This window comes from Hylobates moloch, unplaced genomic scaffold (assembly GCF_009828535.3).
Source record: "Hylobates moloch isolate HMO894 unplaced genomic scaffold, HMol_V3 SCAFFOLD_20, whole genome shotgun sequence".
Classification (NCBI taxonomy): domain Eukaryota; kingdom Metazoa; phylum Chordata; class Mammalia; order Primates; family Hylobatidae; genus Hylobates; species Hylobates moloch.
In genome coordinates, this window is record NW_026652295.1 from 4,564,808 (window position 1) to 4,625,755 (window position 60,948).

At 44.6% G+C, this 60,948-nt stretch overlaps 2 protein-coding genes and 1 pseudogene across 8 annotated transcripts in view; 2 read left to right on the top strand and 1 right to left on the bottom strand.

Moving 5' to 3' along the window:
- Window positions 1-21,391, top strand: part of CDYL (chromodomain Y like) — a 242,352-nt gene extending 220,961 nt beyond the window's left edge. For 5 of the 6 annotated variants that reach the window (XM_058432201.1, XM_058432202.1, XM_058432198.1 and 2 more), the window contains 5 exons: window positions 1,880-2,136; window positions 3,794-3,966; window positions 9,682-9,892; window positions 18,101-18,244; window positions 19,752-21,391. In XM_058432201.1, coding sequence (XP_058288184.1) covers window positions 1,880-2,136; window positions 3,794-3,966; window positions 9,682-9,892; window positions 18,101-18,244; window positions 19,752-19,910 — 944 coding nt within the window. In that variant the 3' untranslated portion in view covers window positions 19,911-21,391. The remainder of the gene's footprint in view (window positions 1-1,879; window positions 2,137-3,793; window positions 3,967-9,681; window positions 9,893-18,100; window positions 18,245-19,751) is intronic. The other variant, XM_058432200.1, reaches the window with a different exon arrangement.
- A 13,759-nt stretch (window positions 21,392-35,150) lies between these two features.
- On the top strand, window positions 35,151-35,692 carry LOC116460364 (small ribosomal subunit protein uS13-like; annotated as a pseudogene).
- A 10,991-nt stretch (window positions 35,693-46,683) lies between these two features.
- Window positions 46,684-56,045, bottom strand: RPP40 (ribonuclease P/MRP subunit p40). 2 transcript variants are annotated; one of them, XM_058432120.1, is made up of 9 exons: window positions 55,974-56,045; window positions 55,690-55,803; window positions 53,984-54,128; window positions 52,650-52,718; window positions 51,899-51,994; window positions 50,794-50,919; window positions 48,191-48,389; window positions 47,920-48,054; window positions 46,797-47,243 (listed from the first exon to the last, which is right to left on the bottom strand). In XM_058432120.1, exons 3-9 carry the CDS (start codon window positions 54,069-54,071, stop codon window positions 47,045-47,047), a joined length of 912 nt encoding a protein of 303 aa, XP_058288103.1. In that variant the 5' UTR covers window positions 54,072-54,128; window positions 55,690-55,803; window positions 55,974-56,045; the 3' UTR covers window positions 46,797-47,044. The 2 variants fall into 2 exon arrangements, with proteins under 2 accessions (XP_031997386.1, XP_058288103.1); XM_032141495.2 differs by lacking the exons at window positions 55,690-55,803; window positions 55,974-56,045 and adding an exon at window positions 55,477-55,634 and having other exon boundaries at window positions 46,684-47,243.
- Window positions 56,046-60,948: the final 4,903 nt, after the last annotated feature.

Consider the following 60,948-nt stretch of genomic DNA (forward strand, 5'->3'; position numbering starts at 1 on the left):
GGAACTGGTAGGGAAGAGGATGGAGGTTAAAAGAAAAAGTCTTTCCTGAGTTCCTTGGAAGGACTCAGCAACACCTTGGCTGACTGGTAACCTCTGACCCAATGGTCTCCAGTTAGAACTACTCCAGGCTACAAGTCCTTTGGAAGCTTCTAGAGATTTGACAGCATTGGGATGACAGAGGTCAGTATTATGTGTCACTGTGTTGTTGGTCATATCGACAAGTCACTGAATAGTAGTGCGTATTCCAGTGTGGACTGGAAAATGAATTACAGTGCGTCCCTACCATGGGCCTCGCCTGCCACGCAGCCTTAGGAAAGAACAGGAAGCTATGTTCTGATAGAGGAGCCGTTCTAAGATATTGTCAAAGGAATAACCATGAGATGTAACAATGTATATATCTTATATATGTACAAGCCAGATAACAATGTATAAGATACAGCAAAACACTGTGTCTAGTGTACTGCCATCTGTGCTTTTAAAAGCCAGGGTGGTGGAGAAGTCTGTATTGATATTTTCTTGTATATCCATGGAGATACTCTGGGGGGGCCCCTGAGAATCCAGCCCCAGTGGCTAAGAGCGCAGGGGGGTCCTGTGTAAATAGGATCAGGCTGTGGGGGTCTTTCACCTTAATATCTTTTATATTTTTAGGTGTTTGAACCATGTGTATGTATTATAACCTCTTTACGTTTTTCAAAAAATATAATTAAAAAAAGAAAACCCTTAGCAATTAAAATATTTCCACCAGTTGAATCAAAGTCAAGTTGTTTTGCCAGGGAGGTTGTTTGGCTCCTCTGAAATGTCCATTCGTGAGTTTTCTGGTGGATTTGGCTTATTCTCTTTCACTTTGGAGGAAATATTTCTGATTCATAATTCTTCATGCTCCGCCCTCAGAGAACTTCTGCCATTGCTAATGTTACTGGTAAAGCCTGATCTAGTTTTCTTATATTTCATTCCTTTTTTCCCCATCCACTCTGTACATTCATCACCACATTAGATGATATTTGGACAATCCATACAGATAGGAGGATAATTATTTGCATTCTTAACCAGGCACAGTGGTTCATGCCTGTACATCTCAGCTGCTTGAGAGGCCAAGGTAGGAGGATCACTCGAGGCCAGAAGTTTGAGACCAGCCTAAGCAACATAGCAAAACCCCATCTCAAGACCCTGGCAAAACACGGTTGCTGCTGTTGAGCTGTGACATACGAGGGAACGTTGGCAGGATGCTTTATGTGGTGGGGGAGAGGAGAGCTATCTTCAGCTGCTTAACAGGGCTGTTTGAAAAAGGAGTGGAACTGGGACAAGTAGATGGACTTTCTGATAGTCCCTCCCAGGGCAGCTAGAAACAACTCCTGAGTGTCCCACAGGGGCGGTGGTCTGAAGTGGTGGCTGCCACACAGCTCTATGACCCGCAGAGAAGGCTGGCTGCATCCATGTGTCTATCCAGTTATCTTACATTTGGAAAAAGAAGTTTCAACTAGATGGCCTTGACTCTAATAATAAGATATTTTCTTGAATTATTTTCTTTTTTTCTTTCAGCTTCTCAAACCTGGAATAGATACTCTCCATGAGACCCATTCTCTCTTGATTCTGTCCTTTAAAAAATCCCTAACTATGTAGCTTCCTTTCAGTAAGTACCTCTCTATCTGTATTTTTTAGGCAAGGTGAAACGAAAGAGTGACTTTCTTGTCAGACCTTGAAAGAGAACAAGTGGCTTTAAAAGTAGACTTTGGCATTCTAAAGGTTCTAAGTTTTAATGTTCTTATATTCATTCAGTCCTAAGTGTGTAATGAACATCTTTATCCAACTCAAAGATGACACCTGGGAGTGAACTGGTGGTGGGACATCACAGACTACTGTGATTTCAAACTCTCGGCAGGTACATCTCCGTTCATGGATGCATTAACAGCCAATGGGACAACCAACATACAGACATCTGTTACAGGAGTGACTGCCAGCAAAAGGAAATTTATTGACGACAGAAGAGACCAGCCTTTTGACAAGCGATTGCGTTTCAGCGTGAGGCAAACAGAAAGTGCCTACAGATACAGAGATATTGTGGTCAGGAAGCAGGATGGCTTCACCCACATCTTGTTATCCACAAAGTCCTCAGAGAATAACTCACTAAATCCAGAGGTGAGAGGTGCTCTCGGGCTGGCGTGGGCTTCGCGCTTCTCCCCGCCTGATTTCCAGGCCTGCTTGGCGGAACTGGCTCTTCCTGTGCTTTTTCTAAACCTCCTTTTGGGCCCTCTCCTGATGCCCACCAGAAGGGAAGGAGCAGAGGGGAAGTTGCGGGCTTTGCTCCGTGTCCCACCTCCGATGGCCGTGAATTCAGGATGGTTGGCCTTTGCTGAGTGTCCGTCCCTATTCTCCTGGGTGTGGGTCCACCCAGGCCTCTGTGCCTCTGTGGTTCACCTCCTATCTGGAAGCTCTTCATCTGGCAGGCACGGGGCTCCATGAAGGCACGTGGAAAATGTGTGTGCACGCGCTTTGCTTTAGCTTTCATCAGATTCTTAAAGGGTTGTTTGTTCAGACAGAATTTAAATGCCCCGGGGGTCCCAGTCCCTTCAGAATATTTATCATCTTTCCAGTCCCCAGATACTCCTCAGCGGCTGTAGCAGAACACACAGCAACAGGGATTTCCACACATGCTCATTGCTGATAGTGCCTAGTAAGTTTTCCAGAACTGGTTGTTGGAAAGGTTAGAACATGAATTTTGTGAAGTTTCTAGAATTGGGAGTATTTGAACCTAACCTGTACCTTTCCAAAATTTTAAGTCCTAGGAGTTTGTGAGTAGCTAGGTTGAGTTTTGTCCAGACAAGAAAACCTAACTACAGAAAGTCTGTGTGTTCGCCCAGGGTCACATAACAAACCAGTTCAAAGTTGGTCCTTGGTACATTTTTAGACTGCAGAGTCCCTTCATTGGTTATTTTTAAATGCTTCACAGAGATCATTTAAAATGATTTTATGCCCTAAAATTACCAGTCCGTTCTAATGTGCTTGGACTTAATGCACTTATGCACCAAACTATTTTCTGTCCCAAGTGTAATAGGGTAGTTTTTAAAACAAAACAAAAAACAGTAGAACTGAACGAGTTTCTTTCAACTGGTTTGAATGTGCCACCTGCTGTCCAAACTGGAGAAGTGCCCAGTGATATAATAAGCAACTTGCCTTATCTAAGAGCCGCAATGGCTGTTAAGATAATATAGATTCTCGTGTCTTTTTAATTATACTCTAGTTATGTAGTTATATTTTACTCCATCCCCAGCATCTCAATTTCTGGTTACAGAAAATAAGACATTTGCAAATTAATTAAAATCATGGTAGATTTCAGTAACTGTATCAGGCTATGATGCATTTTTCATAGATGCAGATTATCCAGTAATAAAATGCTTTTAGGCAGGGTGCGGTGGCTAATGCATGTAATCTCAGCACTTTGGGAGGCCAAGGCAGGAGGATCACTTGAGCCCAGGAGTTCAAGACCATCCTAGACAACATAGCAAAACTCCATCTCTTCCAAAGAAGTTGAAAAATTAGCCAGGCATGATGGCACAAGCCTGTAGTCCCAGCTACTCGGGAGGCTGAGGCGGGAGGATTGTTTGAACCCGGGAGTTCGAGAGTGCAGTGAAGCGGGAGGATTGTTTAAGCCCAGGAGTTCAAGAGTGCAGTGAGCCTTGATTAAACCACTACACGCCAACCTGAGCAACAGAGTGAGACTGTCTCCAAAAAAACATCCTTTTAGGATTTTAAACCCAAAATATTCTTTGCCACTTTAACTTCTGGTGACTTGCAGGTAATGAGAGAAGTCCAGAGTGCTCTGAGCACGGCCGCTGCCGATGACAGCAAGCTGGTACTGCTCAGCGCCGTTGGCAGCGTCTTCTGTTGTGGACTTGACTTTATTTATTTTATACGACGTCTGACAGATGACAGGAAAAGAGAAAGCACTAAAATGGCAGAAGCTATCAGGTATGTAAAAATGATGTTTTTTAAACATTGGTTGGGTGTTTTGTTTTTGGTATACCAATCCTGATAAAATGGGGCTGACCAAGCCTTGAGAATAAAATATACATCTTCTTCCATGGAGAGACACGAGCAGCAAAATTAATTAAATCATCTGTCTTTTCTATGGGCCTGCCATAAATTACTACTTGCCTTGGGCAAATAACTGATTTCAAGGTTGGTTTAAACCCAGCAAGTATTCAGGGAATGTTCTGATGATTAGAGTATATGATCATGTGTAGCTAGAGTTCCTATTGTTTGTGCCATGAGTATGTTCTGTCCTCAACCCTTAAATAAAGATCTCTTACAAATAATAAGCTACCATTTGCTTGACTCTGAAGTAAATTGTCTAGGCTTTATGACGAGGTAGTTCCGTAACATCACATGGAGAGTTTTGTTTTTTTGTTTTTTTTGTTTGTTTTTTTAAATACAAGTAGTGCACATTCTTGTTCAGGTTCATCCTAAGTTCCAGCTGGACAGAGAACCAGATAGTAGGGAATAAAAAGCGGAAGTCCTCCTTCTCCCTCACTCCCCTCAAGGTATCCAACATTCATTTGTGTGTCTTCCCCAAACTTTTTCTGAACATTTTGTTCTCATTTTCAGTTTAATTTTTTAGACTTATTTTTAAATTCTCCAGTAAAAATTGTATATACTTATAGTGTACAACATGATGTATTGAAACGCGAATACATTGTGGAATGGTTAAATCAAGCTAATTAGCATACGCATTACCTCACATACTTACCATTTTGTGTGTGTGGTGAGAACACTTAAAATCTACTGCCAGCAATTTTCAAGTATAAAATACATTAACTGTGGTCACCATGATGTACAATAGATGTCTTGATCTAAGCATTTTCAAATATTTATTTCATATATACACACAAATAATATCAATTTAGTTCTGTTGTTGCTTTGCAACTTGCTTTTTTCATGTGCCAGTATGACTTTGAGATATTTCTGTTTCCTTGGTTGTTGGATTTTCCTCTGCTATATGATAACATATAGCAGCGAAACTTTCTCCAAAATCACTTAATTCTGCTAATAGCATATCCCCTCATTTATCATGCTAATCACTCTATAATTAGAAGTGTCTGATTTTTCAGAGATGATATTTAAAATGGATGAAACCTAGTCACCAACATGAAAGTTGGCTATGCTTCTCTACCCACCTCCCTAAAATGACATATCCCCAGGTGGCCCCCATAAGCCCTTTGTGCTTGCTTTTTAACTTACAGAGGATGAAAAATGAAAGAAAACGTAGACTTGCAAAATGGCAGTAAAAGTAAGTTGGATCTTTTCCAAAATCCCAGATTCCTGGAGGGCTGAAGTTGAACTACTTTTGATAGTTACTGGGCTCCAACTGGGCATTGCCCTTGTTGCACTGGGCTTTCTAGCACCTAAACCTTTCTACAGCTTGCACAGCAGGATTGGTGTGATGGGCGGGCGGGGGGGGGCGGGTGGCACTCTTTTTTCTGTTTTGGTGAGTCTGGGGTAGGCAGGGATGTCTTTCTTTGACTGACATCCAAGATAGCTCTGATGGGCACTGCCCAAACGGCCCATCACAGGAGTCCTGGAACCCACACCCCTGGGTTGAAGGGGATTGCCTTAGCCTCTCATAACATATTTAATCATTTTCAGAATTACTACATTCTCTCATATGATGTACACATGTATTTAGGAGGTTATCCCTTAATCTTTTGAATGTTACCTTTCACAGGCTATCACGTGATGTGTGTTTTTTTCAGAAGTAGTTTGAAATTTTATGGTCTAATCTTACTAAGTGTCGTTTCTGATCTCCTAGAGGATTTCATCCCTGTGGTACACTAGGTGGGACCATCGTGTTCTTCAGTCTAAGATTAAACTGCTTGATCAGTGTCATACATCCTTGGCTGACTCTCAGCACCTCTAAGACAGCTTCATTATTATCCATTCAGGGTGAATTCCATGAACTTAACTTTTATTTTTAAAATACAAACCACCGTGCCTCATATGGTCACTTTGTATGTTCTCCATAATATCATGCTGAATGTACACATAATACTGTGTACATCTTTTTGGTAGCTCTGCGGTAATAAGAAAATCAGATGTGTCAGCCAGTGCTTTCTTGGTCCTGGTTCCACGTGTGAGCCCGGCTGGTGCCTCGCCGGGTGCAGCTCACTCCTCCCTCCAGCATTGAATTCCCTTGGACAGAGGCTGTGGGCTTGTGGCAATGGGATTAGTAAAAGCAGAGGAAAGCTAGATCAAGTCAGATTTAAATGGAGAATCTCCTTTATTGAACTTTACGTCACTTTAAAAGTTCATTTTCATCAGCTCCCTGCTCACTGCACTCTCCCTACTCCCCACAAAAAGCTGGATTGATATTCTTGTGAAGAGCCAAGTCCTGCTTCAGGAAAACTGACTTGTTTCTTATTTATGTGACTATATTTTTGTCAATGTGAATTTTCCTTAATATACTCTGGCAAGATCAGAAAAATAATTAGTTACACCAGAGTTACTTAACCTTTCCTGTTCTTATTTGCATTTAAATTAATTTTTATGTGGATAAAAGCTCTTCCTGTGTATATTTTTCATTTCTCTGGTGTCTTGTCTCATGTTCCTTAAAACTTGGAGGCAAAGGACTTCATTGTAGCAAGTTTCCAAAGGAAAACGGGAAACAGGAAGATGAGGTTTCGTGTTAGGTCACCAGGTATCTAGAGCAGCTGACTCCGTGACGAGGATTGGTGGTTTGCAGTTTGCAGAGGAATTGCAACAAAAATATTCTGCACATTCGTGATTAAAACAAAATTATTTCAAATTCATGAATAGCATTAGGCTTTTGAAGTCTGCAGGAACCAGTAGCTGCCACTGGGTGTTAGGGAGCAGGAGACTTCCCTCCCCAGAAGTGAGGTTTCTTCTTCTTCCCACAGAGGGAGACCGGGGGCCCTGCCCAAGCAGTGCCCCAGGTTCAAGAGGATTTGGGAGAGAACAAAGTGAGCCAGTAAACATGCCCCATGACCCTGACCTGTACCCCTGCTTCAAACGAAGGTGCCATTCAAATGAGAGAGACCTCAGCCATGGAAAGGCAGCACACTGGCTGCCCAGCTTCAGGTCCCTGCTGCCTCCTTCTCCCCAAACATTCCTTTGACAGTCCCTACATCTTATGTGATTTTCCAACTCTTTGATGTCTCCAGATTAGTAAATGTCCTTTAAAGCAAGAGTTTTGTTTAGTTATAAAGTCTTTTTAGACTAATTATGTGGCAGATACCAGCCTCCTTCCCTGCCACATACCCAACAGCCTTGAATTCAATTCCAAAGAAACAAATTTAAATTCAGTACGTTGTGTGGCACACATTTGAGTGTTCATACATTTTGATTTTAAGTTTAAAACACACTCGGTTGAAGCCCACAGAAGCAGGGGCTACTCGGGAGAGGACCATCCCAGGCTTGAAGGCAGCCCCTGCCTCGCCTCTGGTGCCTTGTGCCTTGATTTGCAGCTCCCTTGGTTAAGCCTTTATGGTCCTGGAAAGTTTCTACTAGGCAGAGAAAGCATTTCTGTCAAGGTTTTCTTTTTTAAAACGAGTCTCTGTGTGCACCACATCCATTTCTGGCATCTCAGGGCTCACTCTTCAGAATGGCCAGTTCCCATTCCCTGAAAAGGGAAGGGAGTCTTTGCTCCAGAGCGTGCTGGTTCATTTCATACACCGCCCAGAGAGAGCCGCCAGCTTCAGGTGAAGTCACCATTCCAGGCAAAAGCAAAAATACAATTTCAGTTCCAAAAAACGCCTTCAGCCTATCAAAATCTAAGTTTTGACTTACCAGTATCTATTAATATTTTAGAAGCAGATTTTTTTATACAAATATATGGGCAGGGGGGCAAGGATATGTGAAGTAATTCCTTTTACTGTTTCTCTGTAGAATTACCTTCTTATTACCTTGATTTTGATCATCCCTTTTATGTTAATTTATCGCCCCATCCGTGGTTTCCAGATGTCAGCCTGGGCAACAGCTATAACAGTTTGCCTTCTGTTCCATGAGGCAGATGAAATTGGAGCTACTCAGATTTTGGAAACAGCTGCTCCTTATCATGGAGACAGTTCAGCAGTTTTACCTTTTCATGAGTCATCAGTTACTGGGCCTAGAAAATATATTTCCATCTTGTGTCATTGACCCCATATCCTCAAAAGATGACACAACTGAAATAGCTTCATGTAGTTCTTCTAGGCTTATTTCAAGAGTCTGCTTAAAAGATTGTCTGACACTCTGTGTCATTCAACCCCAGTGTGATCTTTCTAACAATGCCTCAGGCTCTCTCATTTAGAAAGACTTAGTGCAACTCATTCATTTGAATGAGTTAATTCTTGCTCAATGCAAAGATCCCACAAACCTTGGGGGCTAGGCTGAGGTCCAGCTGCTAAACTCTGCAATTCCTCACTCTCCTGTTCACTTACCCAAAGACACACCCTCTTCACCTCCCCAACCTGCCCCTTCCAAAAAATATGAGTCATCCGTCAGTGTCTCGGGGAGTTGAGCTGGGAGCTATCTCAGATGCTGAGTCACGATTTTCAGAGAAGATCTGAACAGATTGCTCCGGTTTTAAATTGCTGAATTGTAGAGAGCATCTAGATTGTTATTTTCAGTATTAAAGATGGGGGTCAGGTTTAGAATCCAGCGAGTGAAAAGCTGTCCTTACTCCGCACTTCTGATCTAGAACTCCACCTGCACTAAAGGGACTATCTTGTGTTTATTCTTTTCTCCATTGTGTGAAATCATAACAAGAAACAACCTCTGAGTGTAAAATCAGCTTCTAGTACTCGGGGGAAGAAAATGCACATTCCTAAAGTGGTGTGACACCAAGCTACCCTGCATTGAAAAGCAGTCTCCTTCTCCAGCCCGATCTGAAGCAAATCCCAAAATAGCATTGGCTTGATTTATTAAACCTCTATCCTGTGCAGAGGCTGCCCCACGCCTAACCCCGCTGTCCTCCGAACTCCTGCTGCAGCCGTACCCTCCAGCCCGCAGTGGAGCAGGATGTGGGTACAGGCCTGAGCCCTGTGCTGTTTGCTCTTCTTGTTTGCGGGTCTCATGTCTTGAGCCAGCCTGTGACACTCTTGTCTCTGTATCCCCCAGACTGTTCAGTCCACTTCCACATAAACTCAGGAAATAGCAGCTATTGCCAAATCATCAGTGAGCTGTCTGAAGTCATGAGCCAAGGCCAGACCCAGATCCCAGGGTTTTTGTGGCCCCTAATCCACCACTGTACACTTAACACCAGGCTGTCTTACATGCTCTGGGCCAGATTTCCTCTGTGACAGCTTCTTGATTTGTCTTATGAAGCCCAGAATAGGTACTGGGCTCCTGTGTCTTCGAGGGAAGACAGGTTGGGGAGCAAGATGTGTTATTTATAGAGCCCGAGAGCCACCTGCAAATTCCAGCGCAGCTCATGGCTGCATGTTACCCTATGGCCTTCACATAGGTCCTGTAGCGACAGCCACCACATGCGTGGGCTCCAGGCTGTCACCAAACCTTTACAAAACGTAGTAAATAAGTCTAGGGTCCATAACTGCTGGGGAAGGCCTTAAATCTCAAGGCTTCATGATTTCCGCAGCATTTACATCTTGGTAAATTGAATTCCATGATAGACTTTTCCTTTGCTCGAATATGCAATGTTTTGAGTAATTCCCCATTTATTTTTCATTTTAGAAACTTCGTGAATACTTTCATTCAATTTAAGAAGCCCATTATTGTAGCAGTCAATGGCCCAGCCATTGGTCTAGGAGCATCTATATTGCCTCTTTGCGATGTGGTTTGGGCTAACGAAAAGGCTTGGTTTCAAACACCCTATACTACCTTCGGACAGAGTCCAGATGGCTGTTCTACCGTTATGTTTCCCAAGATAATGGGAGGAGCATCTGTGAGTACCTTTTTAAAAAAAAAAAAAAAATCATTCTAGAAAGCTTCCTGAAGAAATCTAGTTTGGTTGTTGTTTTTCTAAAGCTGCACAGATGTCTGTGCAGACTTTCCATCTTGTAATTCAGATTTGGGTTCATAGATGTTGTTGACCCTTTTTGCGTCATTCCCTAGAGAAGGACTTCATTCATTGAGGAGCCTACCACTTTGCATAATTCACACTGATATCTACTGTTAGTAAATATCCAATCTGTAACCCAACAATTTGCAATCGAAAAGTTCTTCACCTAATAACTTAAAAGCTGCACTTTAAAGAGAAGGCAGTTTTAAGAGGGAGCAAAGTTACATAGGATTAGAGGGTGGTCTTCCATATAATTGTGTGTTTTTATTTCTTTAATGTTGAATCCGTTCATTATAGTAGTTCGTGTTTGTATTGTAGCTTGTGATTTATCAAGCAATTATTCACATCTCATTCTCTAGTCCTTGAAATAGGGCAGGAGGTGGTGTCACAGGTCAGGTTCTCCAGAAGCAGACACTGAGATGAGTTTGGCACATGGAGAATTAGCAGGTAATCAGTACCTGTGGAAGGGATGGGAAGGAAGCAGGACCGGACAGAGGAAGAGGTCAAAGTGATACTATGTCCATCATCCTTGGCTGTGGGATGCACGGGAAGCATTGCGTCCTGAATGAGGTGGCTCCCTACAGCTGAGGGCATCCCTAAAGGCACCCTATGGCCGTCTGCTAACAGCAGCACCCGCAGCCAGGTAGCCAGGCCTCCCCAGAAGCGATCATGGCAGCACAGTTCCATGTCCACCACAGTTCACCCCAGGGCCATTCAGATCATTCGTGCACCTTTTGGGGGTCAGCTCCTTCAGGTTCCAAGGGGCATTCTTTCTGGGAGAAACTTAGAGGAAGAAGATTAGGCAGCAATAACTTGCAGGCCGGAACCTGAAATGTTTAACCTGGATGTTATAATCAGTGGGTAAAAGTGTGATGAGAACAAGGATATTTGGATCCTCTCATTATTTGCAGTGGGAAAAATAGTAACTTTAGAGAAACCTGGCAGGTACCACCTTGCTGAGTGGTCAGAGTTCACAGAAATAAGACAAAAGCCAACATGAAGCACTGCAGGGAACACAGCCATCGTCGCTGCGTGGGATTCCTCCTGAAGGTGCGGCAGCTCAGTCTCATCATGAGGAACATCAGGCCCAGACTGGGGGGCAGTCCACAGACACCCACAGTGCTCCTCCAAAGCGCCAAGGTTGGAGAAGACGTGGAAAGACTGAGGAACCGTCTCAGACTGGAGGAGACCAAGGGGACATGATAGCTCAGAACATCAGGGACCCTGGATGGGCTCCTGGGCCAGAGAAAGGACAAGAGTGGGAAGGCTGGTGAAATTCACATCGTGTTTGTAGTTGAGTGAATAGCACATTGTCAGCGGCTTTGGTCATCTTAAGATGTTATATGACATTTTTTAACCTAGGGAGAGCTGCCTGAAGGTTGATGGGAACTCTGTACTACTTTTGTCATCTTCCTGCATCTAAACGTACTTGAAAACCAGAACATTTAAAATAAAGGAATGCAAGAGAGGAGGAGGAAGGTGAATAGGCCAGACCGTGTCCCCCAGTGCCGCACTGGTCTCAGAGCTGCCCTGCTGCTCACCTTCTCACACCCCAGGCTAGTTCCCCTCACCCATAGCTCCCACCTCTGCTGGCCTCAGCAGCCGCCCAAATCCTAAAACACTCACCCCCAAGGGATCTGTGGCCTGCTCACTGTGCCCAGCGCAGAGTTGGTGCACTTGTCCACTTAGCTGCTATAGTTGATCAGGGGAGGAACAAGTGGCACCGGCCTCCATCCCATTTCCCAGGCCACGTGTCCTTCCAGATAAAGGTCTTTGTACCATTTGTGCTACAGATCAGAAAACGCTGCTGCCCACCGTCATGGAGCCACCTCCAAACTGGCACCTCTCAGGCCGTGCCGACACCCTACCAGGCTGGCAGCTGTGGCAGGTGCTGTATGTGACTTAGCCACAGGACTCTGGGGTCCTGTCCCCTGACATGGTCTTTGCTGTGAGGATGGTGTTCTGTTCACAGCGCAGCACCCTGAGGCACCCCACACTGGTGGACTAGACCTTCCATAGCCACAGAGAGTGGTGCTGCCTGAGGATCTGCAGGTGGGACAGGCAGACTCAGACCCAGAGGATGCGCCCATGCCTGTTGGAGCCGTCAGCGTGCTGCCCAGCGCCTCCAGGCGGGCCTCCCTGGGAATGGTGCCATGTGGGCCAATCACGTTGGCATCTCCTGCTGGCAGACTGGACGCTCAGTAGCAACAGCGGCTGCATCAGCCTTTGATAAGTCAGACTGTGCTGTTGAGGCCCCTCTTGCCAGCCCTGGGTGGCCAGTGACCACCAGCCGTCTCTCAAAGCTGTTCAGTGGCCCCTCCATGGCGGATGCTGTCAGGTGGGCATTAATGTGAGACAGCAACCTGCATGCTTCCCGTTCCTCCACCCACCACACGCCTCTGTCCAGGACACCCACCCCTGCTGGGAGCTAGTGTTATTCTAACCTTCATCCACTTTTCCTCCTACACCGGGGGTGACCAGGTGCATCTGCCACTGGGGGCATTTTCCTCACCACGTTCTCTTCCAGGCCTGCTGGATGAGGCTCCGGTGAAGTTGCTGTCCCCTTTTTGGCTTGCCCATCCACCCAGTGAGCCAACCCACCCACAGGCCATACTCAGTCACAGGGAGTCCCCCCATGGCTGTACGTATGAGGTGAGGTAGGGCGCGGGTGCGCAAGGGTCTGGGGGTGACACAGGGGTCTAGGCTGCCGGCCCATGCCCTCCGGAGCTTGCCAAGCCCAGCTGTGCATCCGCCGCGGGCCCTGCCTGACCTTGCACCTGTGGGGCTGATGGAACTCAGCTCATGGTGCTCACTTCCCACGTGTGGTCATGTGGGGTCCCATGGTCAGGCGCTTCGCCTCTCCCAGTCCCAGTCAGCACTCCAGGCTTGCCCTTCCCTGCTGCGGATGGCCTCACCGGCTGTGCTGCCCTCCTCCCTCTGTCACTGACCACAGGCTCCGTATGCATTTTGTCCCACCCCTCCCTACTCAGCCCCGGCCTTTCAGCCTCACTCAGCAGGGCCCCCACCTCCCTCATGCTTCCAGTAGCCATCCCAGCAGCCAGGTCAGACCATCTCCTAGGAACCTAGCAGGGGTAAATCAGTATCCCAGGAGAGCCCCCACATCAGTGAATCTCCTGTCCAGCTTGTGGTTGGGCCCCAGGTCAGGCGCCCTGAGAATCCAGGCCCTCGTGTCTTCTCACAGCTCCCACCTGTACCCTTGGCTGGGTCGTGCAGCCCCTTTCAGGGAAGAAGCGAGTTACAGGCCTGATGCCAGGAGAGGGGATGGGGCAGGTTTTGGGGGGCAGTGTTGCCTTGCTGAGAGATATTTGCCCTATCTTCTAGCAAGGGGGGCTTACGTGTTCTGATAGGGATGGGTGGGCCATATCTGTAGGCTCGGGATCAGAGGAAGCTAGAGTTCAAAGTTGGGGGCATTCACCCATACCAAGTTCTAGGGTACCTCCCCACCCCTCCAAGCTGACAGACCTTCCTCCAGTGGCTGATGAACCTGGGTGGAGCTTGACCACTCTTGCTGACAAGTCCAGGGGCTAGGGCCGGGTCTCAGCCCTCTCCGTCTCTTGCTACCGGCTGCCCCTCTGCTTGCACCCATGTCCCTGCCCTCACCTGTGAGAGTGTTAGCACGGGGATGGCCGCCTGTGCCAGGTACTGCGGCTTCTCCACCTGGCCTGTTGGGGGCTGGTCCCTCTTTGCCAGCTGGGGAGCCATGCGGTTTCTAAATCCCTCTCCTCACCCTCGGTCTGTCCACTGCCCCCATCACAAGGTGGTTTCTCTGGAAGCTAAGATAGATTTGGGAAGCAGGGTCTGGTAGATGAGGTGCCAGCGTGTGTGGAAGGGCAGAAAGGAAGCAGGATTGGGCAGAGCTGACTAAAAGGGAGTTCTGGAACCACGTGGCTTCACGGCGGTTCCAGGTGTCCCACTGCAGTTGGCCGTGGGGTTGGCAGCCCTGGGAAGAGGGGTCCATGGAGGAGGCCGTGAGCTCTCTGTTGCCTGCTGACACACTTCCCCACAGCAGGCAGCTTGCTGGGGTGGGGACTTGGGTGGCTTATCCAAGTCGTTTGCTTTGTCCTTTACACTGTGCTGCACGCACCTGACACCGCCAGACTCCCATAGTAAAGAGTCATTATCAGTAAAATAAGTTCATCGTAGTGATTACTGTAAACCAGACTGTGTCCTGCCAGTTAACCCTGTCCCGGCAGGAAAGAATCCTCACCCTCCAGAACATCCCGTGAAGCTCATTTTGAGTTATTTATCCAAAGGAGGTTGAGATCTGAGGTTCTGACCCCTCCCACTGTATGATCTATGGAGATGTGTGGTGTTGGTGCAGATGTGGGGCAAATACTAAACCAACTTGATGTTCAGACACATTTTGGCCAAAGACGTTTTGGAAGTGGAGCCCTGGGGCTGAATGCTGCTCAGGGGTAGAGGTCTCAGAGTTCACCATGCCCAGAAAGGGCCGTGAGGCTTGAAGTCATCACAGGACAAATGCCTGCCCTCTGGTCAGCCGTGTTGCTCCCCACTCTACAAGCCTTGACAGGTCTTTACTTTACGCTTCCCCTGGGAATGTACTGGTGCCTCTTGAGCTGCTGTTTTCAACTGGGCAGTTTTCACCCCCTGACCTCACTCACCCCGGGGGACAATGTCTGGAGACAACTTGGTTGTCACACATGAGGAGATGGCTATTAGCTGAGGCCGGGGTACTGCTCAGCACCCTCCATAGCACACGGGACAGCCCCCACACCAAACAACAGTCCAGCCCAGAATGTTCCTCGTGTCCAGGGGGAGAAACCCTGCTCTAACTCAAGAGCGAAGAGCCTGCGTTTCACTCAGCGTGAATTCTACACTTTCTGAGCAGAGTATCTGACGAAGCCTCTCTATAGAAAGTGAATAAACGCTGTTCAGATGACTTGTGTTATGACAACTCTTGTTGAAAGTGACTATGCAAATGATGTAAATGAAGTCGTTCCTTTCATGAGCCTTTGGTGTATTTGAGCTTTCAGCAGCCTGAGGCAAGGCTGGGACGAGTGTGGTTTTCCCCACTTTGCATGTGCAGAGCTCTGCCAGGAGGGTAAGCTAAAGGAATCACATTATCAAGATAAAAAGAATATGCAAATAATGCAGGCTGTGTGGCCTCCGGTTCTTGCAGCAGGCCCTCAGCTGTAGGCGCCGGCTACGTAAATCAGCCGAGGAGTCTCTTCCAGTTTAGCCTTCCTAGTGCCCAGTAGACATTCATGGAGTGCACAGAGGATGGCACGGTCTGACGCCCACAGGCTCCCACGTGGAAATCTTGCACCTCTCAGGGGCCTGCTGGGGTGTGAAGCTGGAGAATGCCCAGCGAGTACCTGAGGGCCTTACCCCAAGCTCACACCTTGAGAGCCGTCTCTTGGGGACTTCAGAGAGTAGCCTGAGGGAGCAGGTGGTAAAACCTCTGCCACAGCCGTCCCCATAAGGCTGAAGATTGCTGGATCCCCTCTGCTCATACTGGGCCAGTTTCCTCGCCACCCCTCCTGCTGTACTCTGGCCGAACTGAAGACATCTCTGTTTAACTTTCCTCGGCATTTCCCATTTCTCTGGATGGTTCCACGATAACTTTCTTTTAATAGTTGGACAACTTTGACCACATCGTGCGGTGATGTAGGTTGTCTACAGGGAATCCCTGTGCACTCAGCCATCTCAGAGCAATGCGCTAGCTGATCAGGTTCCCGCCGACTGCATCTGTGTGCATCTGTTATTCGGGTAGAAGTTTGAAACCTCTCATTTTAAAACTACTGAAAATAGTGTGTTTATGTAAGAATATGCTCACGTAAATTGCGTGTATTTAATCCTATAAACAAATCTTACCAAGGGAGATTTGTTGTTTTCTTGGGTGACTGTCATTCAAACCAACTCACTGGCCATGTTTAAGTGAGAAAGCATTAACCACCTAGCATGAACCCTGTCATTTTGCTCTTGAGTACATTGAGAAACGCCCTTGCTTGGCCTGCACATCCAGCCACCTGGAATGGAGAACACCGAAGGCAGGGAAAGGATCGCCAGGGATGAGCAGGCATGGAGCCAGCGGGGCTAGGGAGGAAGAGCAGCCGCAATGAGTGAGTGCTGAGCAGAGAGAAGGGCCATTCTCGGCTGGCATCAGGCCCAAGAGAGTCAAGAAAGGGGGATGAAAGGGAGACAGGGAAGAGAACAGTGGTGGGGCTGTAAGTTGACCTCCAGGTGGCAGAAAATAAAGTTGGAAGAATTGACTGGGACAGACAGCCAGGGCCCTGCAGGAAGGGCGGGAGAGGAAGCCTGCGGACACCTGCCCTTCGTGACTGAGCCACAGGCACCAGGCCTGGCAGGATCGCTTGCCTCCGCTGCCCAAGCTAAGGCTCTGCTAAGCTGGTCCTGAGAACATACTTCATGCTCAACTTCAGGGATGTGGCTGTAGTGTCCTCACTCTATGCTGAGAATGAAAGAAGCACAGTCTCTGAAAGGAAAACCCCAACAGCACAGGGCACTTCCTGCGGCGGCAGCACACCGGGAGTCCCGCTCCCTTTCCTGCTGCATCTGGGTCTGCCGTTAGAAGGACTCTCAGAACCACTCACAGTAAGGTCAGGTCACATTTCTAAATCCGTTGTTTATGGACCGTCTTTTCACTGAGAAGAAGCTCTTCAGTTCAGGGGTTTCTAGAACTTCTCCAGACTTTTCAAAAACTCATGACTTTGTCCAAGTTGTTGCTCCAGTGGCCGACTCCACTTTGAGTGATCATTAAGAGCCTTGCAAACCCTTGCGAGGAGCCCGTCCCCAGCCCTGTTTTCCAGCCTCTGCCTGCATGGGAGGGGCGGTGAGTCAGCCACGTGTTTGCTTTGCCACCTCTGCCTGTGTGCTCTCCAAGCTGTGGGCTTCACATGCAGTAAACGGCATCAAGACATTGACAGAAGGTGTATGGGCAGTCTTAGTCTTACACTGTCTCAGCGACTTTAGGGCCTTTTCTCTGTTTTGTGATTTTGCCTCTTGGAAGTGGAAGCCACCTACCGAAATTGTGTTTTACCAGAGCCCCAGGAGCTCATAGTCAAGGCTTTGTGACGTCAGAGTTGTTAGGAAGGTTAACCAGGCAAGATAAACGACAGACCAAAAATTGTCCCATCAGGCCAGTGTGGAGTTTCTTTATCAGACGTGTGCACCCCTTCCCGCCTTATCTCGGCATCTGTGAGCCTGTCATTTGAGTGATGTAAAATCCATACATGTCGTGCTGAGACCTTAAAAGTGATCTAGTTAAATGTCATGTATTAAAAAAAAAGTGATCTAGAATCCAGGACAAGGTTAAAATTAATTTCATATATACACATATATATTTTTTTTTTAAAAAGAAAAACTAATGTTAGCTTTCTCCGTTGAGCCATGTGAGGTAACTATAGCCAGCCCCTCTCAAGCCGATTACGGTAATTTTTTGACACATTCAAGTCCTGGATAGTTCTGTCTTTTCATATCCAAGCGATACAAGGCAGCCTCCAAGGTACACTCTAGCAGAAACAGTCACTGCCATTAGAATATTTTTTCTGTATATTAAAAACAAGTCACCATTGGCCTCCTAGATAAAGAAAATGTTTGGTAGGAGTTCTATGCCTGGTTCAAATCCTTAAAATTATAAATTGCCTAACTTTGCATATGCTGCTTTTCCCGGGATTGTTTTGTGTATTAAAAGAGCTCAAACGTGGGAAGGGCCGGCATTAGGGGGAGGAAGGCAGATGGAGGAGAGGAAGTTATACCAGTAAGTTTTTAAACGAATGGCAAAAAGACCTTCTCTATTTAAGATTTCTTTATTGAGTCCCTGTAATTCTGTAGTAGGCTGTAAAATAAGACTTTTTTTGCATTCCTTTTTAAGAAAAAAATCATCAGCCCAATAGATTACTTTCCCACCTGCCCAATGGACTGCACCTTGCCCAGGGTCTGTTCCCAGAGGCCCCTAGAGAATGTGCCCCATTTCCCTGCAGGGCTGGTGTTTGTGAATGTCTCTCTTTGGTGTGGATTTTAAGGGATGGGTCTTCCCTCCCCGCCTCCCACCGCAATTCATATTACATCCCCTCTTCTTCCTTGCAGGCAAACGAGATGCTGCTCAGTGGACGGAAGCTGACGGCGCAGGAGGCGTGTGGCAAGGGCCTGGTCTCCCAGGTGTTTTGGCCCGGGACCTTCACTCAGGAAGTGATGGTTCGCATTAAGGAGCTTGCTTCGTGCAATCCAGTTGTATGTCTAATTGCTTCTGTTACACATGTTACTTTTTAAAAAGTAGAACCTTTTCCCTCAGAGAGCTCACAAACTTGCAGTTATTCCTAAGTCCTTTACATTTGTCCTCAACAAAGCACCTTCCCATGAAGTCCTGCCAGAAGCTACTGCCGCCGCCACCGTCCCCACGCACGCCTTGCCTTCCCTTTGCAAATACCCAGGAACCACAGAAATGGACTTCAGTCTGAAATGTCAGCGAGTTAGCAAATGTCCTATGAAAGTCAACAGCAACTAACATGGATATAATTCTTTACTGGTTCCAAAGCCTTTCATCCGCATTATTAGCTTCTCCCCCCTTTCCCCACAGTGGGCCTAAGTTGTTTTTCGGTTGTTGTTGTTGTTGTTTGTGAGATGGAGTCACACTCTGTCGCTCAGGCTTGAGTGCAGTGGTGTAATCTTGGCTCACTGCAGCCTCAACCTCTCGGGTTCAAGTGATGCTCGTGCCTCAGCCTCCCGAGTAGCTGGGACTACAGGCATGCGCCACCATGCCTGGGTTATTTTTGTATTTTCAGTAGAGACAGAGTCTCACCACGTTGGCCAGGCTCGTCTTGAACTCCTGACCTCAAGTTGATCCACCCATCTCAGCCTCCCAAAGTGCTGGAATTATTACAGGCATGAGCCACTGTGCCCGGCCTCCTAAGTTTTTGTTTAATAAATGTGCTGAATAGGCCGGGCACAGTGGCTCACGCCTGTAATCCCAGCACTTTGGGAGGCCAAGGAGGGCAGATCACTTGAGGTCAGCAGTTGGAGACCAGCCTGGCCAACATGGCAAAACCCCGTCTATACTAAAAATCCAAAAGTTAGCCAGGCTTGGTGGTGCACGCCTGGAATCCCAACTACTCTAGAGGCTGAGGTGAGAGAATCGCTTGAACCCGGGAGGTGGAGATTGCAGTAAGTGGAGATCACACCACTGCTGTCCAGCCTGGGCAACAAAGCAAGACCCTGTGTCAAAAAAAAAAAAAAATACAAATAAAATTTATTTTAAATATGCTTCTAGCAAAATTGCATTTGGCAAATTACAGGATGTGAAACGTATTAATATTAACTGACACAACTCCCATCCCAGGCAGACAAGCAACCCTCATTATGAAAATTACATTTTGTTTAGAAAAATTCCCTCAACAGGCATCCTCAGAGCTTTCTGGGCATCAGCAGAGCAGACGTCCAGTTCGGGGGTCCACGCCATTATGCGGCAGTGGCGCGGGGCCGAGGCTGATCGCAGGCTGGCTGCCGACAGCCCAGCTCTCCTTTGAAATAAGCCGTTTTGAAGTTAAGAACGCACCCAGTGCCTAGCGTGAAATGTGCTTTGTACATATATTAGGCCCGACACATTCTGAGAAAATGTCTGGTAACCTTTTTAACAGGTGATTGCTGGAATTTGATGATTGCCTCCGTAAATGTGGAGGCACGAGGGACCCGTGTCTGCCCGCACGCACCCTGCTGACTGGCTGCTTGTTTTCCGGTGCAGGTGCTCGAGGAATCCAAAGCCCTTGTGCGCTGCAACATGAAGATGGAGCTGGAACAGGCCAACGAGAGGGAGTGTGAGGTGCTGAAGAAAATCTGGGGCTCGGCCCAGGGGATGGACTCCATGTTGAAGTACTTGCAGAGGAAGATCGATGAGTTCTGAGTGTCGGCCTGCCCACTGGTGACACCGGGATCAGGCTGAGCAGAAGAACACCACCGGCTCGTTGCCCTAATCCATTCTCACAGCCTGAAACAAGCTCCCCCGTAGCTTACACTTGGAAGCAGGACTGGGAACGTCCACGCTATTTATTACCGAGGAGTTTTAAAGTAACTTTAAATAACTACAAAGCTTCTTTGTCCAAACGTCATTATTTTATACTTAAATACACGCAAGTGTAGAAGTATAAAGGTGAGCACTAGACTGCTCTTAGAAGCTCTAATTTTTGTTTTCTTTGGCTAGTACTGTATAAAAAACAGAATTGTGTTTTATTGGTTTTGGATGACAGGAAAGTCTGGAATAATGTTTGTTTTCCTCATTTCTTCCTTCTAGAACACAGAATCTAAAGGGGTATTAGCCAGCCTCGCCTCCCCTGCCCCACATAGAGACACAGAGTGATCTGAGGTGTTGGCTTTTTCTCCAAGAAGGTACAGATACCTCAGATTCGGGAAACTCTAAATCAAAAGACTTAGCTTCTAGGATAAATACGTCTGATGAAAAATCCGCTGAGGAGCATACCCCAAACCAGACATATGCTTAGATTCATGCTGAGATATCAATTGGTTTCCCCTTCTTTTTAAAATACGACCAGTTCTTACCCAGTTAACATGAAGAAACCACTGTCTCTAGAAGAAAGCTTGTTTTGCAGTATTAGTGAATCACTGAATAGCTTAAGTATGACTATCTAAGTTATAAGTTAGTCTTTAGTGGGTTTTAAATAGTTTTTCTGACCCTTCTGAAAAATAACTACATAAGTGCTTCTTGTTGCTGGGTGAGAAATACTACTTTATAGACAGTTTTGGTTTTCTGTTTGCAGATATGATTGATGTATTACACCAAAATAAAATATTTTTATGTTTATAAAGTGTAATTTTTAGGTTCACTTAGAATATATTTTATTTAATAAGTTAAAATTCTTTTGGCACACTATTAAATGCAAAAACTCCTTTCAAAACAAAAAAGAACTACCTTATATTCAACATTTAATGTTCTTGGCCTCTGCTTTTACGTCTATACAATATACTGAGTTCAGTATGGTGTCCAAGAGTGCCCTGTGTGGATAGACACGTGCACTCCTTCCAGGAGTGGGTACTGATTCCAGACTCCAGATGCCTATTATTAGTTAGGCTTCTGAGCTTGCAATCATATTGAATGTATGAAGAGCGAAATAAAATCAAATTCTTATTTTTGTACAGTTTTGAAGTTTATACTTAGAACTGACCACCTCCCCGGCCACGTGGAGAGCTGTACAGTGTGTAAATCTGCCTTTATCTTGGATTGATTGGTACAGTATTTTTGCATCTGTGGGACCTACCTTTTCGTTCAGTAGTTTGAACTATATATAAACTGTACAATCTGTAAAGTTTTTATAGAATAAATATTCAGCTGTGAAAACTGGTTAAATAAAACTAATATTTCTTAACACATTTGAAATGTTTCTCTGATTCTTGTGAGGTTTCTCATGGGATGTTTTTTTTGTGTGTGTGAAATATACATGTGTGTGTAAAGCATCTGTACAGTTTAATGGAATGAAGCCCTGTGTGACTAACACCTGCGGAGGACCTACAATTTGACCAGTATCCTCCCTGGTCACCTTCACCCAGGTGACCATTTCCTGAATTTGTGTCCATCATCCACTTCTCCTTCAAAGAACTTATTCCTAAAATAAATTACTTTTAGTTCTACATATTTTTAACCTTTATATCATATCACAGATAAGCTTCTGTGACTGAATGACTTCATTCAGTGTTAAATTTTCTCTTACGTAGAGTTGTAACTTACCCCTCCTTTACCCAAACGTGTAATGTGGCTGTTTTCACTCCTGTTTTACAGATGAGGAACCTGAAGAATTCAACACTTGCCCAAGGCCGTGTAGGTAATTTGATCAGGAGAAGCATCAAGCTTTTATCCAAGGTCGATGTGGCAAAGCACATATTCTGGCAAAAACACCAAGATGTCAATGTTGCAGAATTTACAAATAGGGAACTAAGTAAAATCTCCAAGTTGTCTGTTTGCATCATCCAAGACTTTGAATCCTCTGGGCCTTGTGAGCCACCTCCCCTTTTTCTGAAGCAAACCTTCCACCTTTCAACTTCTTGCACAAGAACTGAGCCCAACTAGAAGTAGCACTGGCGACAGCAGTGAAGTGCTTCTGTTCTGTGCCCTGTGTGGGTGAAGAGGAAGGGAAATGCGACTGCTCAGTTGGGTGAAAGTCTCGGTCCAACTTTTGAGGAGAATTTGACAGTAACTGTCAAATATAAAAAGCCTGGACCCAGCATCTCCATCAATAAGGATTCATCTTAAGGAATGAGTGGTTATAGGAAATACGACAATAAAGATATGTACGCAATTAAGTTCATCTCAGGATTGTTCCTGACAGTGAAGCATTGGAAACTGCATTCGTGTTCATCAGTAGGGTTTTGGTTAAATAATGGTGCAACACCACCACAGTGGAGTACACATTTATTGAAAAAGAATGTTGATGAAATCTTAGGTATAAAAAAAAATTGTATGCTTTAAAAAACTTTAAAGGATATGCATGAAAAACATTATCTTGTATATATCAAGCTCTCTCCCCTAGAGCTTCCCAGCTCCTGGGCTTAAAACTGCTCAGCCCCTCAAAGCCAAAGTCGGGAGCCTGTTACCCCTGAGAGCCAGAGACAGGCACAACACCCAGGCAGCCTTGCTTCCTCAACCATGAGGGTAACAGTGACGATGGCACTTACGCTGCAGTGTAGACCAGGCTCGCTTCAAAACACTTGATGTCCGTTTGCTCATTCAGTTCTTTGAGATTATTTTGCAGAGAATATTAATGTAATACACATTAATATGCTTTTCCCAGATCCACTCACTGAGCCCATCTGGTGGCCTCTCTGTACTGACCTCCTGTAACCAATTTTCCCCAGCTCATGGCCTTCCTGTCCTAGCATCACTCTATAAAATGACAGCTCTCAAAAAGTCTTTAGGCAGGCTGATTTAGTTTGTGATGTCCCCAGCAAAACTAGTGACAGCTACAGAAATGAGAAGAACCCAGAACTCTGACGATCTTGGAGGGAACGTCTTGCCAGCTACGTAAACGGGACTGTAGATGGCCTCAAGACGGGCTGCTCCCATTCTCCTCTCGCCCCATACTTGGTCAAGAGGGAGTGAGGGGTGCCCCCAGTCTCTGGGCACAGCAGGAGTCTAGGGTGTTAGGGCCAGCCTTGTGGCCAACTCCGTCTCATTGGGCCCCCTCAGAGTCTCCAACCCACTCATACGCTACTTCTTACACTAGTATGAACAAGCGTTACAGCTTCTCCGAAAGAAGAAAATCAAGTCTCTCCCCTAGAGATAAATATAAATATTCTAAAAGAAGAAAATATATTTTCTATGTGTTGCAAGAGAATTGGCACCTGCCAAATAGTGACACACAGCTTAAGAGGGAAAAGCCCTGGGGACACAGGATTCTGTCATTGCCCCAGGGAAACTCAGTCTCTGCTTTTCCCAGATCTACTCACTGAGCCATCTGGTGGCCTCTCTGTACTGACCTCTCCTGTAATCAACTTTCCCCAGCGCATGGCCTTCCTGTCCTAGCGTGCAGACAGCTTTCTGAGACTTTTCTGACAATAGCCCCAGGTTTGTGCCCCACCAAGTGTGAGAAGCTGTTTCTAAGCTGAAACTTTTCAAATGGACTCCAGGACATGCCAGGGAGTCCTGCCCTCTAGAGGAAGGTAGAGACTCGGGCAGGTGAAAGCACTTACCTGGGAATATTAGACCCTGGAGTACGGTCCAGAACTAAGGAGGAGAGGAGATCGCTGATGTTTCACGCACCAGTTTAACTTCACATGTGAAGAGACTGAGGCCCAGAAGGGTCAGGCAACTTGCCCACCATCACGCAGCCTGTTGGTGACCTAGCACCTGGGAAGAGAGGGCTGCACTCCACTGCTCTATGCACTCTTCCCTTAAGTGGGAAGGCGAGGAGGGGACAAATGGCCTCTGGTGTCCAGCCCATCCTGGCATCCCATGGGCCTGTGATTCGCTGCAAGTGAGAGTGGTGGAGCAGCATGGCAGAACGGGTGGTTCCAGCCTGCTCAGTGACTCTGGATTTAGGGCTATTTTCAAGTCAAGGCTAAACTTACCAGAGAATTCTGATGGTCTACAAACTTTCTGCATCTGTAAGAGCTGGACCAGCCCACCGAGCTCTCTCAATACTAACTAGCATTTAAAAATAAATACCTTCACTATTTGGCAACAGAGGAAAAACTGACTATATCACAGGAATCCTCTCCCTCTTCCCTAGGGAACATTCTGACAGCATGTCTGAAGAAGCAAATGAATGTCTGCTTTGGTGAAAATGACATTGAATGATTCAACCCTGGTTTAAAACTTAACTTTTTTGGCAGGATAAGAGACTAGCATTTCAAAATTTAAAATCTGTTTTATGACCTTAGAGTCATAAGCACTTAAATGGCTAATAAATGGTTTAGTACAGGCATTAGAATAAAAGCTAAGATCAAATGTATTTAACATTCTTATTTTCTTAAATTTTATATGCTAAAACCGGGCAAATTATATACATATATATGTATATCACCTATATGAAACACACTGCATAGGACAACTAGACAGAGGATCAACAAGGACATAGAAGATGTGAACAACATTTTAAACCATCTAGACCTAACACACCTATACAACCTTTCATCCAACAACAGCAGAGTGCATATTCTTCTCAAGTGCACCTGGGACATTCTCCAGCGTACATCATATGTTAAGCAATAAAACAAGTCTTAAAAATTTAAAATGGTTAAAATCATACAAAGTATGTCCTCCAACCTCAGTGGAATGCAATGAGACATCAATAACAAAGAAATGTGGAGAATTCAAAAATATGCGGAAATTAAACCACATTCCTAAATAACAAATGGGTCAAAGAAGAAACCACAAGAGAAATTAGAAAATACTTTCAGATGAATGAAGATGAAGACACAACATAAAATTTATGCAATAAATTATATAATAAAACATCTGAGAAAAGTAGATGCCAAATCAATAACCTAATCTTCTACCTTAAGAAACTAGAAATAAAGAACAGCAAACTAAACCCATAGCAAGTAGAAGGAAAGAAATGGGAGATTAGAGCAGGAGTAAGTAAAATGAAGTATAGAAAAACAGTAGAGAAAAATCTATGAAACCTAAAGTCATTTCTTTGAAAAGAGCAACAAAATTGACAAATTTTAGTTAGACTGACCAAGGAAATAAGAGAATATTCAAATCACCGAAATCAGAAATGAAAAGGGGGACACTACTACCAACCTTACAGAAATAAAAAGAACTATAAGAGAGTACTGAGTAATCATATCCCAACAAATTAGATTAGCTAAATGAAATGGACAAATTCCTAGAAAGACACAAACTTGAAATTGACTCAAGAAGAAAGAAAAAACTAAAATAGACAAAAAGATTGAATCTGCTGTCAAAAAACTTTCTACGAAGAAAAGCCCAGCACTAGATGGCTTCGCTCATAAATTCTGTCAAATGTTTAAAAAGGAATCAATGCCAATCCTTCACAAACTCTTCCAAAAAAAAAGAGGAGTGAATGCTTCCTTACCTCTATAAGGCTAGTGTTGCCCTAATACCAAAACCAGACAAAGACATCACAAGAAAACTATAGACCATATAGACTATATATTTATGTTAACATTTCTTATTAATACAAATGCAGATATTCTCAATGAAATAATCTGACAACATATAAAACTTATATGTACACCATTACCAAGTAGGTTGCAGTGAACTGCAATTGTGCCACTGCACTCTAGCCTGGGTGACAGAGCAAGACCCTGTCACGAAAAAAAAAAAAGATGCTTAATGTCAGTAGCCACTATGGAAATGCAAATCAAACTACAGTAAGATATCACTTTATCCCACTAGAATGACTATAATAAGAAAATACCAAAAACTGAACTAATACGTTCAGTTATAATAACAAAAACAAATGTTGATGAAAATGTGAAAAAATTGAAATCCTCGCACATTTGCTGGTGAAAATGTCAATTGGTACAGCCACAGTAGAAAACTGCTTGATAGTTCCTCACACTGGCATAAGGATGAAGTTAAACTTCTTGAGGAAATCTTATAGCCTTGCAATTCCACGTCTAGTATATATCCAAGAGAATCAAAGATAGGTACTCAAATACTTGTATGTGAATGTTCATAGCAGCATTATTCATAATAGCCCCGAAATATTCACCAACTGGAGAAAGGATAAACAATGAATTGGCGTATCCAATGGAATGTTATCTGGCAATAAAGATTAATGAATGAGGTATTGATACATGCTACAGTGTGGTTGAACCTTGAAAACATTATGCTAAGTGAAAGAAGCCAGACGCAAAAGGCCACATATTGTATGATTCCATTTATATAAAATGTCAAGGATTGGTAAATCCAGAGAAACAGAAAATAGATTCGTGGTTGCCAGGGACTGGGGGTGACATGGGGCAATTGGAGTGGGGAGTGGCAGGTACAGGTTTGTATTTGGGGGGTATGAAAATGTTCTGCAATTAAATAATGGCAATGTTCACACAACCTTGTAAATATCCTTTAAAAATTGAATTGTGTGCTTTAAAATGGTTAATTTTATGTTGTTTCAGTTATAGCTCAATTTTTTGAATGTGTGGTATATTATACATATAATCCTCTAACATAAGGAGACTATGGAAAAATACTTAACTGATCTGAAATGTGCAAGAAAGATGTGAAAAAGGAACGTAGACTGGCAGGACAAATAACAGAAAATATGGTATATTTTATCTCAAAATATTAACAAATACATTAAATAAAAATAGACTAAATTCTTGTGTGAAAGCTAAATATTTTCAGGCTGTATTCAAAATATATTGACCTAGATATCCATATATGCTGTTGACAAGAAAAGAAAACACATCAGAAACTGAAAAGTCGAAAGTAAAAAGGTAGAAAATATATACTGTGCAAACAATAACCAAACAAAAACTGGTGTAGCTATGCTAATATCAAAGTATCTATTAAAGCAAAAAGCATGGTAGGAAAAAGTTCTTCATAATGACAGCAGACTAAGTTCTATTGAAAGATATATAGTTCTAAATTTGTGTGTACCTTGTTATCCTCAGAGAAGAAGAAGAAGAAGAAAACAAGAAGAAGAAGAAAAGAAGAAGAAGAAGAAGAGAGAAGGAGGAGAAGGAGAGAAGGAGGAGGAGAAGGAGGAGAAGGAGAAGGAGAGAAGGAGAAGGAAGTGTGGTCAGCAGCTTCTAAACTGGCTCCCAGTAATCCCGACCTCTTGCTCTTCACATCTGTGTATGATGTGCGGCTAGACCCAGTGACTTGCTTTTAACAAACAGAACATGGCAAAAGCAGTCACTTCTGATATCTGGCTGTAAAAGACTGTGGCTTGTGGCTGGTGCACACATGTTCTCTTTTTGCCTCCTCTGGCTGGCTTACTATGGGAGAGTCCAGCTGCCATGCTGGGAAGTGCCCTCAGGAGAGGCCCATGAGCCAAGGGACTGACGGCGACTTCCCACCAACATCCAGTGAGGAGCTGAGGCGCTCAGTGTAACAATCCACTCAGTCCTGCCAGTGCCCACAGGAGCGCACTTGAGAGAGAATCCTTTCCCAGTCCAGCCCGGTTCACCCTTTCAACCGCAGCCCTGGAGAGACCTCTAGACAGAGGATCCAGCTAAGCTACATCTGGATTCTTTGTTCCAGAAAGTGTGAGTTTGGGGGTAAATTGCTATTCAACAGTAGACAACTAATACAACCAGGGTGGTCATTCTCACAGCTCACTTTTGATAAATCTACAGATAGATATAGAGATAGAGAGAGAGATAAATACAAACATAGACTTTGATATAGATGGGGTCTCAGACAAAATTTTCATCTTCACCTCCTGTAACAGCTTGCTAAAATAGTCTATTCTCTGCATTTAAATGTCCCTTTATGTGGGATTGGATGTACAAATGATCTTATGCCCATACTGTGCAACTCTTTAAGAGACCATGTAGCGATGATGATGAATATTTATTACTGTCTTAGATGAGAATTACAGTCAGCCCTGTTTTTCAAATGAGAACTCTGAGGCCAAAAGAGGTTATATAATTTACGTAAGGTCACCCCCCTAGTAAGGGCTGGAACAGAGATTTTATAGCAACCAAACCACACCCAAGAACAGCATTCTCTCCTTTTTCATCCTTTGGGCTCTATAGACCCCAGGGTAATGGTGTGTCATGAGCTCTTGGGCTTTCTCTGTCTTTCTTTCTTCTTTTTTTTTTTTTTTTTTTTTTTTTTGAGATGGAGTTTCACTCTCACCCAGGCTGGAGTGCAGTGGCGCGATCTCGGCTCACTGCAAGCTCTGCCTCCCAGGTTCATGCCATTCTCCTGCCTCAGCCTCCTGAGCAGCTAGGACTACAGGCACCCACCACCACGCCCAGCTAATTTTTTGTATTTTTAGTAGAGACGGGGTTTCACTGTGTTAGCCAGGATGGTCTCGATCTCCTGACCTCGTAATCCACCCTCCTCGACCTCTCAAAGTGCTGGGATTACAGGCGCGAGCCACCGCGCCCAGCCTGGGCTTTCTCTTTCTATGACAATAAGTAAATGTGACATTTCTTGCCCCTTGAATTTTAGAAGCAATTTGTAGACTTGTCATATGTATGTTATCATAGGTATTCTTGCTAGCCACGCTGTCACTGTCAAGCTCCAGGGTGAAAGAAAATTAGGTAAGTTTTTAGACAAAGCCTTGGTATATAAACTTTTGCTACTCACTGTCTTAAACTCAGGAATGCAATTCATTTGGAATGTGTGCCATCACTCTTGATGCAAGCTTGGTGCCTGACACTCATTATCCCCAGCAGGAACTTCTTGGTGATTTCCATGGTGAGGGACGGTTATGTCAGCACAGAAAAGACACCAAACTTTCGGTTTGATCATCACTAATTACCTCTAGTGAGTGTGATTATGAGAAACTTTTACTTTTCAAATAAATTGGGGAAATATTTTAATTGTTACTAGCATGTTTACGTGACTAATTCTTACAAAATATACCTATAGATAGATGCTTCTTGTCCCTGTCTCAAGCTTCCCCAAGGAGGCTTTGCCTGAATATTTGGAAACTGATGCCCTCGGAGATATGAACATCAGCTCTGTTTCACTTCTTCCTATTTAAAGATCTGGGCTGGGCACAGTGGCTCATGCCTGTAATCCCAGCACTTTGGGAAGCCAAGGCAGGAGGATCGCTTGAGGCCAGGAGTTCGAGGCCAAGAGTTCAAGACCAGCCTGGCCAACATGGTGAAACCCCGTCTCTACTAAAAATACAAAAAATTAGCTGGATGTGGTGGTGCACACCTGTAATCCCAGCTACTCGGAGGCTGAGGCAGGAGAATAGCTTGAACCCGGGAGGTGGAGGTTGCAGTGAGCTGAGATCACACCACCGCACTCCAGCCTGGGCGACAGAGCGAGACTTTGCCTCAAATAAATAAATAAATAAATAATGAGTAAATAAATTGTTTTAAAGAAAGATTTCTGTGGAGTTAGTTTTCCCCCTTGACGTGCGTTTTTGAATATTTGAGACAAAATACCCTTAATGGTCTTGATCAGCAAAGCTGTTTTTTAAAAAGTGTCAGAAGAGTTGCTGGGAACAGTCCATGAAGTACAGATAACTTGAGCGTTCCGATGGACGAAAAGGGAGTGAGGAAGTTGGTACTCAGTGAGGCGATCTTGTCAACAAACAGTTCCACTGAACTGACGTTGTTTGGGCACCCACTGTGCGCCAGGCGTGGTAGGGAGGGAGATTTGTCTGTCTGATGACTTGGCTGTTTCTCGTGCTCTGCTTTTTGATGATTGGCATCTTGCTTTCGAGGTGGAGAGCCGAGTGGCGAGCAGTGCTGTGATGCGGGGTGCTCCCTGCCCTCCCATGTCTGTGGCCTGGTCTTTTCCCAGAAGCAGCTGGACGCTCCATCTTGCCCTCCCTTCGGTCCCCTTGTGTCTTCGGTGTCCTTCCAAAGTAGGGAGGCAGATCCGAGTCCTTCCCATGCCCTCACCTCAGAGGCCCAAGTGCCTTCCAAGTGTGAAGACTTAAAAAAAACCCAAAGCTACCATGGAGGGCGGTGGGGAAGGATTGGAATTCCAGAAAATTCTGAATGAAAACAGCAGTTGCAAAACGGAATAGCTTTGCAAACTGCAGCCGATTATTCAGTGGCTGTCTTGGGCTTTGGCTGGACCACTCGAAAATCTGCCGCCGAAGGATCCAGAGAGAGAGGCAAAAAGCACAGGGAAGCTGGAACCCAGGGGCTGGACCCAGCTCTCCCGGAGGCCCCCGCTGCCAGCCCACCAACTCCCAGCCTGAGGCCCTGTTTGGCTGTGACTGAGGAAGCTCAAGCCACAAAGCCAGCATAAAGCAAGGGTTGGGGCAGCTCTGGTTTCAGCCGGACTTTCCTGTGTGTAATCCCGGGACTGGGTAATCTGATGCCCCAAACTCAGAGCCGGTTCTGGCTCTTGGCTCCGGTGGTCTGGGGAGCTGAGGCTACTTTTCAGGCACAGCAGAAATGTCTGTGTTCTTTCTCAGATGGGTCGGCAGACTGTTCTGGGTGCCAGGTCTTTGATGAAATGGATTTGGATACAAATCAAATATTTAAATTGATGTTTTCCCTCTTTGGAAGGACCATTCCAGCTGGACCTGTGGACTTGTTTTTACGTAAGATTTGGACTCCTTTAAATGCGCATTCCGCCCCCCCCCCCCCCCCGCCCCCCACCGCCGTCTTAAATACGCCTGGGGCAGACAGTGGCTGTATTTGAAAGCCCCGAGGCTGCTGGTCTGGCTCCAGAGAGGGAGCAGGCACCTCAGCTAACCCTCTTGGCCGAAAGTGCACTTGTTAGAAAACCGATTCATGTGCCTGCTGGCTCCCCATGGTTATATGTTATTTAATCATACAGGTCTTGGGTTTATGCCAAGCAGCAACTTGCTGTCTGCCATCTTTCAGGGAAGAATAAGCAAGGCAAATTCATTCAGTTCTGTCTCTTTTTCAGCTTCCTGGGCTAAATGAAGGCAAGAAAGTGTTTATGAACATCCCAAAGTGCTGTGAAATATCCATCTTGGTGAAAACAGACACCCTGCTTCCTTTTGAAAAATAACATTTTGTGAAAGGAATTTTTATCCATACATTTAGCTCAGATATTTCTAGATATTTCAGAGGGCCTCCCTTCTTCCCTTTACTTTAGACAGAGAGACAGACTAAAGAAATGTGAAATTCCTTTAGCCACAAGCTTGTTTGGGACCTGGCCTGGGGCATGAGTCTTCATCCTGGCTGGTGACGACTGACACCGGGGCATACAGTGGCAGTTATCAGAGAATTTCCAGGGAGGTGCAAAAACTCGGTACGTTTACTCCTACAGAGCCCACAAAGCCCTGTGCACAAAGCCCCCCTGCATCTTGGAAGGAGCAGGTGGGGCACTTTCTTTTGGGGATGGAGTCCAGGACGAGCTGTGAGCTCCTCTCTGTCCCGCCATCCAGGTGGTTCCACTGTTGCCCTGCTGAGAGCTGAAGGCCCCATTCCCCCTCCGAGCCCAGCCTGCCAGCCCCTTCACACGCCTTTAATCCGGCGCCTTCCTCCTAGCACTCACCTTTCTTTTTCTAAAAATAAAAATAAAAGTTTTATTTTATTTCAATAGTTTTTTGGGGAACCAGTGGTTTCCATTACATGGATAAGTTCTTTAGTGGTGATTTCTGAGATTTTGGTGAACCCATCACCCACACAGTGTGCACTGAGCACAACATGTGGTCTTTGATCCCTCATCTCCCTTCCACCCTTCCTCCCTGGACTCCCCCTGGAGTCCGTTACATCATTCTTAGGCCTTTTTGTCCACATGGTTTAGTTCCCACTTATAAGTGAGAACATATGATATTTGGCTTTCCATTCCTGAGTTAGTTCACTTAGAATAATAACCTCCGGTTCCATCCAAGTTGCTGCGAAGGCCATTATTTCATTTAGTTTTATGTCTGAGTAGTATTCCATGTTGTAAATATGCCACATTTTCTTTATTCACTCATTGGCTGATGGGCATTTAGGTTGGTTCTGTATTTTTGCAGTTGTGAATTGTGCTGCTATAAACATGTGTGTGCAAGTGTCTTTTTCATATAATGACTTCTTTTCCTTTGGGTAGACACCCAGGAGTGGGATTGCTGGATTGAATGGTAGTTCTACTTTTACTTCTTTAAGGAATATCCACACTGTTTTCCACAGTGGTTGTACGAGTTTACCTTTTCACCAGCAGTGTAAAAGCGTTCCCTTTTCACCACATCCATGCCAACATCTATTGTTTTTTAATTTTTTGATTATGGCCATTCTTGCAGAGTAAGGTGGTATCTCATTGTGGTTTTAATTTGCATTTCCCTGATAGTTAGTGATGATGAGCATTTTTTCTTTTTTCTTTTTGAAACAGAGTCTCACTCTGTCACCCAGGCTAGAGTGCAGTGGCAAGATCTCGGCTCGCTGTGAGCTCCACCTCCCGGGTTCATGCCATTCTCCTGCCTCAGCCTCCCAAGTAGCTGGGACTACTGGCGCCCACCAATGTTGAGCATTTTTTCATGTGTTCGTTGGCTATTTGCATATCTTCTTTTGAGAATTGTCTCTTCACGTCCTTTTTGATGAGATTATTTGTTTTTCTTTTGCTGATTTGTTTGAGTTCCTTGTAGAATCTGGATATTTATCCTTTGACAGATACATCATTTGAGAATATTTTCTCCCCACTCTGTGGGTTGTCTGTTTACTGTGCTGATTATTTCTTTTGCTGTGCGGAAGCCTTTTAGTTTAATTAGGTCCCATTTATTTATTTTTGTTTTTGTTGCATTTGTTTTTGGGTCTTTAGTCGTGAATTCTTTTCTTAATCCAATGTCTAGAAGAGTCTTTCCAATATGATCTTCTAGAATTTTTATGCCTTCAGGTCTTAGATTTAAGTGTTTGATCCATCTTGAGTTGATTTTTGTATAAGGTGAGAGATGAGGATCCTGTTTCATTCTTCTACATGTGGCTTGCCAGTTTTCTCAGCACCATTTATTGAATAGAGTATCCTTTCTCCACTTTATGTTTTTGTATGCTTTGTCAAAGATCAGTTGACTGTAAGTATTTGGCTTTGTTTCTGTGTTCTCTATTCTGTTCCCTTGGTTTATCTGCTTATTTTTATTCCAGTACCATGCTGTTTTAGTGACTATAGTCTTGTAGTATAATTTGAAGTCAGGTAATGTGATCCCTCTGGCTTTCCTTTTGCTTAGTGTTGCTTTGGCTATGTGTACTTTTTTTGGTTCCATATGAATTTTAGGATTGTTTTTTCTAGTTCTGTGAAGAATGATGATGGTATTTTGATGGGAATTGCATTGAATCTATAATTCCTTTGGGCAGTATGGTCATCTTCACAATATTGATTCCACCCATCCAAGAGCATGGGATGTGTTTCCATTTGATTGTGTCATCTATGATTTCTTTCAGCAGTGCCTTGTAGTTTTCCTAGTAGAGATCTTTCACTTCCTTGGTTAAGTATTTTCCTAAGTATTTTATTATTATTATTTTAATTTTTTGCAGCTGTTGTAAAAGGGATTGAGTGCTTGATTGATTCTCAGCTTGGTCATTGTTGGTGTATAGCAGAGTTACTGATTTGTGTACATTAATTTTGTATTGTGAAACTTTACTGAATTCGTTTATCAGATCTAGGAGTTTTTTGGAAGAGTCTTTAGGGTGTTCTAGGTATACGATCATATCATCAGGAAGCAGTGACAGTTTGACTTCCTCTTTTCCAATTTGGATGCCCTTTATTTATTTCTCTTGTCTGATTGCTCTGGGTAGGACTTCCAGTATTATGTTGAGTAGAAGTGGTGAAAGTGGGCATTTTTGTCTTGTTCCAACTCTCAGGGAGAATCAAGCACATGCCTTTCTCCTTCCCTCTTTCCACCCTTTGTGCAATCTGGCAGGAGTCGTGCCACAGTGACACAGTGACTCTTTCTGTGTCATTTATTGCCAGGAATACATATTCCCAGAATCCCCTTTATTTACTCTGTCATTTGAGTGTCACCTGCGTGGTGTCCAGGCTAGAGACCAGCCTCTTCTATGTCCACAGTTAAAAGTTTCGGTCTCGGCACAGCCAAGCACACATCAGGTGCTGGGTCAGACTCCTCAGAGCAATATCCAGGAGTCAGGGGACACAAGTGCTTCTATGCCTGTTGTTCCAGTGAGGAAGCCTTGACTTAAAACTACTGTTGTGGGAATTGAAAACTAACAAGAAGCTCAATGCACAGACTTGCTAAAAAGAGAGAGCACTGGTGTCCCTACCTCATGGAGTCCTTGGGAGAACTAAATGAGGAAACTCACACAGTTGCTTAGCGCTCCCTGGCACATGGTAAACTGTTGATACTTTAATCTCCTTGAACTGCAGGCATCCCTCAGAATTCAGTCCTTAGAGATCATATGTGGATCTACACAGTGTACAGAAGAAAAGTGCAAGACTGCACAGCATCCAAAAGCTAAGCTTCTCCAGCTTGTGTGAATTCTGGGGTCAGCAGATTCTCCCTTTAGGATCTGGGGGCTGCCACCCAGCATCTAGAATCAGGGCTGACAGTCACTGCTCAGCCTCTCTCTCTCTCTCTGTCTCTCTCTCTCTCACACACACACACATACACACACACATACACATCTGGGGAGGCCCAGGGGGCTACAGTGTCCAGAGTCAACCCCTCCTGGAAATCCACAGCCCACCAGGTCTGTGTCAAGGCTTTGAAATCACATCCGAGTGTTTTGATTGAGAGCCAGTATGCTGCATGGAAAATGATTTCTTTGTAATCATTCAGTAGAAAAACGAAACTGTCTCCTAAATAAAATGTTAAACATCCTAAAGTGCCTGAGAGCATAGTAGTGACATCAGCTTCAGAGTTTATTATTTCATCGATGGAGCCAGACTTGGGGCAAAAAGGCAAGGACACTTTATCAGAAAAGGAATTTTTGGGGGAAAAAAACCTTTTGTTTTATAAGACCAGCATTACTCTTATAGCAAAGCAGGTGAGGACACTACAAGAAAAGAAATTAAAGGCCAATGTCCCTAATGAACATAGATGTAAAAGTCCTCAACAAAATACTAGCAAGCTACTCTTACACCAAAGTCCTACAGACTGCTGCTCATGCTGCCACCATGTCTTTAGTGATCCTTGAGAAGTTCCAGCACACTTTGTGAGTATTCAATGGGTGACAGAAAATAGTCTTTGCCATCACTGCCATTAAGGGTGTGGGTTGAGGAAAGCAGATATTGACCTCACCAAAGGGTCAGGAAAACTCACTGAGGATGTGGTGGAATATATCGTCACCATTATGCAGAATCCATGCCAGTACAAGATCCCAGACTGGTTCTTGAACAGACGGGAGGATGTCGACCATGGAAAATATAGCCAGGTCCTGGCCAATGGTCTGGAGAAACTGAAGAAGATTTGGGTCAATAAAGGGCCGCATCAATTCTGGGACTTTTGTGTCCAAGGTCAGCACACCAAGACCACTGGCCACCAGGGCCATGCCATGGGTATGTCCAAGAAGAAATAAATCTGTAGGCCTTGTCTGTTAATTAATAGTTTGTATACCTAAAAAAATACTAGCAACTAGAATTCAACAGCACAGTAAAAGATCCATTCACCATGATCAAGTGGGATTTATCCTTGGAATGCAAGGATGGCTCAACATATGCAAATCAGTCAATGTGATATACCACATTAACAGAATGAGGGACAAAAACCATATGATCATCTCAATATATGCAGAAAAGGCACCTGACAAAATTCAATGTCCTTTGATCATAAAAACTCTTAACAAATTAGGTATAAAAGGAATCCGCCTCAGCAAAATGAAGACCATATATGATAAGGCCAAAGTCAACATCATATTCAATGGGGAAAAGTTGAAAGTTTTCCTTTAAGATCAGGAACAAGACGGGCATGCCCATTTTCACTACTTCTATTCAACATGGTACTGGAAGTCCTTGTCAAAGCAGTTAGGCAAGAAAGAGAAATAAAGGGCATCCACATTGGAAAGGAAGACGTTAAGTTGTCTCTGTAGATGACATGATATTGTAACCCCTTGGGCAGTTAACACTCCCACTTCACCCTTGCAAGTAGCTAGGACTACTGGAGCACACCACCACACCTGGCTCTATTCTTTTTTTTTTTTTTTTGAGATGGAATCTTGCTCTGTTACCAAGGCTGGAGTGCAGTGGCACAATCTCGGCTCACTGCAACATCTGCCTCCCAGGTTCAAGCGATTCTCCAGCCTTAGCCTCCCGAGTAGCTGGGATTACAGGTGCCTGCCACGACGCCCAGCTAATTTTTGTAGAGATGGAGTTTCACCATGTTGGCCAGGCTGGTCTTGAACTCCTATGCTCAAGTGATCCACCCCCTTGGCTGCCAAAAATGCTGGGATTACAGGCGTGAGCCACCACGCCCAGCCTAGTCTACTTTCTGTATCTATGAATTTGCTCACTCTATAAGTGAAATCATACAATACTGTTCCTTTCATGACTGGCTTACCTCACTTAGCATATGTCTTTGGTTCATCCATGTTGCAGCATGTCAGAATTGTAACCACCCAAGGGGTTCACCTTGCCTGCTGCCTAGACAGAGCCAATTTATCAAGACAGGGGAATTACAATAGAGAAAGAGTAATTCACACAGAGCCGGCTGTGCAGGAGACCAGAGTTTTATTATTACTCAAATCAGGCCTCCCAAAAAATTCAGGGATCAGAGTTTTTAAGAATAATTTGGTGGGTAGGGGGCCAGTGAATCAGGAGTGCTGATTGGCTGGCTCAGGGATGAAATCATAGGGAGTGGAAGCTGTTCTCTTCTGCTGGGTCAATTCCTGGATGGGGGCCACAGAACTGGCTGGCAGGTCCAGATAGGGCCATCTGGATGTTAGAAATGCAAAAACCTGAAAAGACACCTCAAAAGGCCGATCTTAGGTTCACAACAGTGATGTTACCTTCAAGAGTAATTGGGGAAGTTGCGAATCTTATGTCCTCTGGAATAATGGCTGGTAGTATTTAGAATTCTAGCCCCTCTCATCTTACCTTGGTGGCTGGTGGCCTTTCATTTGTTTTAAAAGAACAGTTTAGCCTTTTGGGAAAGGCTATTATATAAACGATACACTAAATTTCTTCCCAAAGCTAGTTTGGCCTACACCCAGGAAGGAAGAAGAACAGTTGAGAGGTTAGAAGCAAGATGGGGTCAGTTAGATCTGATATCTTTCACTGTCATAATTTTCTCCATTAAGATTTTTGCAAAGGCAGTTTCAGGATTTTCTTCCTTTTTAAATAAATAGATGTATTTCAGCCTGGGCAACATAGTGAGACCCTGTCACTACAAAAATAACTATAAAAATTAGCTGGGCATGGTGGTGCGTGCCTGTAGTCTCAGCTTCTCAGAAAGCTGGAGTGGGAGGATTGTTTGAGGCCAGGAGTTTGAGGTTACAGTGAGCTATGATCACACCACAGCACTCCAGCTTTGAGCTTGATTTCAGGAGGTTGAGGCCCCAGTGAGCTGTGATTGTGCCACTGCACTCCAGCCTGAGAAACAGAGTGGGGTCCTATCTCAAAAAAAAAGAAAGAAAGAAAGAAAGAAAAAGAAAGAAAGAAAGAAAGAAAAACCTCTAACTATGGAATCAAACTTAATTAGTAATTTTCATTTGACTGCTTACTTAGCCATGTGGCCTTGGGAAGATTACTTAATTTCTCTAAACTTATTTGTAAAATGTGAGTGTCGGGGAGGAAACAGAATTTGTCCTTAACTCTCATAAGTTCATCGTTAGGACAGACCCCTGTGGAAAAGAACCAGATTAACAAGCGAAAGATAAGCCAATTGATGAACAGGCACAGTGCACACCATGTGGAGAAATCTCAGTGAGAGGTCACTCGGAGCAGGGACTTAGAACTCTGGCTTATCTAGCATCTTCAGCAAAGAACAATACAGTTTGGAGAAGCAGCAAGACAAAGCAGAAGAACTGGGTCTCTGTGGGCAGCAACTCAAGGGAAGGCAAGCCATGGCCGATGCAGGTTTGTCAGCCAAGCTCGTTGGCATAAACATCTCTGGTTCCTTCTCCAGGCTGCTGGGGGCCCACAGCTGTCTTCGGTGGCAAACTTTGTTCTCTCTTTGTCAATCTATGTCCTGCCTTTTGGCAGACAGAGGGCTGGCATGGAGCTCTCCTGCATCAGCTTCTTCATCATCCTCAGCTCAATCTACAATCCTTTGCGTTCTGGACCGACGTGTTCTGTTCTCCTGTGTGAGCAAAACCTGCCTTGAGGGGCTATAGGGGGCATGAACTGACAGAGGGTATATCAGATGCTCGGCCTGCCTGAACACACAGGAAGTGCTCAGAAATGTCAGCTATTATTATGAAGTCAAATATACCGGCTGTACTTTTATTCTGAGAACTTTAAAATGAAATAGGGGCAAAGTTTCCCAGTTGAGAAAAAGTGACACATTTTAGAAGTTCAGAAGGCATTATATGCCTACAACTTTCCCTCAGGAACAAAGAGATGGAGGCCTGTTAGAGGCCTGAAGGAAACATGACAAATTCTGGCTGCTTATAGATCCAAGAGCCCGCCCCCATTCTCACGCCTCCCAATCTTCCCTGGGTGCAGCGTGGCCTAACAGCCAAGAGGCACTAAGAGGCACAGTATGCCAGATGTGAGCACGTCCTAAATGAAAGAAAGGCCTGCAACTTACCTCACTAGTTGAGAAAGACAAAATCTGTAAGAATATACTTTTTTTTTTTTTTTTTTGAGATGGAGTCTTGCTCTGTCGCCAGGCTGGAGTGCAGTGGTGCGATCTTGGCTCACTACCACCTCTGACTCCCTGGTTCAAGCGATTCTCTTGCCTCAGCCTCCTGAGTAGCTGGGATTACAGGCAGGCACCAACACGCCCAGCTAATTTTTGTATGTTTTAGTAGAGACGGGGTTTCACCATGTTGGTCAGGATGGTCTCCATCTCCTGACCTTGTGATCCGCCTGCCTCAGTCTTCCAAAGTGCTGGGATTACAGGCGTGAGCCACCGTGCTTGGCCAAATATACATTTTTTTTCTGTGTGTATTTTCTCCTCAGAGCTCACAGATGCTAATGGAGGCACGGCCTGGGTTTCCAGTCCCTGAACCACCTGACACTCCCACCTTTCTCACGGAGGTTTCCCTGCCAGTGGTGCTCAGGTGACTGCAGTGGGCTCCTGCAGCTCCTTCCCGCCCAGCTTGCCCCTGACGCCTCTCCTCCAACCCCCTCCCATGGATATTAAAAGAGAAAGAAAAAAGACAGCCCTACCCCAAGTCCAGCCACCTTTCCGTGACTCTCCCTGTCCTAAAACAAGGAAGGCCACCATAGACACGATGTGTGAGCTGCTAATCCATCACTGCGCATGGCGTTTTATCTGAGAAAACTGTTGCTTCTGTAAAGTCAAGCATTCTTCTGAGAAAAGTTTCCATTCACCACTGGAGGAAAATGGTGCTTGTGAAGCTCTAGCCAGTGTGCTGCTGAGCAATGCCTTTCTAAACAGGTACACTGGGGCCCAGGCATGGGAGAAAGGTGAGGGAGGGGGCGCTCCAAGACCAGGAAGTTCCCGGTGTCTTTCCTCCCTGGGGGAAGGGTCCCAGCTGACCCAAGGCTCCGTCTCTTTCCATGTGTTCATGCGGCTCCTTGGGGATAACCGTCTAGCACATCAGTTTGAGCCAAGAACTCATGAGGTCAAGGTAGGGACGGCAGTCCCCTTAAAAGTCTTCTCCTCAAAGGGAGGAGCGGGTTCATCCCTTCCTCCTGTCCTCACAGCCTCCGCAGGAACTGGATGGAGTGTAAGCCCGGTGCTCAGTGCACATTACAATGGACCCAAGCAATTCATGAAGGAGGCTTGTGGTGAAAATGCCACCTGGGTTTAGGGGCAACATGCCATTGGGGCCAACCCCAGTGTTGGCCACAGGAAAACGAGACCATTATTTCTCTAATCATAAGAGATGAGAAGCATCCTCTTTGGCCTCAGTCATTTCCTCGGAATTGGGTGGATCTTGCTGGTTGCCAACTAACTAGTTTAATTTGAACCTCTTTGCTAAAGTGAATATTGAATAACTTTCACTCAGAGGAGAAACTATTGTCTGTAACCTGTATTCTGAGGAATATGCTTGCGTGGACACTCTACTCTCCATGATCCAGCAGGTTACACTGAGAATTCAGCACAATTCAGCACAATCTTAGCTCCTTAAAAGGAGGGCTTCTGGTGTAGTTTTGTGCCGTGTTACTGTTCCCTTGCTCCAAACCTAAGAGAACTGCCTGGGTAACTTGTAGAGTCTTTTTCCCCACAGAAACCCCTTGATACTTGTTCCTTGAAGATTTACAAGTTTTTCTTCCTATTTATATAAATTCCTCAACTTAGTCTTTTAAAACCCCTCTTTTATATCAGTCTTTTCTCTTTTCTTTTTTTTAGACGGAGTCTCGCTCTGTCACCCAGGCTGCAGCGCAGTGGCGGGATCTCGGCTCACCGCAAGCTCCGCTTCCGGGTTCACGCCATTCTCCTGCCTCAACCTCCCGAGTAGCTGGGACTACAGGCGCCCGCCACCACGCCCGGCTAATTTTTTTGTATTTTCAGTAGAGACGGGGTTTCACCACGTTAGCCAGGATGGTCTCCATCTCCTGACCTCGTGATCCGCCCACCTCGGCCTCCAAAAGTGCTGGGATTACAGGTATGAGCCACCACGCCCGGCCAGTCTTTTCTTTAAAATGGAAGATAGTCTAACATGGTATTAACGGGCAGGTATATATAGTTTGAAAACATGAGTCAGCATGGGATGACTAAAGAGAATTAACAGCAATTAATCTTATTTCCAATCTAATCTCAAGAAAAAATATCAGACAAATTGCACCAAAGGGCATTCCACAGTTCCCCCGAGTAGCACCCTGAAGAACTGTCAAGACCACCCAAACCAGGAGAGCCTGAGACACTCACAGCCAGGAGGACTCAGTGGAATGTAGGGTCCTGGAAGGAGCTGGGACAGGAAAAGGACTCAGGGGAAAACTAAGGGTGTCTGAATATAGTCTGGACCCTAGATAATAATAACGTATCAATATTGGTTCATTAACAAATGTATCATACTAATGAAAGATGTTAATATTAGAAATTGTGTGTGTGTGTGTGTGTGTGTGTGTGTGTGTGTGTGTGTGTTGGGGGAAGTACATAGGAACTCTCTGTACTGCTTTTTTCCCATAAATCTAAAACTGTTCTTTTAAAAAGTCTTTTTTTTTTTTTGAGATAGGGTCTTGCTCTGTCATCCAGGCTGGAGTGCAGTGGTGTGATCTCAGCTCACTGCAGCCTCAATCTCCCAGGATCAGGTCGTCCTCCCACCTCAGCCTCCTGAGTAGCTGGGACTACAGGCAGGCACCACCATGTCCAGCTAATTTGTGTATTTTTTTGTAGAAATAGGGTCTTGCCATGTTGGCCAGGCTGATCTTGAACTCCTGAGCTCAAGCAGTCCACCTGCCTCAGCCTCCCAAAGTGCTAGGATTACAGGGGTGAGACACCATGCCTGGCCTCTAAAAAAGTCTTAATGAAGAAAGCTGGGGAAAAAAAACTTCTTGGCAGTAAGGATGGGTGTGGCTGAGTGGTTAGTGGAGAGGGGAGGCAGTAGATGCTCCTGGATGGATATCACTGTTCCCTCTGAATGTGACTGCTAGAGATGGGGGCTCAGCTCAGCTTGCCATAAACAAATACTGTAGACTGCATGCCTGAAACAACAGAAACCGATTTCTCACAGTTCTGGAGGCTGGGAAGTCCCTGGAGCTGGGTGCCAGCATGACTGGGGTCCTGGTGAGGGCTCCCTTCCTGACTTCTCCATGGCTATGTCCTTGCTGAACCCTCACACGCCCAAGAGAGCTGTGCTCTCATCCCCTTCCTGTGAGGACACTAATCCTAGTGTGGGGCCTCCACCCTGACGACCTCGTCCAAGCCCAACCGCCTCCCAAAGGCCCACCTGCTAAGACCATCACACTGGGGTTAGGGCCTCAGCATTATGAATTTTCAGGGGACAGAAACATTCAGTCCATAACAGATGGGCAAAGACAGCATCTTGTCCCAGAGAAGATATCCACTTGGCAGGTAGTGTGGTGCTAAACAAGTCATATACAGAGGAGCTTTGCTAAAAATAGATACAAAATTTTGCTGTCAACATTACTGAAGGAGGTTGCCCCAGCTAGAGCAGGGAGATGGCTAATGGCTGGGGTTGGGGGCGTAAAGGAGACATGGAAGGGGAGACCTGGGGGCTGATTCTGGGTTTTTGGAAGCCCACCACGAGTGCCCTCCACATCCTGCCCCACCACAGCCCTCTTCAACCAGTCTAGGCATTCCTCCCCACAGGCTGGCCCACAACTCCTTCCCAGTAGAGGCTGGGCGCCAGAACAGGCTGCTGCAGAGCCCAGCCCTGTGCCCCACCTCGCTGTCCTTGGGGCCAGCCCCTGGCTGCCTGCCTTTTTCAGAGAGAGACCAGCCTTAGCTTTGGTGCAAAAGTGGTTCATGCTGCGGCCTTATGTTCTGAGCACTACCTGCCTTCTTTCTCTTTTGCTTGTTGCTATGCTCCCAGTTGCTTCTCATCCTCAGGAAATCCAGGACTAACTCCATCTACTGAAGACATCCACCCACCCTCATTCCCATCCATCCCCTGTAGACTTCCTCCAGGCTCAGTGCACAGGGTTGGAATAACCCCTGTGATTTTGCATTGATTTTGACCCATTTTCATCAGTGTTCCTGTGCATGGCCATTTATTTATTTGAATATTGTAATAAATCCACAGGAATCATCCATTCTGCAAGGAAGTTTGAGTCAGCACAACAATTTACATATACCTATATAGGCCTCCCTCCTCCTATCCTCTTTTCTCTTTCCCAAAGTTGTGTTTACCTTTTGAAACAATTATAGATTCAGAGGAAGTGGCGGATATCATATGGAAAGGTCCTGTGTAACATTTTATACCTCCAGTGGTAACATCTCATATAACTGTAGCACATTGACAAAACTAGGAAATTGACATTGGTACAATCCACAGACCTGATTCAGATTTCCTTAGTTTTACTTGTAGTGTGTGTGTCGGGGGCAGTGGTGGGGTGTGTTCTATGCAGTTTTATTTCATGTGTAGGTCCATGTACTGACAACCACAGTCAAGATATACAAGAGTTCCATCACCGTGGTGATCCTTTTTATTGCCCTGTTACAGCCACACCGACCCCTCCCCACCCCCAACATCCCTAATCTCAGGCAACCACTAAAAATTTTTCTCAAGTTACTTCTCAAGAAACAAAATTGAGTTGTTTCTCAAGAAAAATTTTCTGCTGTTGTAAGATGCAATGTTCTATAAATATCAATCGGGTCAAGTACATTGATAGAATTGTTGAAGTCTACTTTATTCTTACTGATTTTCTGCCTACTTGTTCTGTCAGTTATTGAGGGTGGGGTATTAACGTCTGATAATAGTGGATTGCTCTATGTCTCCTTGAAGTTCTACTTGTTCTTGCTTTGTGTGTTTTGAAGCTTTGTTATGAGGTGTGTGTTATCAGTATGAAATAACTTTCTTTAATCCTGGGTGATACGGTTTGGGTGTGTCCCTGCCCAAATCTCATGTCAAATTGTAATCCCCAGTGTTTGACATGGGGCCTGGTGGGAGGTGATTGGATCATGGGGGTGGATTCCCCCATTTAGTGCTCTTCTAGTGATAGGATTCTCACAAAAGTGTGTGGTACCCCCCCCCCCACCCCTCCCTCCTGCTCTGGCCATGCTTCTCTTTCACCTTCCACCATAACTGAGTTTTCCTGAGGCCTCCCCAGAAGCTAAGCAGATGCCCACTGTGCTTTCTGCACAGCCTGCAGAAACGTGAGCCAATTAGGCTGGGTGCAGTGGCCCATGCCTGTAATCCCAGCACTTTGGGAGGCTGAGGTGGGCAGATCACGAGGTCAGGAGTTCTAGACCAGCCTGGCCAATACGGTGAAACCCCGTTTCTACTAAAAAAACAATAAACAAAAACAAAAAAAAACAAAACAAAAAACTAGCCAGGCGTGGTGGCGCATGCCTGTAATCCCAGCTACTCAAGAGGCTGAGGCAGGAGAATCACTTGAACCCAGGAGGCGGAGGTTGCAGTGAGCCGAGATTGCGCCACTGCAGTCTATCCTGGGCAACAGAGAGAGGCTGTCTCAAAAAAAAAAAAAAAAAGAAGAAGAAGAAATGTGAGCCAATTAAACCTCTTTTCTTTATAAGCTACCCAGTCTCAGATATTTCTTTATGGCAGTGTGAGAATTGACCAATATGCTGGGAATTACTCTTTGCTCTATTTTGATTAATATAGCCACTTCAATTTTCATGTAACTAGTGTTAGCATATCTTTTTTCCATCCTTTAAGTATTTGTATTTCTATTTAAAGTACATTTCTTGTAGGCAGAATATAATTGGGTCATGTTTTCTTCAATTCAGTCTGAAAATCTATGCCTTTTTTTTTTAATTTTTATTTATTTATTTATTTATTTTTTGAAACGGTATCTTTCTCTGTCCCCCAGGCTGGAGTGCAGTGGCGCGATCTCCGCTCACTGCAAGCTCTGCCTCCCGGGTTCACGCCATTCTCCTGCCTCAGCCTCCCAAGTAGCTGGGACTACAGGCGCCCGCCAACATGCCCAGCTAATTTTTTGTATTTTTAGTAGAGACGGGGTTTCACTGTGTTTGGGGGTGTTTACACTATTCACACTTAATGTGATTATTGATATGGTTAGGTTGAGTCATCTTGCTATTTGTCTTCTATTCATCCTATCTGTTCTTTATTCCCTTTTACCTCTTTTTCTTCTTTTTGATGAATCAAGTCCATTTTATCTTTTGATAGTTTAATAGGTATGATTTTTTGGTATGTCATTTTAGCAGCTGCTTTAGGGTTTACAGCACACATCTGTAACTTATCACACTCTATCTTCAAATGGTAGCATGTCACCTTGTGTATAAGAACTTTACAAAAGCATGATTCTCCTCTCCTAATCTTCAAGCTATTGTGGTCATCCGTTTTACTTTTACATACATTATAAATCCCACACTATGACTTTTATTTAAACAACTGTCTTTTAAAGGTTTGAATAATAAATCCTACATTTACCCATATTGTTACTATCTCCAGTGCTTATTTCCTTCAGAAGGCAGGCATTTTCCTTCTGCCCAAAGGACATCCTTTAACTTTTCTTGCAGTGCAGACCTGTGGGTGACAGTCTTTCAGCTTTTGCAAATTTGAAAACATCTTAATTTCTTCATATCCATTATTCTATTTTCAGTGGCATCTAGTCTGCTGTTCAACCAGTGGAACTTGCAATTTCAACTATCTTTTTCATTCCTAGATTTGTTTGGCACTTCTTACAATCTGCTTCGTTGTTCTTATACTCATGCCATTTAACCCTCCTTATTTCTGTAAGTATAAAGCAGCGTACTTTATGGATGTGCTTGCTAACTTTAACATCTTAAGTCTTTCTAAGACTTAATGGCCTGCTTCTGCCCCTTGTTTCTGCTGGTTCTTGTCTATTTTACATTTGTGATTTTTTTCTATGAACTTACATTCCTTGAAACTCTCTGAGTTCCTCCAAAGACAGTGTTTTGCTTCTGCCAGTTACCTGTAAGGCACCAAAACCCTGTTATCACTTGAAATTTCCAGCTTGAGATTTTTTGACTACCGAGGTTGTGCAAACAAACCACCTAAAAACTGCCTGTGGTTATATACAGGCTCTCAAGTGACGTTTTCCCCCAGGACAGAAATCTTCCTTGCTGTTCACAGGGGTTGGGGGGATGGGTGAAGCAGATGGATTTATTCCTGGTTTACCCCCTACATCGATCCTTTTGGGGCCTCACTTTATGAGGTCTCCTGTTAGTTTTCCTTCCTTGGGCAGGCCCCGAGCTTTGTGTGCTGTTCTGCAGCCCCTTCCCACCCCAGGCTATAAGAAAAATTCAATTTGACATTTGGCAGACGCACTAAGGTGGAAAAGTGGCATCAGCACTCCACTTACTTCTTTGGGTTTCTGCTTCCATTTACAAAAAAAAAAAAAAATTCTTTTTCCCTTTAAGAACTCTTATTTTGCAGCTCTTGTTTTTCACATTAAAAAACCGCATGTTCTCACTCATAGGTAGGAACTGAACAATGAGAACACATGGACATAGGAAGGGGAATATCACACACTGGGGGCTGTTGTGGGGTGGGGGGACGGGGGAGGGATAGCATTAGGAGATATACCTAATGTTAAATAAGAGTTAACGGGTGCAGCACACCTACATGGCACATGTATACATATGTAACTAAGCTTCACATTGTGCACATGTATCCTAAAACTTAAAGTATAAAAAAAAAATGGTTCTTCATATGTATTCTAAAGTTTTAGTTGTTTTCAACTGGTCCTTATCAGCCTTACTGCTGGAAATAAAATTCTTTCAACCTGTTCTGTAACAATTTACAGTATCCATTGATCCCTCCCTGATCCAGAGGCATTAGCGTGAGAACACACTTAGGAACTAGGCTGGCCTGAGATCAAGTCTCAGGCCCACTACCACTGTAACTTTGGTAGCATATTTACACACCGTGCCTCAGTTTCCTCAAAGGGTTGGTATGAGATTCTAACATGGTAATACATAAACAGCACTTACAACACGGACTGGCCCTGGTAACGATGAGATTTCTGTTTATTATCTGAAAAAGTTGTAATGAACAAAATATATCTCAACCAATGGGGTGAGATGGGGACAAATACCCCCAGTCCTTAGACATCCTGGCTCAGTGTACCACGTTGTAACCCACAACCCTGTGCTTATGTTGACAGACAGAAATCAACTATGAGCTATTCATTGGACAGCAGGCCCTGCTGCCATCACAGACGGGTCCCAGGTGCAGGGCAGGATGCTGGCAAATGCTGATCGGAGAAATGTCACCATCACACAAGCCTGAGTGGACACACAGACCTTTTACCATTAAGAAATCTGAAAGCAGGCATAAATGTAAGCAAACACGATTTTTAATTTTTTCTTTTTATGGTGGACAGTAATCGTTTGCCCCAACAGCCATCTGAAGCCAATAGTCCTGATTATTAAAAATCACAAAATTATATAAATGTTCTCCTCCTTTTCGAAAACCATGTTCATTTTTTTCCCAAGAAACAGGGCTGTCTGCAAAGCCTTGAACGGACAATGTAACCCACGGAGCTAACTTCGGTTCATCAAAGTAGTGACTGAAAAAAAGGTAATTGTTTGTTAAACAGAGTTTTAAAAGAGAGGAATGTCTGCATTTTTAAAAAATTTATTCAGGATAAGTAGCGTTTCTGATATTCTAATAAAGCTTAGATCTTAGCTTTAATTTATGAAAATCAAGACGTGTGTGGTAAGTTCCTGATGTCACACTGTGAATTCCATAAGGATTAACTAATATACAACACACAAAACAAACCTCAGCTGTTCCCACCCTCATTCTGGGAGGTCTTTAAGACAAAAAGAACCCAAAACAAAAAACCCCACAGGTGTTTAAGGACAGTGTCCCTCCTATTAAGAGCACTGTTCTCAGAGTCTCAGTTAATTGAAACGTTGCAGGATAATTCACCAGATTTTTAATACCCAGCCTTCCTATCGAAGAAAATCAAAGTACCAAACCGATAAATGTGAAAAAGGATGTTGGGTTTAAAAAGGAAAATCTTCAAGACGTAAATCTGACATTTTAAAAGGGAAGATTGAGAAGATATGCTTACTAAATAGGATTATACTCAATGTACGGTCTTTGCAATAGGGGATTTGAGTTTCCTTTCAATGTACATTTTATTTATATACTGCCTCCCAAAATGGAAAAATCTACACTGTTCTACATACTGTTCTATAGAGCACTGATGAGCGATATAAAAGGTAAGGAGTTCTCACCAGAGATGTTCCAATAGGAGACAGATCTTCTCTGGAAGTATGAAGCCAGTGATTGTACACAAATAAGCTTTTGCCACCAGTGTGCTTGGCTCAGGACAGCAATAGGTTGATATGAAATTATTAGGATCATTATTTCTGTCACAAAAAAAAAAAAAAAAGGAGAGATAATACACTTATATCCATCACATGATCACTTCCAAAGTATTAAACTCCTATTAAAAACAAGCAGCAGGCCAGAGCCCTAGAAGACACAGCAAGTTCAGATACCCACAGGTCGACATTACTGAAGACGGCGCCCAGCCAGTCGAACAGCTCCAGAGCCCGGCAGGACACCTCTGGCGTTCCCTCCAGCTCTCTGCTCTGCAGCACTGGGCACTGGAGATCTCTCAACGTGCTCAGTGCTACTTTTGGCTGATGCTCCTGAATTTGGTACTTGGAAAAATATGACATCATCGTTGATTCTTCTGAACCTTAAAAACACACCACACAAGGCCACTTGAATCCATTTGACCATCGTAAGCAAGTTTAGTGAATCCCTGAACCCGCCCATTCCCATTTGAGTGGTAAGATTGAGTAAGATGGAAGCTGTGCAGAGCTGCATTCAAATTAAAATCATTTAAAGCTGCTTTCAGCTCCTTTTGCTCAAGTTCTGTAAACGTTCATCTTTTTTCACACTTTTCCTGGAAAAGCACTATAGTTTCTGATCAGACCCAAACTAGTTTCACCATTTGTGCTAATAAAAAAACTTCAACTTCACACTTAAAACCAAAAGCATTCCTGATGTATGAATAATATTAGTGAACTCCGGAGAGATAGAGCTTATCTGCACAACCTCTATTAAAGAAAAAGAAGAGAAACTGAATGGTGATTGAACCTCATCCCAGCTTGACTCTGAAAAACCAATAAAATCCAGTGTATCTTTTCAGGGATGTTTGTGTAGCCAATGGCCTTGGAAGACAGAAATAGTACTCCCTCCACAGCAAAGGGCAGGCTTGCTTAGTGCCCAGTATAATAGAAATAATGTCACCCTCCCTCTCTCCAGGCAGAGATCAGCAGGCTTACTGCCCTGACAAAGGACTGGAGTTCTTAAACTCCAGGTTCCTCTCCTGTAACGCAATCAACTGCATGTGCCAGCATCGCTTGGTGTCACTCTGGCAAATGGGACTTGGTGAACTGGTGCAAATGGTGATATTTGGTGTGATGGTTAATTTTAGGTGTCAACCTGACTGTATGAAGGGTCATCTGGATGGCTGGTAAAGCATTATTTCTAGGTGTGTCTGTCAGGGTGTTTCTGGAGGAGACTGGCAGGTGAGTGGGTAGACTGAGTGGGAAGATCTGCCCTCACTGTGGGCAGCACCATCTACCCGGCTGGGGCCCCAGGTAGAACAAAAAGGCAGAGGAAAAGTGAATTCGCTGTCCCTTGGAGCTGGGACTCCCTTCTTCCCCTGCCCTTGGACAGCAGAACTCCAGGTTCTACAGCCTTTGGACTCTGGGGCTTGCACCAGCAGATCCACAGGTTGTCAGGCTTTGGCCTTGGACTGAGACTTATACCATCTTCTTTCCTGATTCTCAGGCCTTGATATTTGGACTGAGCCATGCTACCAGCATCCCTGGGTCTCCCACTTGCAGACAGCCTGTCATGGGACTCTTCAGCCTCCGTAAGTGCATGATCAATTTCCATAATAAATCTCCTCTCATCCATCCATGCATCCATGCATGCATCCATGCATGCATCCATCCATCCATCCATCCATCCATCCATCCATCCATCCATCCATATCCATCCATCCATCCATCCATCCATCCATCCATCCATCCATCCATCTTACTGGTCCTTTCTCCCTGGAGAACCCTGACTAATATATTCTGGCTACTACCATTCCTCTGAGGAATTCAGTCCTATGTCTCTGACCCAGGGCTTATGTGTCTTCTGCCAGCATCCCTGAGACTGTGGCAGGCTACCTTGTTAGCCTGCAAGTATGAGGAAATCTCAGACCTTTCACAGTCCTGACAAATCCTTAAAATAGTTAGGAGCTTTAGGAACAGGGAGCTCTCCAGAATCCAATGTCTGGATGATCTGCATAGAAGACTTCACGCAACTGAAACTTCAGTAAGCCTTTCTGCCCTCTTTTCTATCTACCATATATGGAAGGGGAGGCACCAAAGGCCAGACCTAGGACTCATGGGAGCAACTTGGAGCACCCAGTGACCAGACATTTCCCACAAGGAGCAGACAGATGGGGCTATTTCTAAAACAGACCACCATGCTTCCTATCCTCCAAAAGAGAGTACTACCCCGTAATTCCTGATGACTTGATCCATTATTATCTGGGCCAAAGATACACTTCTAAAAGGAGAAACATACATGGCTGTTTTAGGCAGATTATGCTGTGTGGTGAACAGCAAACTTTGAACTAAATTTAGTGTCCTAATCAATTAAAAGTTATAACAAATTAATCTGACATTTAATGGTAGGCCTGAGTCAGTACCCTGTGATAATAAATAAGCAGATTGTGTATATAACTATAATTGGTGCTACTTAAAAATATTATAGTCAAGGCTGTTCAAGGTAAGCTGGAGAGAGGAAAGGGGAGAAATAGATAAAATTTAGCTGCTCTGAAGCCACTCTCAAGATCTCTGGATCTACATATAACCCAATGAGACTCAGGCAGAAAGGCCTGCATGCCTAGATGATCCTGAACTATGGTTTTCAGAGATGTCAGAAGGGCTAGTTTCCTTAATAATATTTTTATATATATGTATACAATATTCCTTGACTATAAGAGTGGATCACCATTCAATCCTCCATTACTCCTCTTTAATTAACAATTACTTTCAAAATCACTGTATCATTACATAATTTATTCTTCATACCTGTATTATGCCAAGCCAAAAGAAAATCAAATTTCAATGGCTTCTTTTCTTTGAAGGCCCAAGATATTCTTTCATACTTCTTAGAATCCAAGTTTAAGGATAATTCCATCAAATCAATGGAAACAACTTTAAAAATGAAAAAAAGAATATATATTTCATTCATATATGTACAGCTGCTACTAAGGAAAACATTTTTAAAAACTAGAATTTTGGGAAATTTTATGGATAGTAAAATTATTTTATTCTTCTTCCACTCCCTTTCGTTTGCCAAATAAATAAGATCCCTTTGGTGGGCACTTCTTAACCTTGAGAGCTAATAAAAACAGACATTTTCAATTTACATGTTTCCTAGGTCAAAGACCAAGGGCAGAGGAACTTGAGAGGTCAGGTTTAATCTACTTATGGATGTGGCAGCCTTAGCTATTAATGTTCCAGCCAGACACTGTCAGCAAGACATCTCTTCACTCATGGCTGAATTTCTACTAGTAATCAGAAAGACTTGGGGAAATCAAAGGAAATTCTTTATTAAGAGTAAGTTGTAGACTCCTATCTTGGGTTCAGTACTTTGAATTTTTTTTTTTTTTTTTTTTTTTGAGATGGACTCTCACTCTGTTGCCAGGCTGAAGTGCAGTGGCGCGATCTTGGCTCACTGCAACCTCCGCCTCCTGGGTTCAAGCGATTCTCCTGCCTCAGCCTTCCGAATAGTTAGGATTACCGGCACGTGCCACCACACCCACCTAATTTTTGTATTTTTTAGCAGAGACGGGGTTTCGCCATGTTGGTCAAGATGGTCTCAATCTCTGGCCCTCATGATCCGCCAGCCTCAGCCTCCCAAATTACTTTGAATTTTTAACCCAAAACGTATATATTTAATTGACCAGTCCGAGTCTACAATCTTTATCAAATGCATCTACAGCTGAAAAGAAATGAACTTAAAAGCATCATCCTATCCTCTATGAAGCTCGAGTCAGAAGTTTGATAAATTTGTTTAAAAAGCACATTTTTCTGAACACAGAGATTAGAGGCAATTCAAACATTTAAATTTAAATTGCCACAAGAAGATTACAGACTTCTTAGAAACAGATGGAGCACACATGATACTTACTAAATTTCATAATTTTTCTGCCAGAAAACTGAGATGGACGACCCTGAAGTCCAGTTTCTTCATAAGTGTCTTTATCCAGTGACAAAATTAATTTTCCTGTAAGTCAAATAATAACTCCCATAAGAGATACCAAAAATAGAACTTATGTTTGACTAAAAGAAAGCAAGGCAAATTGAGCAGTTAGATATCGATGTAACAAACTGCACACAAGGATCTTATTTATATCATAAGAATATTATTTATATGTATACATGTCTTGTAACAGATATTTATACATTATACATCCAAGGATATTATTCATAATGGTGAAATTAGAAATAATCTGAATTTCTACTAAAGACGAAATAAACAAGTCATGGTATACTCATTCTTTTGAATATCCTTTTTTTTTTTTTTAGACAGAGTCTCACTCTGTCACCCAGGCTGGAGTGCAGTGGCACGATCTTGGCTCACTGCACCCTCCACCTCCCGGGTTCAAGTGATTCTCCTGCCTCAGTGTCCCAAGGAGCTGGGACTACAGGCGTGCGCCACCACACTGGCTAATTGTTGTATTTTTAGTAGAGGCAGGGTTTCACCATGTTGGCCAGGCTGGTCTCGAACTCCTGACCTCAGGTGATCCACCCACTTTGGCCTCCCAAAGTGCAGGGATTACAGGCATGAGCCACCATGCCCAGCCGACTTTTTTTTTTTTTTTTTTTTTTTACAGTATGCATTTTAACAATTAAAGAAAGATGACAAAATAAAGTGTTACCATTTGGTAGCAGGGCAGCAGTATTATCTTCATCAATATTTGTATTGTATGTCAGTGCATAGCACGAACCTGTAAGAGAAAGTCGAGAGAAAACATTTAAAAGAAGAAATCACACCTGCAAGATGTTAGTGGATTATTTTCACAAGATAACCAGTCTTCCAGGTAATTAAAGGTCAGTTTCTACCACTGCTCCAGCTCACTCAATAAACGAAACATCTGCTAAAGGTAAGCTGGAGCATGCCGAAGACCAACCAGGCTGCAGCTAGTTCACTCCCTGACCAAGGGCCCATTTGTGCAAGTTTACTATCATCAAGCAAAACATTGACTCAGGATGGAACGTGACCTTTGGGGTCACGCAGAGAGGGGTACAAAGTAGAATTCTAGATAAACATACACATCTCAGAGGCGGAGTTCCAAGTTAAGACTCAAAAGCTACTCAACGTCTCCAAGCCTCAGTTTCCTCACCTGTTAAATGAGGATCATAGGCCTGCTTCATAAAAATCTGGTAAGATATTTAACAGTGCCTGCTACAGCCAGTGTCCATGTAATTGACAGAGTGGTGCCAGACCTCAAAATAGATGAAAGGAATAACGGTGATGAGACCAGACAAGATGCCCAGCTCATAAGTAGCCCCAGCAGTGTCAGAATGAGAGGAGCTACTGGAAACTAGAATTCGTCATATCTTCACTGGAGAGGACACATGTGGGGGCTACCACAAGATAAGCATGTGGCCACTGTACAGGTGACTTATGTAGTGTGGGTGGAATCCCTAAAGGCCCTCTGAAATAGTTTCAAACAAATGGCTCCCAGGAATCAACTGAAACAAACCAGTCCAACCCAGCAGATATGGGTGGATATGGGGTTAGCAGACGGGGGTTACGGCTACAAAATCTAAGTAGAAGACACTGGACCCCAATGTGCACTTTGCTCTGTGAACAGCAGCCATGGCTGTATCTGGAGACCAACCCTCTGAGACAGCTGCTGTGGGACTGCTGACAGCATAGTGTCTTTGCAGCCACATCTTCAACAGCAGTGCATCTGAACACAGATTGCAAGTCTCTCCTCTCCATTAATCCTCATTTTAAGGGGACAGATACTGTCATGTTACGACATCCTCATCCAACACTTGTGGGCAATTGCAATCAGAAACCACCACCTAAAGAGGGCACAAGAAAGAACAGGATGAGAGTGCGGGGGAGCACGTGTGTGCACCTGACCACACAGACTATACCACAAGCCCTGTTTGAAGCAAAAGAACAGCCCTAGCATTGTGATGTGGTCTCCCTACACTTCCTCATCTAGCCTTGTTCACAGCCGTTTCAGGTTTTTCTTACCTTTCTTTATAAAGGTACTGATGAATTCGGGTGTAATTAATTCATGAAGAGGTAAATTCTTCACAAAGTAATAGGGTCCAGTGTGCATGACCAGGTTTTTCAGTTCTTCCGATAGTATTCCACATTCAGGAATGAGAAATGAAACCTATTGGAATGTGTAATACAAACAAAGTCTTACTTCCATGAAGATGAACACCCAGGTTTTTAGGAATGAAATAAGATCATGAAAGTTAGTATGTCTCCATGAGTTTCACTGGAACATAAAAACACGGGCAACAAAACTCTTATGTTAACTTACCTATCTCAGGCAAAGAGAAATCTGACTACTCAAGTTTTTCATTTCTGCATTCAAAGGTACAGTACAGGAAAGGAATTGAACAGAATACTTTTAATGGAAAACTCGTGCTTGCATTTAATCTTTTGCAAATTAGCAATGCTGTATATTTTATGTCCTGTTCCTTTCACTATTTTATTTTCAAGGAAATATAGTATAATTGAATATCCCTTGATTTGTTTACCCTGGTGTTATCCTGGAATAAAACGAACTATCTGTCGGGGCATAAGGAATTAATTTGTGGACATCTAATTACTAAGAATCTATGTGCAGGCAATGGTGCTCCTGTATGTTCCCATTTTCGAGACAGAAAAATGCAACAGGCGAGTTAAGGTATATACATCCCTGACTGCTGTGATGAGCTTTACATTCAAAATAGGTGTTAAAAACAGGGCAGGCTTCAAATGTTGCCACATTGTAAAAGTCATCACTGTCCCAAGGCTCAAACACCAGCCTGTTCCGACTGATCAGGTCACCACTTAACATCTCTGAAACACTGCTCAGTCAAACCTGAGTTATTAAGCTAATCCATTTAAAGTGTAAAATCTTTAATCCCCCATGATAAGGTTGGTTTCTTGAAGTTTCTCAGATATCAAATTAGTTCCCACAACCAATTTAGAAAATCAGTCGCTTCCTGGGCCGAGCCTAGGCAGGATGCTCTGGAGAGATCCACAGGTATGCAGGTGGGAGAGGGATTCAAGCTGGGGAGGGAGGCGGCGGTGGTGGGGAGGAGGCGCGAGACCCGCCCTGATTTAGGGAAAAAGCGAGGTGCACGTGGCTGCCCCGCAGTTGCACATCGCAGCCGTCACACCGTCCTAACTCCCTGGTCCCGGCCCTGAACCACGAATCCCTCCCTGGACTCACTCCCAGTGCGGCGGGTTGACACGAGTGAGCAGCCAGAACGCCCCTGACAACAGCCCCCTCCAGACTGGGTGCAGCCCCCACGCCCGGCGCATCCTGGGAGTTGTAGTCTTGCAGCCCTGCAAGCCACTGGCCTAGAGCAGTTGAGAGACTACAACTCCCAGCAAGCCGGGCGAGGGCCCCCGCCCCTCCGCGCACCGCCGGCGGCCCCGCCCCGCGAAGCCTATATCGCTTCCCAAACCTCTCTCGCATGCGGGGACTGACCACGGCCCGAAAAGCCGAGGACAACCGGACTCACCCTGTAGTTATAGTAGTGCGTCTGCACAAGATGCCGGTGGCGCGACTTGTGGTTGCCGAAGTTGGATTTTTCGCAAACCAGCAAGTGCCGCGGCGCCTCCCGAAGCCGGCGCAGAGTGGCCATGCTCTCCTGGGTTCCTGGTCCTTCCGGCCTCTGCTGGCGGGGACGCCCCGCCCCTTCCTCCCGCCCCGCCCCTTCCTTCCGGCCGCATACCTGCTGCTGTGCGCCCCTGGCGGCGGTGGAGTGGGGATGGCGGCGCCGGGTTTCTGAACAGCTGTTAACACTTCTTAGGAGCCCACGCAGCCGCTCTTTGGTGGATGTCTGAAGCTGTAAATTCACTGCCTCAAGTGGAAATATCCAGTGGCTGGGAACCTGGCTCTTGCCTTTTCAACGCCACTTTTCCTCCGTCCCCGCCATCCCTTGGAATTGCCCTAAACCCTCTCTATGGGCCCCGCCTCGGAGCGCCCCTTGGACCCCGGCCTGGCGCCGGCGCATACCTCGGTCAGGCCCTTCAGAGGGACCGCTTCCTGCCACCGTTATAAAAGGAAAACATCACATGGAAAGGCCCAGTTCCTTTAGTATAGGGTCAAGAAATGTAGCCGCACAGTTAAGAAACCCCCTAAGCTGCTTTGGGGGCCACACCCAGCTGCTTTTCTGACTTCTCACACTGTTTGGTTCACAGGACTCTTACCCATTGGGGACCTCTTGGCCATTATTAACACAGGCCAACAGGACTAAAAGTTTGCATCGGTCCTTCCCAAAACTTTAGGGAAGTTTAGGCGGGAAGGTAAAGCACAATTTTTGCCTTACAATAGGACTCCTTTGAAACTACTATTGGTTTCCCTTTTAAATAGCCCTTCAGAACCGCTTTTAATAATGTATTGTTTCTGGGGGTTAATAGTGATAATTCTCCTAAGTCATTTTTCCATTTCGTTTTTCTGTCACGGGCTTGGAGCGGTTAAGAGACTACGGCTCCCAGCATGCGGTACGTTACTGATTCAGGGCAAAATCAAGTATGTTACTACATGCTTCTCAAACTAGAGAGGCACAGCCCCAATTCTGCTCTGGCAGGATACAAAAACAGCAGAATGTTGGTGATACATCTTCCTGGAGCATCCTGTGGAAGAAATGGAATTAAGTAGTTTACAAGGTAAATAAGAATTTAAAACTAAGCCGGTCACAGTGGGTCATGCCTGTAATCCCAGCACTTTGGGAGGCTGAGGTGGGAGGATCACTTGAGCTTAGGAGTTCAAGACCAGCCTGGGCAATATAGTGAGACCCCATCTCCAAAAAAATAAAAATAAAAAAACTAAGACAAGGCTGGAAAGTCAGCTGCCATTAAAAACATCGGTAATCTGGCTGAGTGCTGTGGCTCACGCCTGTAGTCCCAGCAATTTGGGAGGCCGAGGCGAGCAGAACGCCTGAGGTCAGGAGTTCAAGACCACCCTGGCCAACATGGTGAAATGCTGTTTCTACTAAAAATACAAAAATTAGCCAGGTGTGGTGGCGCATGCCTGTAATCCCAGCTACTCAAGAGGCTGAGGCAGAAGAATCACTCGAACCTGGGAGGCAGAGGTTGCAGTGAGCCGAGATCTCGCAACTGCACTTAAAGGCTGGGCGACAGAGCGAGACTCCGTCTCAAAAAAAAAAAGTCAAAATGTAATCTGTGACTGAAATTTCACATTTTCTTTCCAAGGAAACCTAATGAGAACCTGTTTCCCATTATTTTAAACAGCAGAATTATAAGGCATGGCAAGTCAATTTAAAAAAACCCTACTAATTTCCTAGATCACAATATGGCAGCTAGATGTTTTATAAATAACAGCTACAAATAACATGTTAAGATGTAAAAGGCTTAAAGCATTGCTTCTTGGTCACCTCACATTTAATGTGGTTGTCACCAGACAGTTGCTTTGTGTGTGGCAGCAGTGGCCCAAGACTGAAACATCATGGATGTACCTCTCCTTTGTCAACATTCCAAAACTCCACAAAGTGACTGGTGTGATCCTGATGGTCTACCAATTGTATTTGGAAGCACCATGAAGCTTTTCCAGCAAATCATTTAGTTTAAAATGTTGCATATTTTGAAGATGCAAAATAAATTTTATCTATGTAAATATCAGCTGAAAAATGTATTGAGAGATATAAACTGCCCTCTTCTCAAGAGTGACCCCACAGAGTCTTGCAGCTTTAAGTCCTCCTCTCTGGCTGCTGATAACCCCTAGGCGTGGAGCCTCTTCCCTGAGCGGAGTATCCAGATGACTCTAGTACAAGGACTCACCCCTGACTTCTTCCCTTCTCACCCACCATGCAATCCCACAGTAAGTCTTGTGGCCCTGCCTGCAGCTCGCATCCTGATTTCAGCCTTTTCTTGCTCTCTGCGTTTCTACAGCCAGTTTCAGCCACCTTCGTCACTCACTGGTCTGCTGCCCAAGACTGCCTCCAAACCTTCTCCCTGCTGCCTCTCTTGCCCTCCCACAGTCCATTCTCCACTCAGCATCCAGAGTGATCTCTTAAAAACATGGAAAACATGATAAACCCCCACAGCCCCATTTAGACCCTGCCACTGGCTTCTCACTGTGATGGAATAAAAGCTTACACACTGGCCTGAGCCTGCCTCTTCAGCCTCATCTCCTTCCCTTGCTTATTCATACTCTGTCATATTTTCTGGTCTCTAGAGCTGAAAGCAGTCTTAACCGACAAACATATTAGATCATAGAATCTAGAGCACAGGGTATGGAAGGAAAAGTGCAAGATGGAAAGGCCAGAAATGGTTTAAAAAAAAAAAAGCACATGAAACTGAAAACATATCTATATGTATACCCAAAATAGTAACATAATTTTGAAAAATCTGAGCTAATAGACCTGCAAAGAAATAGAAATATCTTTGATCATATTCTGAAAACAAAAAAATACACTTAGTAAATATAAAAGGACAAAAATTTTACACATCCCATTTCTGGGCCATAATGCAATAAAGTTAGAAAGAACAGAAACAGAATTGGCCGGGCGCTGTGGCTCATGCCTATAATCCCAGCACTTTGGGAAGCCAAGGCGGGTGGATCACTAGGTCGAGATATCGAGACCATCTTGGCCAACATGGTGAAACCCCATCTCTACTAAAAATACAAAAATTAGCTGAGTGTGGTGGCATGTGCCTGTAGTCCCAGCTACTTGGGAGGCTGAGGCAGGAGAATCACTTGAACCTGGGAGGTGGAGGTTACAGTGAGCCAAGATCTTACCACTGCACTCCAGCCTGGCAACAGAGCGAGACTCCATCTCAAAAAAAAGAAACAATTTAAAGGTGCTCAACTCTTTGACAATGTTAAAATACTCTTTTAAATAAATTAATGCCTGGTTCAGGGTGCAAATCCAAAACACAATGACAGTGCCTATAAACTTATGTGCTTGTGAATATATCATAACCATATACAGGCAGTATTGGTGAAAGGAGAGAGCTGTCTGACTCAGAAGCACAGGGAGTGATCAGGTTATGTTCATTAGGATACTAGCACTGCCCTGGAGTTGTTTAACATCATCTCTTTATGGTTAAGAGCAGCACTGCAGGGAACTGTATCTATTGCAGACAGCTGTACTAAATCAGAGGATGCCCGCCTGCTGAACCTGAACTTGACCTCACAGTTCCTGTCAGCACAGAGTTCCAGGCAGCTGCTAGAAATCAATTGGTGTTGGCCTATAGATTGAAACTGCCCTCAGACGGCAGAGTGGAAACTGGCACCAGTGGCTGCAATGGAGAAAATTAATGGCCTGTGGGCCGCACACGGTGGCTCATGCCTGTAATCCCAGCACTTTGGGAGGCCAAAGTGGGTGGATCACTTGAGGTCAGGAGTTCAAGACCAGTCTGGCCAACATGGTGAATCCCTGTCTCTACGAAAAATACAAAAGTTAACCGGGTATGGTGGTACACTCCTGTAATCCCAGCTACTCAGGAGGCTGAGGCAGGAGAATCACTTGAACCCGGGAGGCGGCAGTTGCAGTGAGCTGAGATGGTGCCACAGCACTCCAGCCTGGGCAACAGAGTGAGGCTCCATCTCAAAATAATAATAATAATAATGGCCCCTGCTATGGTCTGAATGTTTGTGTTCCCCCAAAGCTCATGTGTTGAAATGCAATCACCAATGTGATGGTATTAGGAGGTAGGGCATTTGGGAGGTTAGAAATGGGATTCATGCGCTTATAAAGGAAGCCTCAGAGAGCTGCCTTGCCCCTCCTTCTACATGAGGACAGATGGACAAGATGCCATCTAATGAGCAGAAAGCGGCCCCTCCCCAGACACTGAATCTGCCAGTGCCTTGATCTTGGACTTCCCAGCCTCCACAACTGTGAGAAAGAAATGTCTGTTGTTTATAAGTTACCCATTTTATGATGTTCTCTTATAGCAGCACAAATGGACTAAGACAGTCCCCAAGAAGAATGTATGGACCCGCCTAAGAACCAGACAGCCTCATTTTCTCCTGGGCTGCTCTCTCTGTGACTGGTGTGGAGATCAGTGAAGGACACAAACATTAACCATGGCAGCTCCATGGGCCGTATCACTGTATGGAAGTGTACAAATGAAGTCATGCTTTAAAAGCAGAACATGGCCAGGCATGGTGGCTCATGCCTGTAATCCTAACACTTTGGGAGGCTGAGGTGGGAGGATTGCTTGAGCCCAGGAGTTTGAGACCAGCCTGGGCAACTTGGTGAGACCTTGTCTCTATAAAAATAAAAATAAATTAGCTGGGCCTGATGGCACATACCTGTTGTCTGTCCCAGCTACTCAGGAGACTGAGGTGGCAGGATCACTTGAGTCTGGAACTTTGAGGCTGCAGTGAGCTATGATCACGCCGCTGCACTCCAGCCTGGGTGGCAGAACAAGACCCTGTTTCAAAAAAAAAAAAAAAGCGGCCGGGCGCGGTGGCTCACGCTTGTAATCCCAGCACTTTGGGAGGCCGAGGCAGGCGGATCACGAGGTCAGGAGATCGAGACCACGGTGAAACCCCGTCTCTACTAAAAATACAAAAATTAGCCGGGCGTGGTGGCGGGCGCCTGTAGTCCCAGCTACTTGGAGAGGCTGAGGCAGGAGAATGGCGTGAACCCGGGAGGCGGAGCTTGCAGTGAGCCGAGATCGCGCCACTGCACTCCAGCCCGGGTGACAGAGCAAGACTCCGTCTCAAAAAAAAAAAAAAAAAAGCAGAACACAATACAGTTTGTGGTCTGATTAAAGCTTTGTCACACATGCTCATAAAGAAATTTGGAAGAGAATTTGGAAATGGCTGAAATTTTTTCTTAAAGATCATTCTTTTAATTTGTTTAATTTAAAAACATACCTTGGTATATGAATTGGTACATGGAAATGAATTGGTACATGAAAAACTCAAATCTTAGCTATACAGAAACTTTCAATATCTAGAATGAGGCATTTCCCAAAGGCCTGTGTAACTTGGATTTTACTGCATTTTGAAAACTGTT

What these genes read in the sequence shown, in the direction of transcription:
- RPP40 (XM_032141495.2), bottom strand. Translation starts at nt 55,599, where the DNA reads ATGGCCACTCTGCGCCGGCTTCGGGAGGCGCCGCGGCACTTGCTGGTT. An exon ending in TGCTGCCCTGCTACCAAATG is followed by an intron (nt 51,995 to 52,649) that starts GTAACACTTTAT and finishes TTTGACTTACAG; the next exon opens with GAAAATTAATTTTGTCACTG. An exon ending in CAGAAAAATTATGAAATTTA is followed by an intron (nt 50,920 to 51,898) that starts GTAAGTATCATG and finishes TCATTTTTAAAG; the next exon opens with TTGTTTCCATTGATTTGATG.